At 39.6% G+C, this 60948-nt stretch overlaps 3 protein-coding genes and 1 pseudogene across 3 annotated transcripts; 1 reads left to right on the forward strand and 3 right to left on the reverse strand.

Moving 5' to 3' along the window:
* Positions 1-5939: 5939 nt before the first annotated feature.
* LOC113329537 lies at positions 5940-10273 on the forward strand. Its single transcript, XM_026576396.1, has 7 exons — positions 5940-6305; positions 6429-6938; positions 7988-8140; positions 8271-8450; positions 8630-9084; positions 9206-9870; positions 9974-10273. The coding sequence occupies exons 1-7, from the start codon at positions 5969-5971 to the stop codon at positions 10062-10064; spliced, it is 2391 nt and encodes a 796-aa protein (XP_026432181.1). The 5' UTR covers positions 5940-5968; the 3' UTR covers positions 10065-10273.
* Positions 10274-10477: 204 nt separating this feature from the next.
* LOC113329857 (UDP-glycosyltransferase 79B30-like) lies at positions 10478-11090 on the reverse strand. Its single transcript, XM_026576681.1, has 2 exons — positions 10889-11090; positions 10478-10842 (listed from the first exon to the last, which is right to left on the reverse strand). The coding sequence occupies exons 1-2, from the start codon at positions 11088-11090 to the stop codon at positions 10478-10480; spliced, it is 567 nt and encodes a 188-aa protein (XP_026432466.1).
* A 21418-nt stretch (positions 11091-32508) lies between these two features.
* LOC113330269 lies at positions 32509-32608 on the reverse strand (annotated as a pseudogene).
* Positions 32609-59028: 26420 nt separating this feature from the next.
* Positions 59029-60485, reverse strand: LOC113329858 (ATP-dependent DNA helicase PIF1-like). Its single transcript, XM_026576682.1, has 2 exons — positions 60078-60485; positions 59029-59874 (listed from the first exon to the last, which is right to left on the reverse strand). The coding sequence occupies exons 1-2, from the start codon at positions 60483-60485 to the stop codon at positions 59029-59031; spliced, it is 1254 nt and encodes a 417-aa protein (XP_026432467.1).
* Positions 60486-60948: the final 463 nt, after the last annotated feature.

The following is a 60948-nucleotide window of genomic DNA, read 5'->3' on the forward strand; positions in this document are numbered from 1 at the left end:
TTTTATCGCATAAATATGACAAGTCTTAATACTCCCGTGAGTAAAAAGTCTCATGACGTTTACGTCTTTTGACACAATTCAGCTCCCTAATGGAGAGCGCCGTCCTTATCTTCCCCTATGATTTCCCCTTCAAGGAAGCTTACCTCTACCGGGTTAAGGTTATGGCTCTTCCCATCCGGTAATTCAAAAACCAGTTGATTTCGCAGTCTCGCATACACTACCGATGAGGTTTATGGTTGCGAGACCGCACCCTAGGTGAGGTATCTTCAGACCGAGTACATCATAGTCAGGACTTGTCAAGAGTGGCAAGGTACACTCCAGACGCCCCGGGCACTCTTGACTCAACCGGGTACCTCGGCGCTCTGATCGAGTTTCTGCACTCCTTGAGAGAGACTTTCTCACCTTAGGCTCTCAATCTATGATTATTATCTTAGACTGAAAGTTTAAGGTATCTCTCCCGGATGGGCATTTTCGTTTATTCTCACCCCAAATCTCCACAACTCAAGTTCCAGGGTCGGTGTTGCTTTCCCTTGAGTCATGCTTTCTAGGTTTCTCCGACTATGACGTGCGTAAGTCTTGTTTTTATATATTCTTTTTCCTTTGCATCTATGCGAACTAGGTTGCACGCCACATTCGGATTCCTAGTGTATCTGATAATAAATATCATTTCTGTTGCCTTATATCAAGGTCTTATTTTGCTTTTAAGAAAAATTTCTTAACTTTGATTGAAATGTGTGCATTCATTTATTAGATTCGATATTACATCCTTGTTTAAAAATATGAACTCATATGCTTAAATTTTGTATCTGTTTTAACTGTGCGATTTATCTCGCAGGCTTCTATGGATAATACTTCTTTAAGTATAGCATATTCCAAGGTCGATCTAGTTTACGACCTATATCTCTTCCCTCTGGATCCATTAACTGATAAGCTCCATTTCCAACTACCCATTTTATTATATAAGGTCCATCCCACTTCTTTTCTAATTTTCCATCTCCTCCTATTTGATAGACTGGGATTTCTCGCAACACCAATTCTATTGGTTGGAACTCTCTTATCTTAACATGTTTGTTATATTCTCGAGCTAGTCTCTTTTTATAATTTTCCATATGCTGCAAAGCGACTTCTCTTGCATATTCTTAATCATCAAGTTTCGTTAAGATTATATCTGCGCTTAGATTCTTCTCCCAAGCTTCTTTTTTTGTTGTAGGAATGATGACCTCTGTTGGTAACACTTCCTCTACTCCATATGTCAAACAAAAAGGTGACATTCCTGTCGCTTCTCTTCTTGTTGTTCTATAATCCCATGCTACATTATGTACTTTTTCGCACCAACCTTTATTGTGCCCTTCTAACTTCTTCTTCAAATTGTCTGCGATCGTTTTATTTGTTGCTTCTACTTGTCCATTGCTCTGTGGATATAAAGGAGTAGATTTGCCACTTTGAATGTTAAACGCATTAAGAAACATTTCTATATTCTCTCCCTCAAACTGCTTTCCATTATCAGATACCAATTGTGCGGGAATGCCAAATCTGCATATAATATTTTCAAAGATGAATGTGAAGATGTCTTTATTGCGGATATGCTTAACTGCTTTTACTTCTGCCCACTTTGTGAAATAGTCTGTTGCGACGATTAAGTATCTCTTTTTCCCTGTTCCTGGTATAAACGGTCCAACAATGTCAATCCCCATTTTCCAAAGGGCCATGTATTTTTTGATGTATTTAACATCGCTCCTGGTGCATGTATCTTCTTGCCATGATGTTGATATTCTTCGCATCTCCTTGAGACTTGTTTTGCATCCTCTTGCATGTACGACCAATAATATCCTTGTATCTTTGATATGTATGCGAGTGATATTCCTCCACTATGATTACCAACGTCTCCATAATGTAACGATTTTAAAATTTCTATTCTCTCCTTTCGAGTAAGACATCTAAGCGAAGATCCGAGAAATGATCTTCCATAAAGAACGCCATCTCTCAACTCGTAATTCGTCGCTCGACTTTTTAACTTGTGTGCTTCTAACCTTTTTCTTGGTATCTCTCCTTCTCTAGATAAAAGTGTATCTCAGTTCTCCAATCCTTCTCTTCGCTCACATTTTCTTCTTCTACATCTCCTATAATCATCACATCTTTTTCTTCATATTTTTATATAGATGGTAAAAGCAGTGTTTGTATTTTGACGTCCCTTGCAACCGGGTCTACTAACATGGACGGTATGAAAGCCGATGCATCTACGAGTCTATTGTCCTTTCTTCCTATATGTCTCCATCTTATTTTTGGAATTCGCACTGCTAACTCCATAACCAGCTTCCTTTATTTTTGTAAGATAGTTCATTTGTACTATATGTACCTTCTATCTGACGAATTACCAACTGTGAATCACTAGTTATTCGCGCATCTTCTATCTTCATTTCAAGTGCTAGTCTTAATGCATGCACTACTGCTTCGTATTCAGTTTCATTATTTGTGGAAGCGAAGTCCAATCTGAATGAATAAGTTATTCTCGCTCCTTGTGGTGAAATAAATACAATGCCAATTCCATTCCCTTCTCCATTGGATGATCCATCGACTAATATCTCCCATCTATTTGGATTTCGATCAGTTAATAAGTCTTTAGGATTTCCATGTTCTTCATCCACTTCCAAAATATCTTATAAATATTCACCTTCTTCTATTGGAAACTATGCGATAACTTGAGATTTTGGTGAAGATAAAATTTCATAACCAATTTCATAGTTCCTAACTGTGTATTCCACCTTTCAACTCTTCCAGATCTCTTGGAATTCCTCATTGTAGGTTCAATTGGTACTCTTGTTAATACTTTAATTTTATGAGTTTGAAAATGAATGCGAAGCTTGAATGATGCATACACCAATGCGAGAATCAACTTTTCAATTTTTGAATAATTTTTCTCTGCCGAGTTATACGTTTTTCCTATGTAATATATTGGTTTTTCTAGTCCTTCATCTGAACGTAATAATACTGCACTTAATGCATGCGATGTTGATGCCAGATAGAGTAACAATTCTTCTCTCGGCTTTTCCTTTTGCATAATGGATAAATTTACCAAATGATTTTTTATGCTTTGCAATGCTTTATCACATTCTTCCGTCCACTCGAATTTGGTCCCCTTCTTTAATATATTGAAAAAGTGTTTACACTTATCCGAAGAACGTGAGATAAACCTTCCCAACGATGCTATCAACCCATTTAAATTCTGATTATCATTCACCGTTGCCGGGGGTGGCATATCTCTAACTGCTTGTACTTTTTCTAGATCAACTTCTATTCCTTTTTTGGATACTATGTAACCTAAATTTTTTCCTGACGATACACCGACGACACATTTTTCTGGATTCACTGTGATATTGAATTTTCGCATCTGTTCAAATATTTCTCGCAAGTCGTCAACATGATCCTTCGCCTCTTTACTCTTAATTAGCATGTCATCCACATAGACCTCTAATGTTTTATATATCCATTTTTCAAATACTTTCTCCACCATTCTTTGATATGTCGCACCCGCATTCGTCAATCCGAATGGCATTTTCGTATAACAGTATAAACCTCTTGGTGCGAAGAAAGCAGTATGTTCTTGATCTTCTTCAGCCAAAGGAATTTGATTGTACTCTTTATATCCATCCAACATTGAGACTCTATCATTTCCCGACGCCGATTCTACCATTTGAGGAATATCTGGTAAAGGAAAACTGTCTTAGGGCATGCTTTATTTAAATCGGTGAAGTCTATGCAAATCATTATCCTTTTATTCTTTTTTGGTACCACCACCATGTTAGCTATCCATTCTGGATATTTTGCTTACCTTATAATTCCTGCATCCAGCATCTTCTGCAACTCTGCTTCTATTTGAGGATGATAATCGGTTTCAATCTTCCGTATTCTTTGCTTGAACGGTTTTACATTCTTCTTAATGTCCAATTTATGAAATGCGACAGACGGATCTATCCCTGGCATTTCTTCCATACTCCATGCCAAGATATCGTTATACTCTAGCAAGATGTTCACCGTTTTTTCTTCTTCTTCTTTATCCATTTTAGTTCCTATTCTTAGTTTTGCTCTTCTTCAAATCCAACTTTTATTTCTTTCGTTGGCTCAACTACAGTGAAATTTTCTTTTGGTTCTCCCATTGGTGTTGGTTCTTTAATTTCCTTAATTTGTTCACCTTCCTTCGCTAGTGCTTCACCTGGTATTCCTTTTCCCTCCTTCGCTCTAATCATGTATATTCTAAACTCCTTTTCTTTTTCAGTTCTTTTTATTTTCTCCAGCGATCTTTTCGTTTCTTTGCTCTCCCTTCATAATTTCTTACATCTGTGCGATTGCAAATCTTCGCACTCGCAACATCTCCTTTAATTTCACCTATACCACTTGGAATTGAGAATTTGATGCATTGATGCAGCGTTGATGCTACAACTTTTATCGCATGCACCATGGTCTTCCCAATAACATGTTGTATGGTGATTCTATATCAATCACGCAGAGTGTTATCTTTGTTTCCATTTCTCCCAGTAATATTCGCATCACAATTTCGCCTTTTGGTTTGGTAATTGCTTTATTGAATCCATGGACATTGTAAGTTGGACGTGTCATCTCTGCATCTTCGTATCCCATTGCTTTGAATGTGCGATAAAATAAGATATCTACTCCACTTCCTGTATCTATCAATGTTCTTTCAACCATCCATTCTTCTGATTTCTTCTTTCTTGCAATGTTTTCTCCTCGTGCAGCTATAACCGTAATTACTAATGGATTTGTTCGCTTTAAATTTTACTCTGGAATCTCATCTGCTGCGAACGTAATCTCCACTTTTTCCCATTCTTTCAATGGGGATTCTTTGTCTACCGTTTCCACTTTCTTTCCTTCATGATTTCGTTTATGAATTCTTCATGTTATCCCTGCTTGAAAGTATGCATCAAAGATTGATTCTTTAGTTATAGAATTGCACTGTATATCTCTATCTCTTCCTTGTATTGTTACGATCTTTGCTTTCTCCATAGAATCTTTGTTGTTCTTCCTTATGTTCCCTAAAATTTCTAGATCTATCTTCTTTTTCAAGATTTTGTAAACTTACTAACAGGATTTATCACCCAAAACTGTTTCTAGCACCAAAAATGTAGTTGCAAGTTTCCTCACAACCACATTCCACTATAACTATAATCAGTATTTTCAAGACTAAATTCGGTTTACAAGATGGATACAAGTATTACAACAATCTTACTTGCTCCCAGATTTATACTCTCTCCTGATTTCTTATCTAACACTCACTAAAAGATCTCCCTTACATGTAATAACCGCTCCTCTTTATATAAGATCTTACATAGTGGATGACAGCTAAGAGATCCTTTATTTTCGGAATCTCTATGCGATACACTCGCTCAAGTACAATCACTCGTTCTCGCACAGACTATACTTCGCACAGATCTTCACACTTTACTCGTGACTTTGCTGACATCATCCGGTGCGTCATCTCAACCTTACTATGTGCAATCTCCCTCGTTTAAGTTATATAGTCTTCACTTCGCATGCTTACTAACATGTGCGATATTTCACTCCTACAAATATATAAAGAGATGGGACATATGGTAATCGAAATTAAGTACCCATAATTGGTATGTATGCATTGCCCATGTAGAAAACTGCACGAGAGAGCCGGAATCAGGCCTTAAGTATTTGTCTGGCTTCTTTTGATTATGGTAACAAAGCGTCTGCGTACCCAATATAACTGAAACAAGAAATACGATTTCTTTCAAAGGTTTTAGAAGTGTCGTGCATAAGTTTTAAATTAAAGGCTTTAAAGCATTTCTCATTCAAGAAGAAAAGAATAAAGCAAAAAGAAAAAGAAAAAGACTAAAGCTTAGCATCTACTAAACCCCGTCATGGGTATATATTAGACACCCAAAAGGCACCTAAATCTCACTCACGCATCTTAAAAATCTCCTCCACCATGTCTGTTAGAGAATTAGGTGACGATCGATCTCATGAAGAAATAATCGACATAAATGCGCTACTTAAAACACTTGTTGATTCTCAAACTAAACTCGCAGATTCCCAAACTAAACTAGCAGATTCACAAACTAAGTTAGCAGAAACACAGGCAGATATTCAGCATCAAATGATGGATATCTTAAGAAGCAGCAAAAATAATGAAAGTGGAAATGGGAAAGAGAAAGTTGATCAAAATCCATTGTCGTCATCAGAAGATGATATTGGCTTCGACGGTTCTGGTAATCAAGAGATAGTACAGGTACCTGACGATGAAGTTGGACAATCATCCAAAGTTGGTAAGCACATACACATACATATATTACATTTTACTAATTTCTGTTGACATCTATTAACCGATTTCTTGCTTCTAAATATCCTTTTTGTTTGATTGAACTTGCTTCATGAATATCGTGTTATAGAAGAGGATGATCTGGTGGCGACAGATATAAATGAGGAACTATGGGATGCATTGGAGGAGTGGGACTGGGGAAAGGCTATCGAGTATCTTAAGAGGAATCCTGAAGCGATGAAAGAAGGGTTAACAAATGATTCATGGACAGCACTGCACTTGGCTCTTTACCGAAAGATAGAGATGGTGCATGTGGAAGAGATTGTGAAACTTACACCACCCGAAGTGCTCGAGTACAAAACACGTGATGAAAAGGGTTTCACAGCACTTCATTTTGCTGCCATGTTTGGAAACACTAAAGCTGCTGAGATGATGGTAAACAAGAATTCTAGGTTGACTCAGATACCTAGTACTGCAAAAGGATTGATACCGCTAGAAGTTGCTCTTCGTCACGTTACATTTGGACAGAAAGAAACGGTCAAGTACCTTTACTCGGTAACAAAAAATGTGGACCCAAGTCCATTTCAGGGTCCAAAGGGTGCTGAGTTACTATGCACTACAATTGATGCCAATTTCTACGGTGGGTAAGCGCAAAATTACTGAAGTACATTTTTGGTGTTAAGCTATAATTTTTTCTTATCCATGCTAAATGATCGTACTACCCAACATGATACAGTATATGGTAACAGGCACGAGACCATATTACCACTAACTACTAATCGTAATTAAGTAATCGTGTGTATAATAACCGCAATCGCTCAGTGGTATCCCATCAACTCCAATAAAATGGAAGTCAGAGGTTCGATTCCCACCTTAGAGATTTTTATAGAGGGGTTTGGCGGGGTTGAGTCTAACAGTGCGGTGCGGCTAGTCCAACTGGCTGGATTTGGGTAGGAGCATGAGCCCAGCTTTAGCATATCAATAATATAAAATAAATAAATAATCGTGTGACATGGTTATTTTTACAATATCTCATAATTGACTATCTATGTTTTGGGTAGTCCAACTGGTTGGATTTGGGTAGGAGCCTGTGCCCGGCTTTAACCTATCAATAATATAAAATAAATAAATAATCGTGTGACATGGTTATTTTTTCATTATCTCATAATTGACTATCTATGTTCTAGAGGGGTTTGGTAGGGTTGAGTCTAGCAGTGCGGCGATGCGCGGCTAGTCCATCTGGATGGATTTGGGTAGGAGCCTGAGCCCGGCCGTAGCCTATCAATAATATAAATAAATAAATAATCGTGTGACATGGTTATTTTTACATTATCTCATAATTACACAAAATTGGTTAAAAAGACTAAAATCAACAAATCCTGGGTGAAATGGATAGTTAGATTTTGATACTGTTTAAATGGCCAAAAATATAAAAATAGGCAGGATGTAACCAATTTCATCGTGCCTATTTTCAAATATTTTTTCTTATTTTTAATTTAAACAGGGTGTATCCAGTTTCATCTTTGCTATTTTTTAAATTTAAGCTAGGATGAAATTGGTTTCATCCTTAATATTCTTTTTTTGGCCATTTCACCAAACTATTTTTTACCCGTCCATTTGAACCGTGATTTAAAAATATTTGGACAAATAACCCATTTTCCGTCATAATTAACTATCTATGTTTTGTAGATTTGGCCGTTTGTCTTGTCAAACGGTTTCCTGAACTGGTAATGGAGAAATCACTTGTCCACGATGCATACGCATTAGAGATGTTGGTTCGACGGCCTTTTACATTCCGAAGTGGAACTAAGCTGACATGGTGGCAGAAATACATCTATTCATGTTAGTTAGTCGAACAAAAAACTATTTATGTAAAGAACAATAAATTTCTTTTCTATCTGCTTGTGTTTTCACTTCCAGCAGATGTTTCTCTTGAATAGACTTTCAAAAATCTATCTAACTGCGAATGCAGTAATTCGCGTGCATGGCGCAAGCTCTACATATGACTATGACGATGGAGCAGTGCAACAATCTACTAGTGAAAGAGACCAAGAAAACCTTCCAGAAAGAATAGAAGGCACCAATGCAGAGAAGATATCGACAACCTCCCCAACTAGTTTTAAAGGAATACACATTCCGCATATCATCCGAGGTATCTCAACTTTATCTGATTCTGTAGCCAGCTTTTTGTTAGGATTTCTATTTTTCATATGCTTAAGAAGATCCCTACATTTTCCCATCACCACTAGCGGAATTTTCCGGTGGTAATGCTTAAAGCTTTCGACTTATTATTATCCTTATTCGGGTTTATTGGCTTGATTCTTACGTCAGTGCCTCATATCAAAGAGATTCACGACCAAAAGTTGATACATGAACGAGCAGTGACGTTGCTAAAAATTATGTTAGAGGAAGTCTTTGAACAAATCGGTAACGTAAATGAGGACGTAGATTTTTTTTTCATTAATTCCAACATAGTGAAGATATCTGTAAAGCATGGAATTATAGAATTTCTAGTGGAGTTCCTGGACAGATTTCAAAACCTGAGTATCCATAGGGTACGGGATCAGAACATGTTAGAAATGGCTGTTGCAGAAAGGAATGAAATGATTGTGAACTTCATATGCCAACACGAAGACAGATTCGGAGATAAGATCGATTCAATCTCTAAAACAGACAATGACGACAACACCATCTTGCACCATGCTGCAAAATTAGCGACTCCTGGTCAACTCAGTTTAGTGTCAGGCGTAGCTCTTCAGATGCAACGAGAGTTGCAGTGGTTTAAGGTAAATTGGTTTGATTTTTACAAGTAAGGATATTTTGAATTAAGTTAATTCGTAGTAATTAATCAACCATTATATTATATATTAGTAGTACTTTTATTTATTAGTAAAATATTTCATTCAGGGGGTGGAGAGTATTTTATCGGAAAATGACAGGTTCAAGAGAAATAAAAATGGAGATACAGCTCATTTTATATTTACAGAGCAACACAAAGATTTACTTAAAAAAGGAGAGGATTGGATGAAAGATACATCCGGATCATGTATGATAGTTGGTGCCCTCATTGCTACGGTAGCATTTGCTGCTGCTTTTACCGTCCCTGGAGGTAATATCAACGACGTTAATAGCTCTAAGAATGGCGTCCCAGTTTTCTTGGGGTATACCTCATTCTCAGTGTTTGCGGTGGCAGATGCTTTAGCTCTTTTCTCTTCTATTGCATCAGTACTGATGTTTTTAGCTATATATACTTCACGATATGCTGAAATAGATTTTCTCAAGTCTCTGCCACAAAAATTAATAATAGGTCTTGCAACGCTATTTGTGTCCATGGCAGCAATATTATTAGCTTTTTGTGCCTCACTGTTTATCGTGGTCGGAGAAGGATTTGAACAGGCTCTGAATCCTATAGCATTGTTTGGTTCTTGTCCTTTGGCCTTGTTTGCATGGCTACAATTACCACTATTTTATGAAATGATTCGTTCGACGTATTGGGGCAGTTTCTTTGGGAAACACAGATATACTGATCCTAAATCCACCAAAAACAATAGCAAAAAAGGAGGAGAGTCAAAGTGAGTAAAATATTATCTAGTCAAAGTAAAATATTATTCAACTTGAGTTTTCACTGAGGTGTAATTCTTATGTTAGTCATATGTGTGCTTTGATGCTATTTAGGTACACTTTCAGTGCGAGGCCTTATATTTCTGCACGAAATTGCTCAGCTTATTCAAGAAGACATTTTGTACAGGGGCAATATCGTATTTGAATCGTTTGGGTTTGCCATATCTCCATCATTGTGATTCACGACATCGAAGGATTCAAGTCTTGAATTTTATATTTGAACTGTCGTTCGTGTAGCTCCTTGTTAGTTGTCTGGGATTTATTGCTGGAAATGAACGTGTTCGTTCACTTGTCATTGATTCAGCAAAGTTGATTAAACACTGAATAAGAAAGATAGTATTAATACAAAACTAACAGACATCTTTTGCGACTTATGATTACTGCTCACTGCTCACTCTAGCAGATCCTGAAGCTTCTTGATGAAATCGTCAGTGTAAGAGTATTCAAGCTTATCTTTTAGCAAAAACTCTTTCCATTTAGCATGGTTGACTGGAGTCTCACTTCCTTCGAAACTTCCCCGTTTTCATCCATCACTAACTTGACAGCGTCGCAGATACTTTATTTAGTAAACCAACCATCTTCATCTCTTCTCTCAACCTCAACTCCAACATTTAAATCCCCTGCCATCAACCTCGCACTTACTATCTGGGCACCAGACAGTGGTACTATTACTATCCGGAAATCATTAACTAATGCCTCTGTTATCGAGCATGATCTAGCAAGGGTCAGAAAACACCCGATGGAAGGGTGACTGAGTATCAGTTGCTGCTGAACCCATCCCCCTTCTACAATTCCTCTTCCTTTCACTCTATCCATAAATCCTTCTGGAAGCACATCATCGACCAAATTATTTCCTGTTCGTAGTTTCAGTGCAGCCAGAAATGGTAAGCCAGCACGTTCCAGAGCCAAACCAGCTCCACGAACTGATGTTTGTTCAAGTTAGCTTGACTAGTTGACTTCCAAGTGCACAGTAAACAACTGATCCTTTGTTGAACCCACTTAGACACTTGTCCAACTTTTGATCTAAAGTGGAAGTGGGTGTTTCAGTAATTACAGGCCCAGAGAGTGGAACAGGTTTCCTGAATTGTTTCTCTAGATAGTCACAGAACGGTGCTTCCGCCTCATTACAAGCTTTGAAAGCCAGGGGGCCACAATCGCTTAATGATGCCATCATTCGTGTGAGCGGAACTTCACAGCTGAGGGCGGGAAGCCCAAAGGAGGGTATTCCAGGTTTATTTCTGCTCCCTGGCCTCGTTCCGGGGACAAAGTGGAAGATACACTTGTTGGCCTGATAATGCAGTAGTGAATAGACTTAATATTAAGTCGACGAGCCAGGGCTGGGATCCAATGAGTAAAATCAAAGAAGATTAAGTCAGGTTTAAGGTCAAGTAAGATGCATTCGACTGTGGGTTCAGTACGATCCATGGCTGTCACGAGGAGAGTTTCCAAGTGGCGCTCGATGTCTGCAGTGGTTTGTGCATTAGATGGGAGGCCATCAACGGGTGGAACATCTAGTGGAATGAAACTGATGAGGCTGTTATGAAGGTTGAGCAAGTTGAGTTTTGATTGTGTTTTGGCGGGTATTAAGAAAGAAACTCTATGGCCTTTTGCTGCGAGTTTGTTGGAAGAGTGAAGAAAAAAAGAAGAAACATAATAATGTGCATTATAAGGGAAGACTCTACATTGGTCCATTAGTGCAACAAGAACAAAGATTATAAAATCAGTACACTCTTTTGCATGAGGCCATCAGAAGCTCTCTTCAAGTAGGGTGCTTCTTCAGAAGGGAGGTCCATGGTATACTTTGCTTGGTCATGTAAGTTTTCACCTTTTGGCAACCATAAAGAGACGTAGCTGATGAGAGTCGAAGAAGATAGGATGGAAGAAGATTACGAAGGAGTCTTTGGATGTTTCTTGGAGTGGATATGAAAGATATGTGATGACCCGTGTTACCCAAGGACATTGAGATCTAGAAATGGATTCTAATATAAACGGGAATGGAATTCAAAATATTCTCATTGATTTGTTAGAGAATTAGGCATGGCCTTATATACAGATAGTTATAAAAGATTACAAAAGATGTCGACATGTATTGTAAAGAAAGATGTCGACATTCAGCATAAAAGAAGTAAGAAAATATTGCAAAGTAAACAAGAATATGTTACAAGTATACTTTAATCCCAATACCCCCCCTCAAGTTGGAGCATGAAGATTGGAAATTCCCAACTTGGCAAGAAGAGATTGAAAATGTTGAAGACCCAAGGCTTTAGTAAGAATATCAGTAAGCTGCACAGTAGTATGAACGTACACAAGAGCAATAGTACCTTTGAGAATCTCATCACGTACAAAATGACAATCTATTTCAATGTGTTTCGTACATTCATGAAAGACTGGATTATTTGCAATATGTAGAGCAGCTTGACTGTCACAATAAAGAGATACGGGCGCACATGCTCAACACCAAGACTCCGAAGCAAATTCTTCAACCAAATGATTTCACAAGTGGCTGAGGCCATGGCACGATATTCCGCTTCCGGAGAGGAGCGGGAAACAGTTGCTTGTTTCTTTGCTTTCCAAGAGATAGGAGAGTTCCCAAGGAATACAAAATAAGCAGTAAGAGAACGTCTACTGATTGGACAACTAGCCCAATCTGCATCACAATAAACATCAAGAACTAGAGTGGAATCAGCACGAAGTAATATACCTTGGCCGGGACTGTATTTCAAATAACGAACAACTCTCAAAGCCGCATCCCATTGAGATTGCTTTGGATGCTTCATAAATTGAGATAATATATGAACCGCATAAGAAAGCTTAGGGCGAGTAATGGTAAGATAAATTAGACGCCCAACGAGTCATCTATAACGAGCAAGATCTGTCATAGGTGTGTCCGATGCAAGAGCTAGGCGATGATTTTCTTCCATTGGAACACTAGCCGGTTTAGAACCTATAAGACTTGTTTCAGACAATATATCAAGAGCATATTTGCGTTGACAAAGAAAAATCCCTTTCGAACTTCTAGCTACTTCAATGTCAAGAAAATACTTCAATTTTCCCAAGTCCTTCATATAAAAACAATCACCAAGATATGATTTCAGTTTGCGAATATCATCGCTATTATTCCCAGAAATAACAAGATCATCCACATAAACAAGGATATTCAATATCACGCCCTTTTTATGATAAACAAATAATGAATGATCAGATTTGCTTGCTGAAAAACCATATGCACGCAACGCTTTGGCTAACTTGGCATACCAACATCTAGGGGCCTGTCGCAAACCATACAAGACTTACGTAGCTTACATACCTTTCCAGTCATGCCATTACTAAAACCGGGAGGAAGGCGCATATATACCTCTTCATCCAAGTCACCTTGAAGAAAAGCATTATGAACGTCCATTTGAACTAACTCCCAATTCTGAATAGCGGCAACAGTTAAAAAAGTACGCATTGTAACCATTTTTACAGTAGGAGCAAAAGTCTCACTGAAATCTATTCCTCTTGTTGATGATTACCGAAGACAAACAGTCGTGCCTTGTATCGTTAAACAGTGCCATCAGAACAACGCTTGATTCGAAACACCCACATGCATCTAATAGCCAATTTTCCCGGAGGTAAGTCTTCAATTGTCCAGGTTCCATTGGCATCAAGAGCCTCAATTTCTTCCTCCATCGCTTTTCTCCAGCGAGGATCATTCATTGCTTCCTTAAAGGATGTAGGCTCCTTATCAGACGAAAGAGCTGCAAGAAAATGTTGATGCGCAATAGAAAAAACATTACAATTTACATAACGTGTTATAGGATACGGAGTACCCGAGGAATGGATTGGTATGTGTGAAGTGTGGGGGGGAACCAAAGTCGTGTTAGTCTTCGGCTCCACACTTTGCCATTTTACAAAATCTTTGTGTCGGACATTTTTGAATCTGGTGCGTTTGCCACGGCCAAGATTCACATCAACCAATTCCTTGCTTTCAACACCACAAGTATCATCAACCAAAATATTTCCATCATCATCTGCCGGGACACTTTAATTTCCAACCAAACTTCCACTGGAAAGATCTCCCAAAACAGACAAATTTTCAGATGTTGCTGGTAACAAAAAACTGTCACTGGATAAAGGTTGGGTGTCACTGGGAACTGCATGTGTATGAAGTGGAATAAAAGTCGGAAGATCATCAGAAGGCGTGTCTGAAGGTGCATCATAAACTGACGTGCTAGCTGGAAGTATGGGAGCGTCTGAAGGCCCTTGCTGCGACTGTTCAGGGACTGATGACTGTGTACAGTCCTCAAAAAGATCTCCACAGTCCGCAGAATTATGTAAGTCGCCAAATTCTGTTGGATATAATGAGTGAAGACGATCCATTTTGTCGGGATCATCTAGAGGGTAAACATCTTCAACAAAACTAACATCACGAGACTAAAAATAATCCCCCGTCGCAAGGTCAAATAGATGCCAACCTTTCTTCCCAAAAGGATATCCAAGAAAGATACACCGACGACTTCGACTATCAAACTTATCACAAGGATTAATATTCTTCGCATAACATAAACATCCAAAAACTCTAAGCAGATTGAAAGTAGGAGCACGACCATAAAGCATTTCAAAAGGTGTCTTAGAATCCAGCAGACGAGAAGGAGTGCGATTAATCAGATATGCAGCGGTTAGAACACATTCACCCCAAAAATCAATAGGTGAACAAACTTGAAAACGTAAAGCACGAGCAACATTAAGAATATGACGATGTTTACGTTCTACTCTAGCATTTTGCTGTGGTGTTTTAACCATGGATGTCTGGTGAATTATCCCATTCATACGAAAATAAGTACCAAGACCCTTAATTCTGTCCCATTATCACTTCGCAAAACTTTTACTCTTTTGGTGAATTGACGATCAACCAAGGCGAAAAAATTTATTAATAAACGTGGAACCTCGTCCTTTGTTTTCATCAAATATACCCACACACATCTAGAAAAATCATCCACAATAGTCAAAAAATACCGAGAATTGCAAGCATGATTTGCACGATAAGGACCCCAAACGTCACAATGAATTAAATTAAACAAATCGACAACTTTATTTTCACTTAACTGAAAGATACTACGAGTTTGTTTTGCTCGATAACAAATATCACAAGCTTTAAAGTCCAACTTATTATTATTACTACGACAAACTTGAGGTAGTAGCTCCATTACTTGTCGAGAAGGATGTGCGAGCCGTTTATGCCATAAATCTTCCATGTCTTTCCCATGAACAACATTAACACGAGTTGGTTCCCTCATCGGCAAATGATAAAGCCCCCCAATAAGCTCACCCATACCAATCTTCATCCTCAAGACAAGGTCCTGTACAACACAGTAAGAGAATGTAAATTGTATGCTTAACTTTCGAGAAGACAGAAGTTGCGAGACATAGAGTAAGTTACAAGTGAATGAAGGGACGAATAACACATTTTTCAAGACCAAAGAATCGTTTAAAGTAACTTCCCCTATTCTGGTGGCCTTTATAGTAGCACCATTAAGCAACCCAACGTGAATAAGAGTTATGACACGAGAGAAATCAAACAAATTTTCATTACAGCAAACGTGATTCGAAGCACCAATATCAACAATCCAAGTATACACTCCCTTACCAGTTAATCGAATAGGATTGGTAGGTGCAGACATTTCACCGAAGACAACATTCACTTTGGGTGTAGCAACTGTATTAGGGGTATTCATTCTCTGTTTTTCAAGACCTGTGGCTTGCGGACTCCTAGGTTCACGTCCAGGTGGATAACCATATTTCTCCCAGCAGCGTTCCTCAAGATGTCCATGATAGCCACAACAACTGCACTTCAACGGTGATCAGCCAGATTTCAGACCTTGTGGCATACTACCACGAACAACAAAGGCCATTGGAGATGCTTCCTCAGTCCTTGGTTGGGTATAAAGGTGAACCTCTTCCTCTTGTGCAATTCTTGAGTACACAGAGTGAAGAGATGGCAATGGATCGATGGATAAAATATTGGAACGTGCGTTAGCATAATAAGATTCAAGACCCATTATAAATTCACGCACCTGATCCGTTTCACGTCTTTTACGAAGGATTTGATTCAAACCACATTTGCAAGAAGAACAAGAAGGCAAAGCATCAAAGTCATTGATATCATCCCATAACTTCTTTAACCTTCCATAATAGGCCATAATAGGCCATAATAGACTCACCAGATTTTTGTTTACAAGCAGCAACATCAGACTTTAATCGAAAATTTTTAATACCGTTTCCAACAGAAAAATGTAAACGAATATCTTCCCACAACTCGTACGACGTATCACGATAAGAAATAGTAAAAACGAATATTCGGATCAATAGTATTAAAAATCCAAGCTACAATCATACAGTTAACCGTCCACTAATCCTCAAGATCATCAGAATCAGTTGTAGGTTTGAGTATTTTACCATTGATGAAACCGAGTTTGCGTTTTGCTCCCAACGAAACCCGAATCGCTTTAGCCCATTCTTCGTAGTTGGATCCCTTAAGAACAACGTGCGTGATGACTGTCCCTGGACCATCATTCGAACAAGGGGCGCTTACGGTTCTGTCGGTGCTTCAAACAATTTTGTCTTCTCTAGAGCATACAAAGGATTGGAAGGACGTGAAGAAGGTGATGGTGGGATCTCTGCATTCAAAGAAGGTGTTCCCATTATTACTCAAAAAAAAAAAAATTTGGAAAAAAATATTTTTTCTCTAAAATACCATAATATAAACGTGAATGGAATTCAAAATACTCTCATTGATTTGTTAGAGAATTATGCATGGCCTTATATACAGATAGTTACAAAAGATTACAAAAGATGTAGACATGCATTGTAAAGAAAGATGTAGACATGCATTGTAAAGAAAGATATCGACATTCAGCATAAAAGAAGTAAGAAAATATTGCAAAGTAAACAAAAATATGTTACAAGTATACTTTAATCCCAATAGATTCAAATGACCAAAAGCTAAAAATGCAACAATAACAATACGGAGTTGCAATTAGTTGACAAGAAATGAGATTTATTGTAGGTCGGATAAACTCTTAACACAGAGAGACCAATAATATCAGAGACTTTAGACTAGATTAATGCTCAGGAGGAGTAGCGTCTTACTTTCTCTAGCACTGTCTTGCTTCGGCGGTGTGGCGTATGAGAGTATCTATTGCTAAAAGTAGTACTTATAGCCTGTAGGTCCAGGTTTTTCCATTGTTCCAAAACTCAGCAAGGCTCTTTAAAAACGTAGCTACCTATTGTAAGAAGAGTGTTATAAACTGTTTTTTCTTTTGTCTTTCGGGTCAAGAATTTCGAGCTATCTTACCTATCAATCTATCATGCATCGTATAAAAAACAATCCATCTCCGTCTGTAACAGTTGAAGAATGAATTTTAATGAATGATATCTTTCTTAATATGGAATCCGATGGAAAACCCTACTTGGCTGTTTAACATGGCATATACTCGATGGTTGATGCCTTTGCTGGTATAAACACCCCAGATAATATACTTGAATAGTCTTGAAAATAATTGTTGCAAAGGTCATTTCTTTAGATATTCCTCTTCTTTGGGAAAATAAGAAGACATAATGTTATATTTTTGGAAGATAAGAGAGTCAAACCGAAAGGGTTGGAACTAAATTATGATGCCAGCATGAAAGTGGAAATTACATGTCACTATAATATTTTTTTTTTTTTTGGGAGGCATGGAAATCAAGATCCGGTAGATTTTATGATGTTGAACTAAAAACTTAAGTTTTGATCAACCATAACAAAAAATGGAATACAAATTATTTCGATGGAAAAACATCAAGTTTCATGCAATTAGGTTCTATCAAACATAACCTCAGGGTTTTATCAGAGGATCTTCTAATAAAACTATAGAAGTGAAAGAAACTTATTTCTTTGCACTTTACCTTCGAGTTGGTTTAAGTATATTGTTCCATTATATGATCATTCTCTATCAATGGGGCCTCAAATTCACATGTTAGCAGTAAAGTCTTTGTAGTCATTTGTTCCATAACCAAATTATACAAACATGTATACATATATATGAGTTTGATTGTGTGAGACCATAATTCAAATACTGTACAGTCCTTGCCTATTGGAGTAAAGTATTCCAACGAACAAAATCCACACCGTGAAACATTAGTGCTGGTGCACGGCAGGCTTACACGCGATCAACAGTACTGAATTGGACAATTTAAGCGCCTAAATAAATATAAATGGGAAATGATGATCAAAATATAAGTTAAGGTTACGGGTAATTATGTATATATTTCCCATGTCGAAAAAACTGCACAAGAGGGAATCAGGCCTTAATTAATTATAGGCCTTAACAAAGCGTGTCAGTCCCACTAACCAAAACAAAAAACACGATTTTCTTCAGGGGTTCTAGACCTGTTGTATGTAAGGTTTATGTTGGCATTTCTTCATCGAGAAGAAACGAATAAAGAAAAGGAAAAAGATTCATGCTTAACATTTACTGAACCCGTCATGGCTGGGGTATATATTAGACACCCTTATCATACCTAAATTTCACTGCCCACTCTTAAAAAATCTCCTCCAGTACCATGTTATCTGCTAGAGAATTAGGTGGTGATGATCGATCTCATGAAGAAGAAATAATCGACATGAAGATGTTACTTAAAATACTCGTTGATTCCCAATCTAAGCTAGCAGAAACACAGACAAATATTCAACATGAAATGATGGATATTTTAAGATGCAGCAGAAATTATGTAAGTGGTAATGGAAAAGTTGAAGTTGACAAGAAGCCATTATTGTCATCAGAAGAAGGTATTAGCATCACCGGTTCTAGTAAACAAGAGATCGAACAGGTATCTAATGAGGATATTGGACAGTCATCCAAAGTTGGTAAGCACATTATAAACATACATATACTACTGCATAATTTACTAATTTCTTTTGACATCTATTAACCAGTTTCTTGCTTCTGAATGTCGATGTTATAAAAGGGGATTATCCTGTGGCAACTTATTATCCGGATAGAAATGAGGAACTACGGGATGCATTAGAGATAAAGGATTGGGGAAAGGCTAACGAGTATCTTAAGAAGCATCCCGAAGCGGTTAAAAAGCGTGAACAACTGACTCATATACAGTACTGCACTTAGCTATTTACCGAAAGATAAAGATGATATGTGTGGAGGAGATCATGAAAGTTACACCACTAGAAGGGCTAGAATACAGAACACGTGATGAGGAAGGTTTCACAGCACTTCATATTGCTGCCAAGAATGGAAACACTAAAGCTGTTCAGATGATATTAAACATGAATTCTAAGTTGGCTGTGATACGCAGCAAATTAGGATTGATACCGCTAGAAGTTGCTCTTCGTCATGTTACGACTGGGCAGAAAGAGATAGTCAAGTACCTTTACTCTGTAACAGTAGACGTCGACCCAAGTCAGTTCCACGGTCCAAAGGGTGCTGAGCTACTATGCACCGCAATTGATGCCAATTTCTACGGTGGGTAATTAATTATTATACTATTATATTTTGAAACCATTTCTAGTTCTCTTTTAAACAAAACGTTTTTATTCGCAGATTTGGCTTTGTGTCTTATGAAACGGTTTCCTGAGTTGGTAAAGGAGAAATCACCGGTACGAAATATGTGTGCATTAGAGTCGTTGGTCCGACGGCCTTACGCATTTCGAAGTGGAACAAAGCTAACATGGTGGCAGAACTACATCTATTCATGTTCGTAATTAGTGGACCACAATACTAATTAGCTAGCATATTTATGAAAAAACCAATACTCCAAAAATTTCCTTTATTATGCTTTCCAGTTGATGTTTTTCTCAAGTAGAATGTTCAGAATTTTATCTCAATGCAAATGCAGTAATTCGAGTGGATCACGTGAATTTTACATATGATGACCATCAAGCGGTGCAACCACATACTTGTAAAAGAGACGAAGACAACCCTCCAGAAAGAGCAGAAGGCACCAAAGCCCTGGAGCATTTGAGAGCCTCCTCAACAACTTTGAATTGGATACTCCCGTACTTCCCTCGAGGAGGTATATTTCTAGTAGTCTTTATATAGAAGGATATACAGAGAATAATCATTTATTATTAGGATCGTTGTTATTTTAAATTTGGTTTGATTTGATTCTTATCTCAGCGCCACACATCAAAAGGATATACAACCAAAAGTTGGTGCATGAACAGGGAATTGTTAGTTAATTGAACACTAATTATTTCCTAAGTTAGCCGTGACTGTTTTGGAAAGGGGTTTTCTAAAACGGCTAGAATTCTTGGTGGCCAAGTTTGTAACCTATATAAATAAGTAATTAGGCCTTGTAAAATTGTGTGAAGAAAATTGTTTTAGACGGAAATAGTTCTTTCTTGTATAGATTTTAGGGTAAAAAAGCTAGGGTTTCGTTGTGAGAGCATATTGGTGAGGAACAAGAGACAAGGTTATCGTCTCGGGTAATTGTTGCGGTGTAACCAAGGGTTTGCTGGGATTAACACGACGTTGTAATAGTTTTTCTTCATAGTGGATTTGAGTTGGTGCGGCTCAAAGTGGACGTAGATAATATATACACATTGTATGTATTGGTCGAACCACTATAAATCCTGTGTCTTGTGAGTTGATTTATCTTTCTCGTATTATTATAGTTTCTTGTGCTTGGTTTACTTATTATTAACCATAATATATCAAGATCCGTTATTTCGCGGTCGTCAGTGATTCCACAGAAAATCCTGACAACTGGTATCAGAGTTCGGGTTAGAGCTTTAGGGTTCAAAGTACGATTGGAGTGGGAGTTATGGGTGATAATAACGAAAGGGCGGTAGCTAGGGTTAAATTTTTTAATGGGAAGAACTTTTCCTTTTGGAAGTCTCAGATGGAAGACTACATATATGAGAAAGACCTTGCTGATCCATTGGGTGGAGTTGCGAAAAAAGGAGCACACAAGACGATGAATGGACAACTCTTGGTCGCAAGTGTGTAGCCGTGATCCGTAGATGTCTAACGGAGGAAGTCTACAATAACGTACAAGAGGAAACTAGTACGAAGGATCTTATGGATAAACTTGAAAATTTATATCAAAAGTCATCAGCCTCGGGGAAGATTATGTTGTGTGAACAATTATTTAATCTGAAGATGCAAGAAGGCGAAGCGATTTCAGCACATCTTGGGAAGTTTAAATCAATTATTTCTCAACTTTCAAAAGTTAGTATTACTTTTGATGATGAAGTTCAAGCTTTAAGGTTATTGTCGTCATTACCAAAGAGTTGGGAAACCGCAAGAACAACTATTAGTAATTCTGCAGGGACCGAGAAGTTGAAACTTGATGATGTGCAACAAAGGTTAATTTCTGAAGAGGAAAGAAGAATGAAACAAGGTTATGGTTCTAGTACTTCAAGCTAGGACTTCAGTTTGCAGGAAGAAGATAGAGGCAGGAGTTCAAATTGGAACAACAACAACAAATCTAGATGGAAGTCTAGAGAATAGTCTAGGGGGAGATCTTAATCCCGGACTAGAGGTGTTGTTTAATGTTGGGCGTGTAAGAAAGGAGGACACTTCAAGCGCGATTTTCCGGGAAAAAAAAGGTGCTAAAGATGGTAGAAACAAAGGTAATCAAGAAGAAGTCAACGTAGTTACAGCTGTGGAACCAGTCAAGGTATTTGTTGATAATAAGAAGATGATTACAGAAGGTTTTCTACTACTCTCTGAGGACAAGAAAGATGATTCTTGGATTATAGACTCGGGAGCTTCTTTCCATGCAACGGATGATAAGAGTATTATGATCTCTCATAAAGAAGGATACTATGGCCAAGTATTCTTGGGTGACGGTGAAGCATGCAACATCATCGGTTTGGGTGATGTGATCTTGAAAGTCAACGGTTCGACATGGAAATTGAAGGATGCATGACACTTTCTGAATTTGAAGAAAAACTTGGTGTATGGGGGCCAAGTTTGTGATGATGACTGCGAAGTTGTGTTAACAAAACATAATTGGAAAGTGAAGAAAGGAGCTATGGTATTAGCTAGTGGAGTTAGAGTCGGTAATCTATACCGGACTTCAGATGGAACTACTTTAGCAGTGGCTAGTAGTGGTGAAGACACTAACTTATGGCATAAAAGATTAGGGCACATGAGTGAGAAGAACATGAAGATTCTATGTTCGGGAGGATATCTACCTAAGGTGAAGTATGTTGATATGAGTTTTTGTGAAGACTGTGTTCTTGGAAAGCAAAAACGGGTTAGTTTCATCATAGGCGGCAGAGCCTTGAAAAGTAAGAAACTTGATTTGGTTTATACTGATGTATGGGGACCAATTGATGTTTCATCTCACAACGGGTTCTAATATTATGTCACCTTTATTGCTGATCACTCAAGGAAGGTGTGGCTTTACTTCATGAAGAATAAGTTAGAGGTGTATGAAGTGTTTAAGAAGTGGAAATCTTTGGTTGAAATAGAATTCTTCTGAAGTTGAAGTGTCTAAGGTCAGACAACGGTGGTGAGTATTACAAAACATAATTCTCACAGTTATGTGCTACAAATGGAATTCGTTTGGAGAGGACAGTTCCAAGGACGCCACAGGAGAATGGGTAGCAAAACGTATGAATTGGACGTTGAATGCACGTGATAGGTGCATGAGGTTGCAGTCTGGTTTGCCTGAGACCTTCTGGGCACATGCAAAAGAAACGACTGCTTAGCTAATCAATAGGACACCTAGTAGTCCATTAGATATGAACATACCAGAGGAGGTTTGGACCGGAAAAAAGGTAAATCTTTTATATTTGAAAGTTTTTGGTTGTGTTGGTTATGTTCATCTTAGTCCCGGTGAGAGGTCTAAGATAGGTGCTCAAGCAAAGAAGTGTATATTTCTTGTTTACGGAAATGACGCTTTTGGGTATAAACTTTGGGACTACGAGGATGTTGATGGTGGTTTTTATCATAGGGTTAAAATCCTAAAACTGTAGTCAGAGAATGACGTCACACTTGAGTAATAATTTCGCCACTAGCATATTTATTAAACCATTCAACATGTCTGCGTAAAATTACCGGGGTACCTTTTTTTTATGTGAAGGCCATACGTGGGTAGAGCCCTCGGTACTGACTGGCATCATCTCTACACATGCCAGCCGCGCATGCTAGCCAAATGTGCCAATCACGCGTGCCACATTTTTTAAACTAGGGTTTCGACACGCTAAACCCTAATAGTCATATCTCTGCGCCAAAGGAATGCAAACCATGCCAGCCACATCTCCGCGCCAAAGGCATGCCAACCATGCCAGCCGCACCATCGTGCCAATGGCATGCCATGCCAGCCACATCTCCGTGACAAAGGCATGCCAACCATGACATCCACACCACTGTGCCAATGACATGAAATGCCAGCCACATCTCCGCGCCAAAGGCATGCCAACCATTCCAGCCGCACCACCGTGCCAATGGCATGCCATGCCAGCCACATCTCCGCACCAAAGGCATGCCAACCATGCCAGCCTCACCATTGCGCCAAGGGCATGCCATGCCAGCCACATCCCCGCGCCAAAGGCATACCAACCATGCCAGCCGCACCATAGTGCCAATGGCATGCCATGCCAGTCACACCTCCGCACCAAAGCCATCCCGACCATGCCTCCATGCCGCTGGCTACCAAACGAAGGGTTGCAACAATCAACGGCCACCCTTCCTTCTGAGATGCAAATCTCAGCCGTCCAAGTTCGCCACCAAACACGTGGAAACTTTTGGCCCAATGCCAAGCCCTAATTTTGGCCGCGCTTAATTTTGGTCGCGCCTAAAACTATGCCGAAATCCTAGCTTGGCCGCGCCCAAACAATGCCAAAGCCATGTCGTCCATGTCTCCATGCCGCTGGATGCCAAACGAAAGGTTGCTACAATCAACGACCACCCTTCCTTCTGAGATGCAAATCTCAGCCGTACAAGTTCGCCACCAAGCGCGTGGCAACTTTTTTCCCAATACCAAGCCCTAATTTTGGCCGCGCCTACACTATGCCAAAACCCTAAATTTTCGTCGCGCCTAAAACTATGCCAAAATCCTAGCTTGGCCTCGCCGAAACCATGCCGAAGCTATGCCGGCCATGTCTCCATATCGTTGCCTGCCAAACGAAGGGTTGCAACAATCAACGACCACCTTTCCTTCTGAGAGGTAAATCTCAGCCGTCCAAGTTCGCCACCAAATGCACGGCAACTTTCGGCCCAATGCCAAGCCCTAATTTTGGCCGTGCCTAAATGATAGACGCATTTATGTGTCTATTTTGTTCTCAATGTTTGTATTGTTAGACTCGATTAAATACTTATTGTGTTATTTTATGTTTTTGTAGATTGTTTTGGAAAAAATAAGCTCTTACGGCGAAATTGGCTCGAAAAGTGGTGATTTACACCCAAGGATAGAGACTAAAAACACCCCAGAAATGCGCCGGAGGAAACCAGAAAAAATGCTGGAAACACCCCAGAAAAATTACTTAAGGCACCCAAAGGACATGTGTTATTCGGACTCCAGCAACGGATAAGGGGTGTCCTTCTTTTAAAATTCAAATTTCATTTTTGGCGGGAAAATTTCCTTCTTCACTGGCAGATTTTTGGTAGGAAGTTGTGATATGGCCTAGCAAACACGTTGTGGGCTTTTGGTTCGATCAGAATTAGCTAGAATCGGCTAGGCAATCCACGAGTTGCAAACAGGGAAAACACGTACAAGGAGAAGATATCCACGGGTTCTGGAAGAATTTGTACGTGTTCCGATGATGTGTAATGACTTGAACGACTTGTTGGAGCGTGAAGGAGTTAAATATGGTAATTTGGAGGCTTGAAAACTCGTGAGAAGATGAAACATGAAAGAAAATATTCCCAGAAATATTTTCTTTACTGCCGAGTTAAAGAGAATTATATGGAGTGAATGAGCGAGATTCGATGGGTCTGTTGGATATAAATAGGTTGCTGGGGACTCATAGAAGATGTGTCGAGAGTCTGGGGGGCTGAGGAGAGCCAGAGAAGAAGAAATTCGAGTTTTCCCAAACTCGGTTTCTGCTGTTTATGCTGCTGAAGAACACGAAGAACGGACCTGCACCAGCAGTCGTTTTTCTACAGTAATAATGACTCACACCTGTGGGTCGTACATCAGGCAGACTTATTTGCTACAGCGTTTGCGACACAGCTGCAACAGTCTTATTTTGTCACTGAGGGTCGTAGTTCTCTGGTTGTAACAAATATAATTGTTACAAACCCGGTTTTATTGTATTTATCATATTCTCATCATTTGTAAACCATTTTTGAGCATCAATGAAATATTTTGAGAGGTTTTCCAACATGATGAGCGGCTAATTCCCTCGTAACCAAGGCAATGGAGGAAGCTATTCACGCAACATAAATGGGTAACTATTTCATGTAATTATATAATTCACCTAATCGCTGCTTTTGCAGAGTTTTAAATTATTTGAATGATTGTTTTAATTATTTGTTATTCAGTTTGATAGGTTATGCTTGGTTTAATCTCTTGATAATCTATGCTTAAGGTTTAGAAATAATGTTTGAGAATCTGTATGATTGATAGTGAATTAAAGATAAAAGAGGACTTAAGAATTGAATTGAGTTTTGAAATATTTATCATTCAATTTTTCATAATAGTGGAATCTAGTGTCTTGGTTACCTCTCTCACCCATTGTTAATAATTTTGTATATAATTTTATTAAATTTTTAAATTTAATCTTCACAAGTCCGAGAGTTTGAACCTCATTATTACAACCACAATCAAAAACAATAATCACCAAACTATGCCAAAATCCTAATTTTGGCCGCGCCTAAAGCTATGCCAAAATCCTAGCTTGGTCGCGCCTAAAGCATGCCAACGCCATACCGACCATGCAACCATGCCGCTGGATGCTAAACGGAAGGTCGCAACAATCAACGACCATCCTTCCTCCTGATATGCAGATCTCAGCCTAACAAATTTGCCACCAAACGACTTGTGGCAATCTCTTGGGTACGACGGCAACTCTTGGCTACGGTGCCAAAACCCTAATTTGGCCACGGTGCCAAAGCACTAATTTGGCCACGCCAAAGCCATGCCTTCATGTCGCTGGATTCCAAACGGAAGGTTGCAACAATCAATGTCTATCGTTCCCCCCCGAGTTGCAGATCCCAGCCGTATAAAATTTCCACCAAACGACTTGTGACAACCTTTGGCTGCACTGCCAACTCTTTGGCCACGACACACACTTAGCCATGCCAATTCTTTGGACACGGCACCAAAACCTAATTAGTCACGCCAAGAGCATGCACAAGCCATGCCAGCACCGTGGCCACGCCACTGGCTACCAACGGAAGGTAACCACAATCAACGGCTAACCTTCCTCTCAAGATGCAAAATCTCGGCCGTCGAAGGTCACCACCAAACTGGAAAGCCTCTCAATCTTAACTTTACAAACAATAGCAACATGCTAAATGTTTTCCACGAAAACACTCGAGACATCAAAACATATCACAAAATGGGGGATGCTCATCAGGGTATTGGTATGACGGTTTACAGTGTGCGGCGTACACTACGCCCGTTACAAGAAAGTGTCATAAGAGTGAGGCGGTTAGTAAATACAAGGAGTAATAGTGAAATGTTTCCTTCATTATGGAAACATCAATTCCAGGCATTACCCATTACCGCCTTCTTCCATTTACTCAACCGTTTCCACTTCTTACGAGACCAGGGTACGTTTCTTGCGACTTGTATAAATAGGTCTCACCTATTTCCACCAAACACAAGTTTTTGTCAGGAGAATACAACACTCAGAAATCACTTGTTAGCTTTCCCATCTGTTATCTTTCCACTTTCTGATACAAGTTGTCAAACAACTAATCTTCCCGAATCAACTATTCTGGTCTCAAAACTATCTTCGCTTCCCTCCCTAGACCAACCCTTCTCCTTCACTTTGTGATCGAAGCAAGTCTGGAACGGCCATTTCTTGGTTTAAGCCATATTTGTACATATTGATCTCTCGAATCAAAGTACTCCCTTGCAGTACATTGTTTAGGGTTTAGACTCGTTTCTCACCCACACACTCGAAATTACCAAAATCAGCAGAAACTATTTTCACCCTCATACAATTGGCGACCATAGTGGGAGATAAATCTCTCAATTGCAATATCGATTTCCAATTTCCAGTTTCACCTTTCAATTCCAACTTCAACATGGTAGAACTTAGATCCGGGTCAGCAACAAGCCCTGAGAACACGAGCACGGAACCCGTCCCTTGTACTGACACTCCTTCATGTGACATCAATATGTCACCTACTAATCCAGGCAGCACGGAAAGCGCTCCTCCGGGTGTTACACCACCAGTCACCAGAGCCAGAGCTGTTGTCGCCCCTAATGTTTCTACGCATCCTGCTAATCCCAACAGCACGGAAAGGCGCTCCTTCAGGTGTTACACCACCAGTCACCAGGGCCAGAGCTGCTGCTACCTCCCTTAATGTTTCGTCGAGTATGGCGCCTCAAGTTACTCCTCCATCAGGACGAGAAACCGGAGGAGCCAGAGGAAGCCGACCCCATGTCACCATCGCTGATTTGATGGAAAGACAGGAGGTTCTTGCTAAAACCCAGACGGACATGGTTTTGACTCAGAAAGAAGTACTTGTCTTTCTCAAGACCCTAAAGGAGCGGCTACCACGGGAGTCGCGACATCCAGAGTCGATGAGGAAAACCTTCAATACCCATGGCATCGGAACCTCAGCAGGGCACACCTTTGCAGACGAAGAAACTCGCGCCAGAACTCTATTGGAGAGAAATCAACCGTCCAATTTTGTCATGCGAGAAGATTTGGAGCAACTTCTTCGGAATCGAATCAAAAGTGATGATATAGACATGCATCAACATCAACCCCTTTACCCGCCTGAAATACAAAGAATTCCTCTTCCAAGAGGATACTCTTCTCCTCAATTCAATTTATACGACGACATCGGGAATGCACGTGAACATATCTATCAATTCCTTGAGTCCCTAGGCGAACATGAATACAATCACGTTCTTCGTCTGAGGCAGTTTTCGAAGTCGCTTACCGGAAGAGCATACACGTGGTACAACATTATCACACCAAACAGAATCCCCAACTGGTGTGGCATGGTTACGACTTTCTACAAGAAGTACTTCTTCGTGTTTGAGCAAGTTACCTTCTCATATGTAGGAAGGATGTTCCAACGATATAACGAACATCCAAATGATTTTGTCAAGAGATTCCGGGTTCAAGCGCTAGACTGTCACGACCAAAACGTGACAGAACAGTAATTGGTGAATTCCTGCATCAACGGTATGGCTCCCATCTATCGTGCCTTACCAGAGAACCTGCGGTTCTAGACATTCTCTGAACTCCATGAGGCAGCCAAACGATCGGCCACGGAAACACCAGCATTGTTAGAAAGAACCAGGCCAACCAGAGGCGAAGATGCACGTGAGACTCGAGGAATTATGCGTCTCGTCAACAAGCAATACAACGCCCGTCCCTCTTCTGTGAGCGCAATAGACGAATGAGGAAAAAGGAAGGCCCTAGAGGCAGACCAACGGCCTAAGCGCGCGGCACCAGCACAACGGCCGGCTCCTCCATGGAGGGCCGCCGCCAAATCTCCCATGCGTCATCACGAAGCTGAAGAAGATGTGCTGGATTTCCGTTCCCGATCGAGGAGGTGATTGAACTCTTAGAGGCATGGATCCAGGATGACGTCATCAGACTACCACCTCCCAGGCGCCCACCGACTGAAGCCGAGATGGTAAACCCCAAATATTGCCGCTACCACAGGTTTGTTCACCATCCGACCAGTGACTGCAACAGACTGAAGCATATCTTCAAGGAGAAAGTCGAAGAAGGGGAACTTCAGTTAGGAAACGAATGAGTACATAGAGATCCACTTCCAGTCAGGAATTGCGGGATCTCTGGGGACTCCGTACACGAGACTGTACAATCCATGATGTAACATGTATGCAAAATTCTTTACCTTTCCAAGGCACAGCGTCAAGATATCTTTATAGCCCTCAATCCCGTTGTCTCGGGCAAACGAATTTTTCCTGCTACGGAAGCCACGCCAGGAGCCCAAGCTCTTTCGGAAACGATGCCGAAAAACACAACTGGGGACTGTTGATCACGACCTATCTAAGAGGCGCTAAGCTCAATAACACACTTATCGACATGGCCTCTGACTTCAATGTCGTTACCATCAAGAGTCTGAGAGCTGCAGGAATTTTGAACCAAGAGGCTACCCACTCCCCAACCATGGTCAAGAATTCGGAAGGAGAAGCAATGAACGCATACAACTACATTAACCTTGAAATCAAGGTGGAAGACGTTATAAAGCATAGCAAATAACACATTGTCAAAGAACTAGGTTATGGCATGATCCTGGGGCGCTCGTGGATATTTGATGACGAAGCAAAATTGGGAGCATCCCCTCTGCCAGTGTCGACACCCGAAAGAGTTTCCAACAAGCCGTCCAATCTGCTGCCTAATAGACACTTATTATGGTGTTTTATTATCTGTAGGTATTGTTGGCCAATAAACATTTTTGGAAAAAATTGGCTCGAAAAGTTGTCGGAAAGCACCCAGAGGACATTTGCTATTCGGACTCTCACTTTGGATAAGGGGTAACATAATTACTAAGGGGAATCCCATTACCAGGAAGTTGTTAATCGCACCCCTACTCTGGATAAGGGACAACCATCTTCAACATTCAAAAATCAGGTTTTTGGCCGGAAAAAAGTGTAGTTAAAGATCAGTTTTGGAAGTCGTGATTTGAAGGAGTTTGAGGTCGATTAAACCTCTGATTTTCATAGGATAGACTCCTTATGGGTCTAAGAATCTTATATGGGTGTTCAAATCGATTAGAATGGGCTCAATCGACGGATTTTTCTCACAACAAGAAAATATGGAAAGTCACGTGTGTGACCTGTTTTAGGGAATTTTAGAGAGATTAACGCGTTGTAAACCTTCCCAAAGATTTGTATCTATCTAAGGAAGAGTTTAGAATAAAAAGGAAAGCTCAGAAACGCGAAAAAATCCTAAAACAAGAAATTGTCGCAACTTGGCCGTGAAGAGAAGGAAAGAGATTTTGGAAGATTTGGGAGAGATTTAATCGGTATTTTTGATATAAATAGATGTCTTTGGTCATATAGAAGAGGTGTCGAGAGTTTTGGAACCTAAGGAGATACAGAGAAGAAGAAATCAGATCTTTACCAAACTCTGTTTCTGCTGCTGCTGCTGCTGAAGAAGAAGAACGCGAAGAACACTGACGCTCGGTAGATAGTCGCAGAAAAGTGTCGTTGTTTAACAACTGAAGAACATTAAGCTGTTCGGGGCAGTCTTATTCTAGGGTCTTAAAATTAGCGAAAAAGCAACAGTTTTTCTGTAACAGTTCCATTGTAACAGCTGTTTTGCAACACCAATACACTGTTGCAAACAATCTGTGTTATTACTTTTCACTCTTTTAATCATCTTTTGAGCAATAAACACATATTTTGAGATCATGATTAATATGAGGAGCTAAAACCCATTGCTGAGGCGATAGAGGAAGCTATTTTTCCAACAAAAGTGGTATATTCTATTTTATCTTTTTATTTGCAATAATTATATGATTATTTGCCTTGAACTATTATTGATTATGATTTTTATTTGAGTGATTGTGATCTATTTTAATGGAGTATGCTTAGTTTTAAGACTTTTGATGCTTCATACTTGGTATTTACAATTATTACTTTGGAAAATCTACTTGTTGCAATATTTTCGAATCAAATTAAACAAGAAAATTGCACAAATATAAGTATTGATTTAATCACTTTGAATTTGGAAAATTGTGGAATCTTAGCCTCAGTGTTTCTTTTAGTATTGATATCATCTTTGATTGAGTTTGCTATAATTTTTAGTGAATTTTCTATTTTAATATTATAATTTAAGTCTAATTAATATCCTTCACAAGTTTGAGAATCGAACCACTTTTATACTATCTACAAATCACAACAATTTTTGGCGCCGCCGACGCAGACTTGTTTTTAGGGTTTTAGATTTTTATTTTTATTATTTTTGTCCTTTTTATGTTTTTGGGTATTCATCTTGTGTCTACAGGTTCTGGATCATAAAGAAAATTGATACAAGGAGTTTGGTGATTTCATAAAGACTTGGAGCTAAAGATTAAAGCAAAAAGAACAGAAAAGAAGATAATTTTATTTTAGGGTTTCTTTATTTTATTGAAAAAAATTGTATTAGGGTTTATTATTTTTGTAATTTTTCTTTATCTTTTTGGACTTTTGGACTTTTGGAATTTAGGACATTATTTTTTTTATTACCCTACGGAAGGGTACTTTAAATATAAACTGTTTGCAGAGAAGGAGGACAATTACGATATTGTCTCTGCACCTTGGGTTCGTACACTAGACATCGGAGTCAGTGGCCCGAGTCGACTTTAACCGATTCATCCCCCGTCTGGAACGGGAGGTAAGATTCTAAACACTCGCGAATCCCCTGTCAGCGAGTTACTAGACTCCCACATATGCATATATGTTGAGGACTGAATACGGACATTCTTTTTTCTAGTAAAGGGCAAGGCCTGGCCATACAAGATAAGGGTTCGGATTTCATCACCATTCTCTTCTTGCCCGCTTTAGGAACACGTAACCTACGCGAACCTAAGCCTAAAATTTTGACTAGAACGAGACCAATAGGGTAACGAGCTTAACAGAAAAGTCATTCGAAAAATATTGGTTACTCTTTTAAGCATACTTCGAAGTTCTTGACGGTTTCTGTAAGTTGAATGCGTGACTGCGCCGCCTTGTAATACCGGTGAGGCCTTGGGTATCAAAGATCCACCGAGCTTCCCTCGCCTCTATTCAACTTATGTTAACTCGGATTGATTCCAGAGGAGTTTGCTTAAATTCTAACGAATTCCCGTTCGAAGGATTAGAAGCTGGTCTAGAAACAATCTAAGTGAAGCCATCATGCTTTTTGTTTGCTAGAAAAGGTTTGATTTGGTTGAGTCGGCCTTGATCTGTGTTTGCTTACCCTTCCAATTTAGAAAATTCTATTGTATGCCTGAACGTAAAAGAGAGGCACTAGATAGATTTGTTAAAGAGAAACCTGGTAGTTCGAAGCGTCTCGATAACCTTAATCTAGAAAGTCCGGCTTTTGAAGAGTCTGTTTTTGAACGTTCTTTGACTGAGGATAGAATCCATGTTGCTCCGATAGCGCCAGAAATGTCAACTTTGAAAGCTTTGTTGGATCCAACTAGGACTACCCGTCCTTTGTGTATTAAGTTAGCTGAAACGAAGGCACCCTATGAACTGAAACCTGGGACCTTACAGATGCTCCCAATCTTTTTAGGGAAAGAAAATGAAAACCCTTATTACCATGTTAGGGATTTTGAGGAAATTTGTAGTACTCTAAGAATTAGAGGCTTAGATGATGATGCTTTGAAACTTAGGTTATTTCCATTTTCCCTGAAAGATAAGGCCAAGTCGTGGCTGTATAGTTTGGACTCCGAGTCAATTGAGACATATGAACAACTTACATATGCATTTTTTTAATAAGGTTTTCCCTAGGCACAAAACATCGTCTATTAGGACGCAAATATGCACATTTTCACAACAAGAGGGAGAATCTCTATATAGGTATTTGGAAAGGTTCAAGGATTTATTATCCCAGTGTCCTCATCATGGTTTATAAAAGGTTAGGCTAGTTCAGATACTTTATGAGGGTTTAGATTATTCCACAACGACCATGGTTGAGTCTCTATGCACTGGTGGATTTTAAAACCAAACTGTTGATGCGGCGATGGAATTTTTTAATGAAATCGCCGAAAAACCCAACAATGGGAAAATAGTAGGGCACCCCAGAAAACAATTCTTTTAAGTAGAGCAAACGTTAATAGGGTAGAAGGAGGCTATGAAACAGATGCCAAAATTGTTGTCATAGAAAAAAGGTTAGAAGCCTTAGAAGTGGGCCAGACTAGTGGTAGAGTGGAGCCTTTTTGGGAAGGCCAGAATATTGAAGAGCAGGCCAACGCTCTTTATAATAACACTAGATTTGATAACCGCCAAAAGATTGACCCATATTCAGAAACCTATAATCCTGGTTGGAGAAACCATCCGAACCTTTCGTGGTCTAAGGGCCAAAGTCAAGGTCAGTTTAATAATTCTAATGCTCCCCCAGGTTTTGGCTATACTAAGAATCCCTCAGGACTAGCTCAGTTTCAGAATCAGTCAGATAAGAAAATCCTAAGTTTAGAGGAATCTCTCGCCTTGTTAACTCAGCAAACTGCAAAATTCCAGTTATCCGTAGAACAGAGTATACAAGCTAGTAACAGGATAGGACAAGAAAATAGTCAAGCTATTTCCGAGTTAAAAACCCAGGTTGGTCTGATAAGTGATTCTTTGAGAGAAAAAGGTAAGTTTCCTAGTCAAACACAACCCAACCCTAGACGAGTTCATGAATTAGGTGCAAAACCATAGAATCAATTGAATGCTGTTAGAACCTTTAGAAGTGGTAGAGTTGTAGACAATAAGGTAACCATGCCCGATAGTGAAAATACTGTAGTTTACCCCTCAGGATCTCACCTCTCAGGACCAGTAGCTGAAGAGACTGATAAAGTTTTTGATGATGTGAATTCGGTTCCTGAAAGGTCTGATTTTAGGCCTAGAGCCCCATTTCCTCAGCTATTAGTACCAACAAAGAAGGAATCAAACTTTAATGACATAGTGGAGGTTTTTAAGCAAGTTACCATAAACCTTCCCTTATTAGATGCAATTAGGCAAATTCCTGCTTATGCCAAGTTCCTTAAGGATATGTGTACGCGAAAGCGAAAACTTAGCATCCATAAGAAAGCCTTTTTAGCTAGTCACGTAAGTTCAATCATTCAGAACACCACAACTCCAAAGTACAAAGACCCAGGTTCTCCTACCATTTCTTGCACAATAGGTAACTTCTGGGTAGAAAAAGCTTTACTTGACTTAGGAGCCAATGTGAACTTACTGCCATTCCATGTATACTTACAGCTAGGACTTGGTGAAATGAAACCTACTCAGATGACACTGCAGTTAGCTGATAGGTCTGTTAAAATCCCTCGAGGTGTTATCGAGGATGTTCTTATTGAGGTCGACAAGTTTATTTATCCAGTGGATTTCGTGGTCCTAGATACCCAACCTGTCCCTGACCCAGAGAACCAGATACCTGTGATTTTAGGTCGCCCATTTTTAGCTACGTCTAATGCGATCATTAACTGTCGAAATGGTGTGATGAGTTTATCTTTTGGTAATATGACTATGGAGATGAACATTTTTAATGTCAGTAAGCAACCTCATGAGCTAGATGACACATGTGTTGAGGAGGTGAACATGATAGAAGCCTTAGTTCAGGAGTCATTACCAAACATCTTGTCTGAAGACCCATTAGAAAGTTGTCTATCCCATTTTGGTTTAGATTTTGACGACGATAGCACTATTGAACAGGTGAATGCTCTATTAGATTCTACCCCTGTGTTAGACACTGATAGATGGAAAGCTAGGTTCGAACCGTTACCAGTTTCTGAGACTACCCTAATTCCTTCTTTAGAAGAGCCCCCAAAGTTGGACCTTAAACCACTACCCGATACTCTAAAGTATGTGTTTTTAGGCCCATCTGAGACTTTACCTGTGATTGTAGCTTCCAATTTGGATAGTGATCAGGAAAGTAGGCTAGTAAATGTACTTCAAGACAATAAGGAAGCTTTAGGGTGGACTATAGCAGACATTAAGGGTATAAGTCCTACTGTGTGTAGATTCATTTAGAGGAAGACTCCAAACCTTCTAGGGAGATGCAACGTCGACTGAACCCTAACATGAAAGAGGTAGTTCGAAAAGAGGTGCTTAAGTTGTTAGATGCGGGTATTATTTACCCAATTTCAGACAGTAAGTGGGTCAGCCCTGTTCAGGTTGTCCCCAAGAAATCAGGTATCACTGTAGTCCAGAATGATAATAATGAATTAATCCCAACCCGAGTGACCACGGGATGGCGTGTGTGTATTGACTATAGGAAATTGAACAAGGTCACAAGGAAGGATCACTTTCCCCTTCCTTTTATCGACCAAATGCTAGAGCGATTAGCTGGACATAGTCACTATTGCTTCTTATATGGATACTCCGGTTATAATCAGATCGTTATTGCCCCAGAAGACCAAAAGAAAACCACTTTTACCTGTCCCTTTGGTACCTTTGCGTATTGACGCATGCCTTTCGGGCTATATAATGCCCCTGCAGCGTTGTATGATGAGCATATTTTCTGATATGGTAGAACGGTTCTTAGAGGTCTTTATGGATGATTTTTCAGTGTTTGGTTCATCTTTTGATTATTGCTTGCATCATTTGACATTAGTGTTGACTAGGTGTAAGGAAAAAAATTTAGTGCTTAATTGGGAAAAATGCCATTTCATGGTTAAATCAGGAATTATATTAGGGCACATCGTCTCTTCAAAGGGTATTTTTGTAATAATTTTAATGCGGTAAATAAGAGTTCGTTTCTCGGACTTGAAAAGAAAACAATTTTTAGATGTAAATTAAAAATAAAAGATAAAACAAATTCAAAATTCAAAATTATGTAAATATTATGGAAAGACCAGGGGTTAGGATTTCACCATTCACCAAAATTCATGTGATTCAATAATAATTATTATCATGCAATTCTAGACATTATAATTCAAATCAAAAACAATTGTGATTCTAATCATTGCCTAAATCAGATTTTCAAAACATCCATTGTTAATCGCAAGCATGAAATATCAAAAGCAATAAACCAAGCATATTTCATCAAAAGAAAACACAATTAATTAATAAAAATCATTTATTCAATTTTCATTCGGTGCAATTAATCATAAAAGGATTGCATAAATAAATTTAAATGAATTTTACCACATAACTTTTGGAAGAATGGCTTCCTCCATCACCCCTGGGATTGGGTTTAGCTCCTCATCCCAAAAACACACTCACAAGATAAATTCATGGCTAAAATAGGTGTTTTTATTGATGAATATAAGATGAAACAGGAATTTGCAACGCTGTAATGGTGTTACAGCGCCACTGTTACAAAGGGGAAAGGGCTGAAAATCAACGATACAACTCAAGTGATGTAAAACAACGACACTGGGTTCCACTTTTAAGACTGTTGAAGAACGACTGTCTTAGCTAGTTTGTTCTTCGTCTTCTTGTTCCTCCTCGAGCAGCAGCAACAACACTGTAACTCTCTGTAACTCGATTCTCCCTTCTCTGCAGACCTCTAAACTCTCTCCTAAATATTTCTCACCATTCTATGACTTAAACTCAACTATTTATAGGCTTTGAATCACCTTGAAACTCGATCAAACTCGTTGAAAATCTTCATTATTCTCTACGGGCAGTTTGAAGAATAATCCTCTTCTTGTTGAGTTCCACCCTGTTTTTAGCTATTCTCTCGTCTCAAATATCTTCTAGGACTTGGACTCAACTTATTTGAAGTATATCCCACGCAAGAAAATCCCATAAATCTCTCTGACCAATCCCAAAACCTAAATAGAGAAGTCGTATCCTGTTGGGACTTTGATCAATTATTCCGACTTATCCAGCCCAATTGGATGGGTCTAGACGATTGCATTAGGCCTGTTATGTCTTCTAGAGTTCGTAGGTACCAAATATGCCCATTGAATCTCCTCCTAAGTCGCTCAAATCTCTGCTCAAAAACTGTTGTCGCTGCTGCCTTTTTTTCCAGCCAATTTCTGTTTTGAATTTTGAAGATGACCTCCCCCTATCCAGTTCCGGTGTCCCTTTAGTACATGCCCTGAAATGGGGTTCCCCTTATCCAAATTAGGGGTGCCTTTAGCAATTCTTCTGGGATGTTTTCCGCACTTTTTCAGGGTTCCTCCGGGGTATTTCCGGTACACTTTCAACGGCAATCCAAGGGCCACATTTTTAGCCAATTTTTGCCGCAAAGCCTTATTTATCCAAAAACACCTACGAAGAGACTAAAAACCAAAATAAGTACAACAATGGGAACTAACAATATACACAATTGAGATAAATTAGACACATAAATGCGTCTATCAGGTATAGAGGTAGACAAAGCCAAAGTTGACCTTATTAAGACTTTAGATGTCCCAAAAACCGTAAAAGATATTAGGTCATTCCTAGGGCATGCAGTTTTTTACTGTCGATTCATTAAGGATTTTAGGTTGATTTCTAGACCTCTTTGCAATTTTCTTGCAAAAGATGTTAAGTTTGTCTTTGATGATGCTTGTTTAGAGGCTTTTGAGAAGCTTTAAACTTTACTCACTACTGCCACGATAGTCCAGGCACCTAACTGGAACCTACCCTTTGAGATTATGTGTGATTCTTCAGATTATGCTATAGGCGTCGTTTTAGGACAACGAGAAAACAAATTACTTCATGTGATTTATTATGCTAGCAAAACTCTGAATGATGCCCAAATGAACTACACAACTACCGAGAAGGAACTTTCAGCCATCGTGATTGCCTTGGATAAGTTTAGGTCCTACCTATTAGGTTCTAAGATCATGCCCGATAGTGAACATACTGTAGTTCACCCCTCAGGACCAGTAGCTGAAGAGACTGATAAAGTTTCTGATGATGTGAATTCGGTTCCTGAAAGGTCTGATTTTATGCCTAGAGCCCCATTTCCTCAGCTATTAGTACCAACAAAGAAGGAATCGAACTTTAATGACATAGTGGAGGTTTTTAAGCAAGTTACCATAAACATTCCCTTATTAGATGCAATTAGGAAAATTCCTTCTTATGCCAAGTTCCTTAAGGATATGTGTACGCGAAAGAGAAAACTTAGCATCCATAAGAAAGCCTTTTTAGCTAGTCACGTAAGTTCAATCTTTCAGAACACCACAACTCCAAAGTACAAAGACCCAGGTTCTCCTACCATTGCTTGCACAATAGGTAACTTCCGGGTAGAAAAAGCTTTACTTGAATTAGGAGCCAATGTGAACTTACTGCCATTCCATGTATACTTACAGCTAGGACTTGGTAAAATGAAACCTACTCAGATGACACTGCAGTTAGCTGATAGGTCTGTTAAAATCCCTCGAGGTGTTATCGAGGATGTTCTTATTGAGGTCGACAAGTTTATTTATCCATTGGATTTCGTGGTGCTAGATACCCAACCTGTCCCTGACCCAGAGAACCAAATACCTGTGATTTTTGGTCGCCCATTTTTAGCTACGTCTAATGCGATCATTAACTGTCGAAATGGTGTGATGAGTTTATCTTTTGGAAATATGACTATGGAGATGAACATTTTTAATGTCAGTAAGCAACCTCATGAGCTAGATGACACATGTGTTGAGGAGGTGAACATGATATAAGCCTTAGTCCAGGAGTCATTACCAAACATCTTGTCTGAAGACCCATTAGAAAGTTGTCTATCCCATTTTGGTTTAGATTTTGACGACGATAGCACTATTGAACAGGTGAATGCTCTATTAGATTCTACCCCTGTGTTAGACACTGATAGATGGAAAGCTAGGTTCGAACCGTTACCAGTTTCTGAGACCACCCTAATTCCTTCTTTAGAGGAGCCCCCAAAGTTGGACCTTAAACCACTACCCGATACTCTAAAGTCTGTGTTTTTAGGCCCGTCTGAGACTTTACCTATAATTGTAGCTTCCAATTTGGATAGTGATCAGGAAAGTAGGCTAGTAAATGTACTTCAAGACAATAAGGAAGCTTTAGGGTGGACTATAGCAGACATTAAGGGTATAAGTCCTACTGTGTGTATGCATCAGATTCATATAGAGGAAGACTCCAAACCTTCTAGGGAGATGCAACGTCGACTGAACCCTAACATGAAAGAGGTAGTTCGAAAAGAGGTGCTTAAGTCGTTAGATGCGGGTATTATTTACCCAATTTCAGACAGTAAGTGGGTCAGCCGTGTTCAGGTTGTCCCCAAGAAATCAACTATCAATGTAGTCCAGAATGATAATAATGAATTAATCCCAACCCGAGTGACCACGGGATGGCGTGTGTTATTGACTATAGGAAATTGAACAAGGTCACAAGGAAGGATCACTTTCCCCTTCCTTTTATCGACCAAATGCTAGAGCGATTAGCTGGACATAGTCACTATTGCTTCTTAGATGGATACTCCGGTTATAATCAGATCGTTATTGCCCTAGAAGACCAAAAGAAAACCACTTTTACCTGTCCCTTTGGTACCTTTGCGTATTGACGCATGCCTTTCGGGCTATGTAATGCCCCTGCAATTTTTCAGCGTTGTATGATGAGCATATTTTCTGATATGGTAGAACGGTTCTTAGAGGTCTTTATGGATGATTTTTCAGTGTTTGGTTCATCTTTTGATTAGTGCTTGCATCATTTGACATTAGTGTTGACTAGGTGTAAGGAAAAAAATTTAGTGCTTAATTGGGAAAAATGCCATTTCATGGTTAAATCAGGAATTGTATTAGGGCACATCGTCTCTTCAAAGGGTATAGAGGTAGACAAAGCCAAAGTTGACCTTATTAAGACTTTACATGTCCCAAAAACCGTAAAATATATTAGGTCATTCCTAGGGCATGCAGGTTTTTACTGTCGATTCATTAAGGATTTTAGCTTGATTTCTAGACCTCTTTGCAATTTGCTTGCAAAGGGTGTTAAGTTTGTCTTTGATGATGCTTTTTTAGAGGCTTTTGAGAAGCTTAAAACTTTACTCACTACTGCCCCGATAGTCCAGGCACCTAACTGGAACCTACCCTTTGAGATTATGTGTGATTCTTCATATTATGCTATAGGCGTCGTTTTAGGACAACGAGGAAACAAATTACTTCATGTGATTTATTATGCTAGAAAAACTCTGAATGATGCCCAAATGAACTACACAACTACCGAGAAGGAACTTTTAGCCATCGTGTTTGCCTCGGATAAGTTTAGGTCCTACCTATTAGGTTCTAAGATCATAATCTATACAGATCATGCTTCTTTGAAATACCTTTTATCTAAGAAGGATACCAAACCTAGATTGATTAGATGGATCCTATTGTTACAGGAATTTTCCCCAGACACTAGAGACAAAAAGGGTGTAGAAAATGTAGTAGCAGATCACTTGTCTAGGCTAGTTGTTAGTTCCCCTAGTGATTCCTTTCCTATAAGGGATAACTTTCCTGATGAACAATTGTTCTTTTTTTCCCAATCACCTTGGCACGCAAATATAGTGAATTATCTTGTTACTGGTCGAACCCCTCAACATTGAGGTAAGCAAGATCGTTCTAGGTTTTTAGTCGAGGTTAAGCATTTCTTTTGGGACGATCCTTATCTGTTTAAGTATTGTCCGGACCAGATTATTAGGAAATGTGTATCTGAGAGTGACCAGTCTAGTATTATCTCCTTTTGCCATGAACATGCATGTGGGGGTCATTTTAGTGATAAGAAGACTGCTGTTAAGATTTTGTAGTATGGATTTTACTGGCCTTCGTTGTTTAAAGATTCCCATAGTCATTGTGTTTCTTGTGAGCGTTGCCAGAAGTTAGGAACCATTTCCCGTAGAAATATGATGCCTTTGAACCCTATTTTAGTGATTGAGGTCTTTGATGTGTGGGGCATTGATTTTATGGGTCCATTTCCTATTTCGTTTGGTTATCTTTACATACTTGTCGCTGTAGACTATGTGTCTAAGTGGGTTGAGGCGGTTCCGTGTAAAACGAATGACCACAGGGTCGTAGTCCAGTTTTTGAAAGAGAATATACTTACACGTTTTGGTACGCCGCGAGCTATAATTAGTGATGGAGGTTCACACTTTTGTAATAGACCATCTTCTCTTTTAATGAAATAATACGGTATTACCCATAAAGTAGCAACCCCATATCACCTTCAGACTAGTGGTCAGGTAGAGGTTTCCAATAGGGAAATTAAACGTATTATAGAGAAAACAGTTAATACAAATAGGAAAGGCTGGTCGTCGAGGCTTATTGATGCCTTATGGGCTTACCGTACTGCGTTTAAGACAACCATTGGAATGTCACCTTATCGTTTAGTGTTTGGCAAGGCATGTCACCTGCCTGTTGAGTTAGAGCATCGAGCCTATTGGGCTATTAAGAACTTAAACTTTTCATTTGACAAGGCAGGAGCTCAATGATAGGAATATTTTACGAAAGTCATTTTCTCCAGGTTAAAAAGTTCTTCTGTATGACACTCGTTTGCATCTATTCCCCGGGAAGTTGCGCTCTCGGTGGACCGGTCCTTTTGTGGTCCGTACTGTTTTTCCTCATGGCTGTGTTGAGATTGAGACACCAAATGGTAGTAGTTCTTTGAAGGTTAACGGTCAGCGATTGAAGCCCTTTTTAGAGCCTTTACCTACAGGTGATGTTGAGGAGGTCCCTCTGGAAGACCCTGTTTACCTTGATTGACCATCGAGGCGATTTTGTATGTTGTATAATATTTTTGTAGGTTTTTGGTTACACTTCACCCAGGTACTATCTTTCCGACTTCTCTCTTTACTATTTCCTCTTGTTACTTATATTTTTGGTATTGTTCTTTGATTAGAAACATTGAGGACAATGTTAGATTTAAGTTTGGGGGTGGGGTAGAACTTTTTGTTACCTTTTCGTTGCAATAAATAAACTCCAGAGCCTTGAAATTTATCCCTATTAAGGATGGCACTAACCAATCTAAGTGGATGGAAGCATTTTGGTTGTAGGAGTTGAGGAACCAATCTGACTAGATGGCAACATCTAAAGATTCTATTCAATAAAGTCGACCACTGGAAACCTTGTATATACCAGTTGTGTTGACCTAGAGTTAGGATTATCAATCACTGGTTCCCTTGTATATGGAAGTGTGTTGATATTAGTCATACTAGTATCCCAGTCCATTAGGATAGGTTCATTTTTGCGGAGGCCTTCAGACAGATATGAGAAACACCATTCACCAAGTAAACATCAAAACCATATATGTTTTTCTATATCCGTCTTCTTGATCTATCCATGTGATTAGTTTTGACTCCGGATATTGATGTCCATAGTGCGACTATCTGAGTAGAGCTCTGTCACTTCATATGAATTTTAGTATGCTTGAGTGCAAACTCGTGTACAACAATTGGAATTTCGCATCAGGGTACTTCCTCCTGTAGTCAATAAGTATGCCAACCAAGGAGATTCTTTAGTTCCTTCCAAGGTTCTGAGTAGATAGCTAGGGTCTGGAGTAAAAAGGTTTTGTGGGTATACCTCCGGTAAGCCCTCCGGAGACAACACTCCGCCACTAGGGACACCTAGGGGTTTAAAGGCTTATTGCATACGCTAAATGGAATTGACGATGCCTGCGGCAGTGAGTTAGGATTTTATTTCTATTTTATTTTTGCTCGAGGACTAGCAAATAATAGGTTTGGGGGTATTTGATAGACAAATTTTTGTGTCCGATTTGTCTCGATTCTATATGTTGTTAGAGCTCATTTTTGTACTTAGTATGGTGTTTTATTTATTTGTAGGTATTTTTGGCCAATAAACATTTTTGGAAAAAATTGGCTCGAAAAGTTGTCGGAAAGCACCCGGAGGGCATATGCTCTTCGGACTCTCACTTTGGATAAGGGGTAACCTAATTACTAAGGGGCATCCCATTTACAGGCAGTTTCTAATCGCACCCCTACTCTGGATAAGGGGCAACCATCTTCAACATTCAAAAATCAGGTTTTTGGCGGGAAAAAAGTGTAGTTAAAGAGCAGTTTTGGAAATCGTGATTTGAAGGAGTTTGAGGTCGATTAAACCTCTGATTTTCATAGGATAGACTCCTTATGGGTCTAGGAATCTTATATGGGTGTTTAAATCGATTAGAATGGGCTCAATCGACGGATTTTTCTCACAACAAGAAAATATGAAAAGTCACGTGTGTGTCCTGTTTTAGGAAATTTTAGAGAGATTAAAGCGTTGTTAACCTTCCAAAAGATTTGTATCTATCTAAAGAAGAGTTTAGAATAAAAAGGAAAGCTCAGAAATGCGTATAATTCCTAAAACAAGAGAAGGAAAGAGATTTTGGAAGATTTGGGAGAGATTTAATCGGTATTTTTGATATAAATAGATGTCTTGGGTCATATAGAAGAGGTGTCGAGAGTTTGGGAACCTAAGGAGAGCCAGAGAAGAAGAAATCAGAGCTTTACCAAACTCTGTTTCTGATGCTGCTGCTGCTGAAGAAGAAGAACGCGAAGAACATCGACGCTCGGTAGACAGTCGCAGAAAAGTGTCGTTGTTTAACTGCTGAAGAACATTAAGCTGTTCAGGGCAGTCTTATTCTAAGGTCTTAAAATCAGCGACAAAGCAACAGTTTTTCTGTAACAGTTCCACTGTAACAGCTGTTTTGCAACACCAATACACTGTTGCAAACAGTCTGTGTTATTACTTTTCACTCTTTTAATCATCTTTTGAGCAACATATACATATTTTGAGATCATGATTAATATGAGGAGCTAAACCCCATTATTGAGGCGATAGAGGAAGCTATTTTTCCAACAAAAAGTGGTATATTCTATTTTATATTTTTATTTGCAATAATTATATGATTATTTGCCTTGAACTATTATTGAATATGATTTTTAGTTGAGTGATTGTTATCTATTTTGATGGAGTATGCTTAGTTTTAAGACTTTTGATGCTTCATACTTGGTATTTACAATTATTACTTTTGAAAATCTACTTGTTGAAATATTTTAGAATCAAATTAAACAAGAAAATTGCACAAATATAAGTATTGATTTAAGCACATTGAATTTGGAAAATAGTGGAATCTTAGCCTCAATGTTTCTTTTAGTATTGATATCATCTTTGATTGAGTTTGCTACAATTTTTAGTGAGTTTTCTATTTTAATATTAGAATTTATGTCTAATTAATATCCTTCACAAGTCTGAGAATCGAACCACTTTTACCACTATCTACAAATCACATCACTGCCGTATCAACAACTTACCAATAGAACTCAATCACCCTGAGAAAGCCCGCTGGCGCTCGCTCAAAGATTCCAAACACAAGTAAGGCTAGTAAAACAACCTTCTCTACAAATAGTCACTTCTTCTCTTAGCCCGTCATGGGGACTTGGTCCGATTATCAGTACGGACATTGTTAAGAGATGTGAGTGGGACGTTGGGCCTTTCAAGCGCTTCACGACGCCCAAAGTTTTAAATTAGAGACACGGTAGTCAAGGAAACCTCATTTCAAGTCGGAAATATAACGGTGAAGATAGTTGTTCGGACTAATTCACTCGAAGAAAAGGAAGAAGAGCCATATCTGGTGGCATATGTTCTTTTGGGCAGTTACTGCAAATTCATCAACAATGACAAGTTGGAAGGCATAACAGTTCACTCGTGAAGGCTCAAGCCCTTCAATACCTAAAGCACGGTGCTACGTCCTCCTCCAGCGTTCTTCCTTTAGTATTTTCTTCAGCGATTTCCCTTTCCACTCAATATTTGTATTCCCTCCAGGATGAATGCACTGCTTGCATTCTTAATTAGGTTTCCGATTTCTATTTGAAGCATACTTTTCCTTTCAAACGAGTTTTCTAGATCTCAAAAAAAAAATACAAATAAATAAATCTCGAAACATCGTGAAACCATTACCCATCAAATCAAGACCAGAAAAGCCGAAACCCTGCAAAAAATACTTTACTCGAAACTTTAAAGGGAACAACTTATTTTGATGAAGGTTTTGGATCCTTTCGAATAAGAGGTTTTATTCAAAGAAGCTAAATAAGCGGTATGTTATTTGGCGAAACCCAAACTTCGCCATGAATACAAAGAAGATAAAAGTGAGTCTGTGAAACATCAAAGCGACTACACGCCAAAGAGAAACGGCAAAAAGGGAAATTGGTCATTGAAATAAGACGCCCGGATCGCCAACGCCTCTATCAGAGCCCTTTCAAGCACTTTCCCCAACAATATTTCGGACAACAAACGTTCCAATCAGAAGCCGCCTCCGTAACAAAAAATCCAACATCCCACCCAGAAACCGCCTCAGCAACAACAGTTTTCGCCTCCTGTCCAACATCCAATTCGACAACCGTCTCAGCATATTCCACCACAGCTTCTCCAACGTCCCTGACAGTAGTTTCGGCGTCCACTCCAAAAGCTGCTTTAGTTTCGTTAACCACAGCAGTGTCTTCCTCGGAAGCTTTTTCAGTGGGCTTTCGAGGATGTCCCGGTTCATCCGCACCAGAATCACGGGTTATGACACCATCTCGGGTAGGGAAATTAAGATGGACCTCCCCTAGAATTTCCCCAGACTCAGTCTTCTGCCGTTTCAACCGAGAGGCGAGTCGTTCAGCCCTAGCACTGGGATGTGAATAAGTTTTGTTGCCCTGAGGTATCTCAACGCGCTGGGATGTTTCACCATCTCCCCGCTTTTCCTCCATGTCCACCAGAGTCATGAAAGCCCGAGCATGCATCTACACTCCACATAAATAGGTGGAAGGCATGTCCTGAATAATTTCGCCAGCTTCACGAAACATAGAATTAATTCTGTCCAATGCCTCCTCATGAGAAAAAAACCGGTTTTCGTCTATCCCAAAGCTTCTCTCCGAAGAGTCAGAGGTACGCTTGTCACTGTAAGATCCCATTACGTACTACAAAATCAAAAGATGGGATAAGTTTTCGCCCTATCTGCACCAGAAATCTACTTGAACAAGAAAACAGAGTGAGGAACCAGGAGAAAGCACGAGAAGATACATGTAAAGAGGATAGACGTGATTTCAAGACGATCTATACGAACGAAGGATTCAAGATCGCCTCTTATATTCAGCAGAGCGATGAAATCCGAAAAAGGAAAACTTTCTACTAGTCGTGAATTAAGGTGTGATATCGGCTGGAAAAGATATTTGTCTATGCGATTCAATTGGGGTTTGATAAAAAAAAGAAGTAAAAGTACGTGTTTGGAACAAGCTGGCCTGCGCTATTGCTTCTGCTCTACTGCCAGCCTCATAACTTGGAAGCAAAACCGGCAGTATAACATGTGGAAGAGAGATAAAACCTTTTATGGACGTGATACTTTGGAATATGAATAAGGAAAGGATTTCATATCTGAGCCACGCATGGAAAGAGGCAATCGGGCCTGCAAGCGACGCCAACAATCCGTGCCACGCAAATCCAACAGCCCGCGCCACACCAAGCCAGCATCGTGCCAAGCCAGCGCTCATCCCAAGCCGATCCAACGCTAACGGATCCATTCCAAGCCGACTGATGCCAGCGTCTCCGTTTTAAGCCACATCATGCTAGCGGCTTGCCAAGCCAAGTTAGAAACGCCAACAACTCCGCGTTCCCCATACTAGCCAAGCTGACGCCAATTGTTTGCATCCCGGAAAGCAACCACCACTACCACTCCGCGGCGTAGCTAGCAGCACCACTAGAAGAATCTACGCAAAGCCACCAACATAAGAATCACGAATTCTCCTTACCTCTATAAAAGGTTATACGGATCTTCCTGACCATCTTTTCATGACTTGCCATTTCGATTTTGTCCTTGTTTGTCACCATCTTATGCATACCTCGCAAAAATTCCCATGTTCCGAGCTAAGCAGGGGACTCAATGTTGATGGCGGTTTTTATCTTAGAGTTAAAATTGTAAAACCTTAGCCACACAGTGACATCACACTTGAGTAATAATGTCTCCACTAGCACATTTATTAAACCATTCAACATGTCTTCATAAAATTATCATGGTACCTTTTTTTTTATGTAAATGTCATGCTCCACGGCAGAGCCCTCGGTACTCATTGGCATCATCTCTACACATGCCAGCCGCGCATGCTAGACAAACATGCCAAAGGCATGCCAACCATGCCAGCCGCACCACCGTGCCAATGGCATGCCATGCCAGCCACATCTCCGCGCCAAAAGCATGCCACCCATGCCAGCAGCACCACTGTGCTAATGGCATGCCATGCCAGCCACATCTCCGCGCCAAAGGCATACCAACCATGCCATCCACATCTATGCGCCAAAGGCATACCAACCATGCCAGCCGTAGCATAGTGCCAATGGCATTCCATACGAGCCACATCTCCGCGCCAAAGGCATGCCAACCATGCCAGCCGCACCACCGAGCCAATGTCATGCCATGCCAACCACATCTCCGCGCCAAAGGCATGCCAACCATGCCAGTCGCACCACTGTTCCAATGGCATGCCATGCCAGCCACATATCTGCGCCAAAGGCATGCCAGCCGCACCACTGTGCCGATGGCATGCCATGCTAGCCACATCTCCGCGCCAAAGGCATACCAACCATGCCAGCCGCACCATTCTGCAAATGGCATGCCATGCCAGCCACATCTCCGTGCCAAAGGCATACCAACCATTCCAGCCGTACCATAGTTCAAATGGCATGCCATGCCGGCCACATCTCCGCGCCAAAGGAATACCAACGATGCCAGCCGCACCATAGTTCCAATGGCATGCCATGCCAGCCACATCTATGCGCCAAAGGCATGCCAGCCGCACCACCGTGTCAATGGCATGCCATGCCATCCACATATCCGCGCCAAAGGCATGCCAACCATGCCAGCCGCACCACTGTGCCACTGGCATTTCATGCCAGCCACATCCCCGCACCAAAGGAATACCAACCATGCCAGCCGCACCATAGTGCCAATGGCATGCCATGCCAGTCACACCTTCGTACCAAAGCCACGCCGGTGGCCATGCCTCCATGCCGCTGGCTACCAAACGAAGGGTTGCAACAATCAGCAGCCACCCTTCCTTCTGAGATGCAAATCTCATCCATCCAAGTTCGCCACCAAACGCGTGGAAACTTTTGTCCTAATGCCAAGCTCTAATTTTGGCCGCGCCTAAACTATGCCTCCCTAATTTTGTCCGCGCCTAAAACTATGCCAAAATCCTAGCTTGGTCGCGCCCAAACCATGCCAAAGCCATGCCGCTGGCTGCCAAACGAAGGGTTGCAACAATCAACGGCCACCCTTCCTTCTGAGATGCAAATCTCAGCCGTACAAGTTCGCCACCAAGCGCGTGGCAACTTTTGGCCCAATGCCAAGCCCTAATTTTGGACGCGCCTAAACTATGCCAAAACCCTAAATTTTCGTCGCGCCTAAAACTATGCCAAAATCTAGCTTGGCCGCGCCTAAACCATGCCAAAGCTATGTCGGCCATGTCTCCATGTCGCTGGCTACCAAACGAAGGGCTGCAACAATCAACGGCCACCTTTCCTTCTGAGAGGAAATTCTCGGCCATTCAAGTTCGCCACCAAATGCGTGGCAACTTTCGGCCCAATGCCAAGCCCTAATTTTGGCCGCGCCTAAACTATGCCAAAACCCTAATTTTGGCTGCTCCTAAAACTATGCCAAAATCCTAGCTTGGTCGCGCCTAAAACATGCCAAAGCCATACCAGCCATGCAACCATGTCGCTGGCTGCCAAACGGAAGGTCGCAACAATCAACGGCTATCCTTCCCCCTAAGATGTAGATCTCAGCCGTACAAACTTGCCACCAAACGACTTGTGGAAATCTCTTGGCTACGACGCCAACTCTTGGCTACGGTGCCAAAACCCTAATTTGGCCACGGCGCCAAAGCCCTAATTTGGCCACACCAAAGCCATGCCTCCATGACGCTGGCTGCCAAATGGAAGGTTGCAATAATCAACGACTATCCTTCCTCTGAGATGCAGATCTCAGCCGTACAAACTTTCCACCAAACGACTTGTGGCAACCTTTGGCTGCACTGCCAACTCTTTGGCCACGACACACACTTATCCATGCCAATTCTTTGGTCACGGCACCAAACCCTAATTATCCACGCCAAGAGAATGCACAAGCCATGCCAGCACCGTGGCCACGCCACTGGCTACCAACGGAAGGTAACCATAATCAACGGCTAACCTTCCTCTCAAGATGCAAAATCTCGGCCGTCGAAGGTCAACACCGAACCGGCAAGCCTCTAAATCTTAACTTGCCAAACAATAGGAACATGTTACACGTCCACGAAAACACTCGAGACATCAAAACATGTCACAACTGGGGGATGCTTATGAGGGTATTGGTCTGGCGGTTTACAGCGTGCGGCGTACACTACGCCCGTTACAAGAAAGTGTCATAAGAGTGAGGCGGTTAGTAAATACAAGGAGTAATAGTGAAATGTTTCCTTCATTATGGAAACATCAATTCCAGGCGTTACCCGTTACCGCCTTCTTCCATTTACTCAACCGTTTCCACTTCTTACGAGACCAGGGTACGTTTCTTGCGACTTGTATAAATAGGTCTCACCTATTTCCACCAAACACAAGTTTTTGTCAGGAGAATACAACACTCAGAAATCACTTGTTAGCTTTACCATCTGTTAGATTTCCACTTTCTGATACAAGTCGTCAAACAACTACTCTTCCCGAATCAAATATTCTGGTCTCAAAACTATCTTCGCTTCCCTCCCTAGACCAACCCTTCTCCTTCACTTTGTGATCGAAGCAAGTCTGGAACGGCCATTTCTTGGTTTAGGCCAGATTTGTACATATTGATCTCTCGAATCAAAGTACTCTTTTGCAGTACATTGTTTAGGGTTTAGACTCGTTTCTCACCCACACACTCGAAATTACCAAAATCAGCAGAAATTTGTTTTCACCCTCAAACAGAGGGTCACAAGGTTATTAGAAGTAGAGATGTTACTTTTAATGAGAATGAGCTGTACAAGGACAAGAATACAACACAAGTTGGAGATGTCGGCTCAAGCAACGTCGACAAGGAGTTTTATATCGATATTGATGATGTTTCTGGAAAAAATGTGGTACAAGAAGGGCACGGTATTGCTGATGGCGGAGAAGTACACGGTGAAGAGACTTCTGTTGCAATGGGAGTTACTCCCACGGTTCCACAAGAAGTACGAAGATCGTCAAGAACTCCAAAACCAAACCCAATGTATGCTTTGAATTATCTATTACTTATGGATGGAGGTGAACATGAAGATATTAAAGAAGCACTAGCGGTTGATGATTCATGCAAGGGTAAACTTGCTACGGAAGATGAGATGAATTCACTTGAGGAGAATAACACATGGGTTTTAGCAAAATTACCAAGAGGTAAGAAGGCGTTGCATAACAAGTGGGTTTATCAGATGAAGTCTGAAGCAAATGGAGAAATTCGCTACAAGGAGAGGTTGGTTGTAAAAGGTTTCCAGCAGAAACCGAGTATCGACTACAACGAGATTTTTTCTCCAGTTGTGAAGATAACTACTATTCGAGTAGTGTTAAGTCTAGTGGCTTCGGAAGATCTCTACCTTGAACAGTTGGATGTAAAGATATCTTTTCTTCATGGTGCCCTTGATGAAGAAATTTACATGAAGCAACCGGAAGGATTCATGGTAAAAGGCAAGGAAGAGATGGTATGCAAGCTAAAGAAGAGTTTGTATGGTTCAAAACAAGCCCCGAGACAGTGGTACAAGAAGTTTGATAACTTCATGCATAGAAGTGGTTACTCACGGTGTAATGCATATCATTGTTGTTACTTCAAAAGGTATGGTTGTGACTACATCATATTATTCCTATATGTGGATGATATGTTGGTTGCCGGAACATCTCTACAAGAAGTTGAGAATTTGAAGAAATCCATCTTTACAATTTCTTCGCAGAAGCTTTCCTTGTGTCGATGGATGTAGATCACAATAATCGAACCATGTAAAAAATTCTTGTGTCCATCTTTGCAATTTTAGCACTTTTACCTTCTTTTTATGAAATATGTTTATATCCATAGAAATTGTGAAAGGGTGTTAGTTGTGGGATTTCCTGCAAATACATTTTGACGCTAGAAACAGGGAGAGTAAAGGATCTTATCCTACCTGCTTGTTGATTTGAAAGAGATTCAAAGAAATTAACTACTGTTAGAGTCTGACCTCACTTCTAGTTATTTCAAGGACGAAAAAGGAATTTCCCCAGTTATGTCCATCAACAATAAATCCCGACTGGTTTTGGAAAAGAGAGATGTCGATGCGAAGTTACGTCAATAGCTAGTTCTGAAGAAAATTGGTGAAAGGAAAAACAGACGCACCTTAGTAGTTCAGGAAGAGAGTCGAATATGAGGGAATCGAAGAACAAGATGAAATCGAACAAAGCCACATCAACAATCAAATTCAAAGAAGACGTTGGATAGAAATTAGTTAGAACATCCACAATTACCATCAGAAGGACAATTCCTCCTCTTAACTCTTTAATCTTGCTCTTAATAATTAGATCTGGGGATCTGCAACAATTTGGGAAAAATTTCATTTAAAAGAAATTCATATTTCTTTTGAATTCTTTAATCAAAACAAGTTTTGCATACAGATTTGAAACAAACAAATTGAGTTTTCTAAAACCATTTGACCGGTTCTTAAAACATTAGCTGCTGCAATTTTGACTTGATTTGAAGATTAAAATTCCAAACAGGAGGAACAACAAGAAGCAGATCTAATTGCTACTGTGATTTTTATTATACAGTGGCGAAATAGCAGGGAAGGAAATATCATGCTATGCGATTATGCGAATGAGAACATCATCCCTGCGTATGCTGTTGAGGGCGGAGATAAACATAAGTCACACTTCTAGTGCTTCAATCTCTAAAGGCGAACAGGTTGAAATGAAAGCGTCTGCGAAGAAATCAATATCTCCAGTAAAAGTACTTCAAAACACACGCGAAGATAAGGCTCCTCTCTGCGAAGAAATCCGCAGCCCAACAACACTTAACCAATGAAGAAGATGATAAAGAAGAAACAAGAGGAACAACAAAAAGAAGAAGACAGGGCGATATTTTCGCATAAGAAAGCAGCTCAAAAAGATTATCTCAAGTAACTTGCGCGATAGGGAAACAAGAGTGAAATATAATGAGTAATCATGAACAGATAGTTCAAACAGAACAAATACTCTTCCCGTCTCTTTAATTTTACACTTAAAACCTCATAATTTGTTCTTCAAAGAAACTTTGATTTTCTCTTCAAAACCTGACTCAATGCAAGATTTGCTTATAGATTTGCACCTTATAAAATTTGTTTTAAAAACCCATTGAATTGATTTCGAAAATACTGAGTCTAGAGACTTTTAATTGGTTTGGGAATTTCCATGTCAGCTGGATGAAACGTGATGAGCAGAGATTATAGTTAGTCTAACTTCTACCCTGATTCTTAGTGTTGCAGTGAAGATTAAGAGCTATTTCGTGAAACAGATGAACAAGGAAACTTTAAGGGTAATTGATGGAAGCTGGTCATCCTATCCATGGTTATAACTCAAAGGAGAAGAAAAAGAGCAGTTAACTAACTTGCTTAGGCGAGCAGGAGACGTGCGTAGCTAAAACTATGAAAAAAGAAGATATAGGTAACAACAGATGGAGCTCGAGAAGTTCGGATCAATCAACTCAATAGCATAGCAGAGGATACATGCGAAGAAAACAACTACGGAACTCTAACTTCTCTGCGAAGGGAAGTAATACACATATTTTGGAGGTTTACAGGGTAAAGGCACAGTGGGAACTAGGAATAAAGCTGCATGCGAAGGGAGAAAAATAAAGCTAGGCGAAAACAAATGGAAGAAGTATAGGAACAAAAAGATATCCAAGACCGGAGAATAACGGGCGAACAAGATAGCACATGAGGAATGAAAGATTATCGCTCCAGCTATTTTCATCAACAACCCATATGAAGAACCAACGGAAAACCCAACTAAACTAGGGAAAACATGGAACGTGATTCATGAAAGGCCAAGGGCGAAAGAAGACCAACAGAAAAAGAAAGAACTCAACCAGTTATTGATTTACAATATCAGATGAAGATAAATTCCCAGCATTACTTGTCAGAAGGATAATAACGCACAGACCAAGCCAAGACAGCCTCATCAACTACTAAGACCAAGATGAAGATAGGTGAAAGCATGGACGAGGAGATGAAGCAATCAACTTTACATACAGCAGATGATACGAAGGAGACACAATCATGTGTCTAAAGAAGAACAGATGATACAAAGAGCAGAAAAGAAAGGGGTCCGTGAAGAAACCAGTAACAGGAGAAGAAAGAAAGAACGAAGATAAACTTTATACAAGGAGCGATAGCAAGAGATTAATATGAAAAGTTTGCTGCACCAACACAAACAGGACATGGCATAGATGGTCGAGGGAGAGGTGAAGAAGGTGGATGTCGCGTGTTCGATTCTCACCCTATATATGTTTTTGACATTTGTTTTTCCAGAATAGCAAAGGGCGAACTTAAGGTTGGAGGTCAGAGCGCTGCGTTCATTTCGCACAAGAAATTCATCTCGAGGTCATGTATTCAAATTCGCACTCACACAAATTTTTTCACAATATTTTTGAACTAAGGAGAAGATGGTGATAAAGCTAAACTATTGTTCCATATGCACAAGAAGAAAGTTAGCATAGCTGGTCAGAGGCGATGAGAACTAGTTTGACATTGTGTGTTCCAATTCCCCCTCACACGAACTTTTTAGCACATTTTTTGAATACTAAGAGCGATTCACAATGTCGCACACAAGAAGATGCATAGATGGTCAAGAAAGGAGTGTGCAAGCCACAAGTCCTAAGTTCAACTCCTAACTCCTCCTAATATTTTTCCAAATTTTTGCTCATAGATCATCCAGTTAAACCAACAAGGATTATCATTCGCATGAAGCATACTAAGAAGAAAAGGGCTCAAGGATACAAATATATTAATCAAAGGCGATATCTACGCACCAAGAGGAACTCACATCAAGAGAAATAGAGCTTGCAAATTTTTGCTCAAAGATCATCCAGTTAAACCAACAAGGATTATCATCGCATGAAGCATACTAAGAAGAAAAGGGGCCAAAGCTACAAATATATTAATCAAAGGCGATATCTACGCACCAAGAGGAACTCACATCAACAGAAATAGAGCGCTACAACAACAAGAAAGAAAATCAAAGAAGAAAAGGAATAAACAAGACCTTATAATAAGACCTTAATAGAAGGCAACAGAAGTAAATACATATATAAAGAGAAAGGTAGGAGAGAGAAAAAGGATACACATTTTGTAGGGGGGACACATTTTGTAGAGAGATCTTATTTTCTTTATCATCTTCTTCCCCAAAAACTAGATCTAGAGAGCTCCAAATACTCATTAATGGAGATTCTAAATGTAACATTCATGTAATTACAACAATCACTAGTGAAGAGCCATGGATGTAGATCACAATGATCGAACCATGTAAAAAATCCTTGTGTCCATCTTTACAATTTTAACACTTTTACCTTCTTTTTATTAAACATGTTTAGATCCATAGAAATTGTGAAGGGCTGTTAGTTGTGGGATTTCCTGCAACTACAATGCCGAAATGGATTTTCTCGTATCTCTTCCACAAAATTTAATAATAGGTCTTGCAACTCTATTTGTATCTATGGCGGCCATATTAGTAGCTTTTTGTGCATCACTATTTATCGTGGTAGGAGAAGGATTTGAACAGGCTCTGATTCCTATAGCAATGTTCGGTTGTTGTCCATTAGCCATGTTTGCATGGCTGCAATTACCATTGTTTTACGGAATGATTCTTTCTACGTATTGGAATAGTTTGTTTGAGAAACATAAATATATTGATCCTACGCTTGCCGAAAATAATAGCAGAAAAGATGGAGAATCCTTTGAGTGAGAAATTAAATTTCTAGTGTAGTAATTTATAGATTTTTGTTAAAAGAAGAGCAAAACTGGATCCGAGGAGAGCGAAAATCGTAATTGACTCGTTAATCGGATTAAATCCTCAATATATTTTTAACTCGGTCCAAACCAAGGTAGTTAATTTCGGATTCCGGTTTATCTCGGTCCCGAGCGAGACACTGGTACAACGTTGTCTCGGGGAGATTCCGTTTTCAAATTTCGGTGTAATTTCGGTTCCAACTTTTATAATAAGAAGTGTTTGTTGCCAGGTTCAATTAATTCCAATCCTAGTTTGAGTCAGACTAGAAGATTGAGGGAGTATTGACCCACTTAAAAGAAACATAATATTAGTAAATCTGGTTGTTCACCTTCCTCATCATCAACACCAAATGATAATTTTAGGTCAAGAAATTCAAACACAACAACAAGCAATAATACTAGTGAGTGAATTAATCTGTTTAATTTTTGTACTTGAAATTAATCCACTCAATTTAAAAAAAAATTATATATATATATTCCGGCCGAAATTCCGACCGAAAAACGCGTTTCCGGCCGAAATTTTCGCAAAGATTTCGTCCGGCCGAAATTAACAAAATCTCGTCTTCTTGGACCGAAATCCGGAATTTCGCCGAAATTTCGGCCGAGATGGCCGAAATCGACTACATTGGTCCAAACTATCTTATTTGCCACACACGTTTTTCATACATGTTCAGAAAACTAAAGCTCTTCGTCGTCTTCTCCATACGTAACAGTCATGAATCCTAGACAATTTACTTAACTTTTTTTGAAATCTCCTCGTACGATGTAACCAAACAGGATATTAACTGAAAGGGAAAATGTGATCGGTCATCAATGTTGTTATACGTGATATTAATTAAATTAACCCATAAATCTTTTATTACTGATTTTTGCACACGTCTTTTTTTGTAAAAGAAGCTTCATATTCAAATGGTAAATAGGTGATGGAATCGTGGGTTTGAATTGTTTGATATCTGGTTATCATCGCTCGCATAATGGGCGGGAACACGCATAACAAAGCTTGCACCTAAATTATTAATCCTAAACAACGATATTTAAAATTGATATGTCAACAGCCAACGTCAAAATCAAAACCAGACATCGTAGATGTTGTCTGCTGCAAGTGAACATTTTGATTTTCAGTGAACATGTACACCTACAAACTTAACAACACCTAGAAGAAGAAAAATCATCAATCAAGGGAAGAAATCAGACGTCCTGCTGTTTAGATCAGAACTCGTACCAAAATAAGCCTACCATGTTGATGTTATAAAAACCGTAGAAAAGTAGTTTTTTCACTCTGGCATAAAAATCCCATTATCGACCCAGAGTTAGGATTTATCCTTATGTTTTTCCATGAAAAAAAAGAAGACAATGAACATGTGCCAAGTGCTTGTGTGATTAGTATGGACATTTTAGACCAAATTAGAAAAATATATTGAGTCGACTCTGGTTAGTAAGTCGACTACTATTTTTGCACTCCTCGAATCACATTTTGTTGTCCCTTTAACAAAAATCTAATTTATAATATATATGTTTTCAAATTTATTTCATTTAATTTAATTTTTAATATATTCTGTTAATTCATTGAGGTGCCATTCTTATGTTAAGTCATCTGCGTGCTTTGGTGCTATTTAGGTACATTTTGAATGCACGGCGCTTTTTCAACGAGAAACTAATCAGTTTATTCAAGAAGACATTCTGAGTTGGGACATTGGGTGTTAAAATATTCTTGGGTCTGCCGAATCTCTGTCACTGTAATTCGCAGTATAGAACGATTCAGGTGTTCTTTAAATTTTAAATATAGAATTGGATGTATAGTTAATTAGTATTTGGGTCCTAAATTCTGGTATGGTAGAAGATTTGGGTCCTAAATTTGTCGGTTTTAGTATTTGAGTGGTACAACTATGTAAACTGGTCAATCCGTTAACATCCGTTAAGGTTTTATTTACACGTTTGCCACATTGTCAACTCCGTTTCGTATTTTATTTCCGCCACATCCACAACAACTTTACTTCTCTTCAAATGGTAAGAGAACAATTATTCCTTCAATCCTTCATGCTAACTTATAATATCATGTTATAGAAAGATTAGGGCAATGAAATTGGGGGAAATCTGCATGGCAGGAAACAATGGATTGATTCTAAGATAATTGAAGGGGGTTTTCGTAATAGCTTGCTGTTTCTGTTGTTATGATTGTACTGCAACGGTGCAACTGTTGATACGATGGATTTGCAGTTGGTGACCTTAAGTATTTGTGTTTAAAGGTACGGTTAATCTTATGAATAATGTAAGATGAATTGTACCAAGACCAGTTGGGTACATGAGAACCACACCATACTATTCAGAGAAGAATGACGAGAGTCTACTTGATGATGCGCAAGAGAGAAAATTCAATATACAACTGACCTACCAATGAATTTTAGTGATTTCGGGTATAAGGCTTATGAATGATCAGAAATATCTTGCTTGCAGGGTTTTGTAAGAGCAGCAAATGTGATTCCTTGATGGACAACACCATTACCAGGTCCTGCCCATCAAATGTTCGACATAAGTCCCCCACACGTCTGCCTTAGTTTTGTACAGCCTGTACAGCCCTGATTCATGGTTAAGTGGGTGTTTTCGACATGTTAGAAGAGAATTCATAGGTTAAGAGAGACACTGTAAATTTGGTAAGAGTTTGGTGGGAATCTGAATTGTTCTGTTGCCGAGAAAATAAGGAAGAGTCTTGCTTGCTTCCATGTTTTTAGTAATGAACGGAAGAGATTTTACAGGACTCAAGTTGAAACTCTTCCCGTTGATTAAGACTGTAACCATGCAGATGCTTTCAATCTAGACCGTTAAATTCAAATTTGTAAACACCAAAACTAGTCATAAAAATCCAAGGTGACCAAACTTGTGGTACGAAAACCCCACTCAAATGTTGGGATCCATTAAAACTCCATCGTAAACAAAATTGGTACAAAAACCCCAAATTTTTAAAAATTGATACAAATACCCCAAATTTAAATGTTGGTTTAATCATAAAATTTGATGAAACCAAAATAAAATTTGGGGTTTTTGTGTTAATTTTGTTTTGATGGAGTTTTTGTGTTACTTTTGTTTTGATGGATTTTATGTGAAAGGATGGTGACACCTCTGGTGTTATAACTCGCGGACCATTTGTAAACGGAAATTTGTAATGGCAAATGTGTAAATTATTTCACTAATGGAAGTTGACAGATATTAACAGCTTGACTCTTTGACCGCTTTGACTAACTGGACTACGACCCAAATGCTATAACGGATAAACTTAAGACCCAAACACTAAATAGTATCAAAATTTAGTGTTTGGAAACTTTGGGCCCAAACTTAGAATCCCCTTTGATGTCCATCACCAATTTAGAACTACCGAGATTGAAATTTTAATCACCGAAAATACAAATCGATAAATATAATCGATCTCATTTCTAGATCTGTTTGTTCTTGGTCTGGCGGCGATGGAGATATTAATACTGGATGTTGCAGTTGTTATGGTGGTGTTGGTGGTGCGATTAGGAAGGAAGTGCTGGTGGCGATCGAGATGGTGGTGTTGGGTTTAGGGCAGAGGAAGACATTGTAGCGGTCATGTTTCTTCTGATAGCTTTGTAGGAAAAATAAAGAAAAAGAAATGAAAGAAGTAAAAGGTTAAAATAGGAATTCAACTAAATATTGTTTGTTTGAACTTATTTTGTACCCTCAGTGGTGTTTGTGCAAATCTCACCAATACTGAGGGTATTTATAACATTCCACTATTATTTAGTAAAGCAGTTCAAAAAATAGAATTGGAACTGATGTACTTGCCTATCAATTTTTTGAAAGTGATGCTAATATGCCATGAAGGTGGACATGGGGGTGCGAAGAAGAAAGACTGGTGTCTCTCGATTTTTGCATGGCCGGCAGAGCTCAGTAATAGATTTATATAGCTTTTTGTATACGACTCACCACATTCTCAAAAAAAGGTCGTCCTTCTGAAATTTGGATTGTCGACGTGTAGTGAACGATAAATTTTTTTCTTTCTCCAGTCTAGTTTAATGAGTTCCTCCAAATATCGAGGCAATTGCCCTTATTTGTCCACTGAAAAATTTCCAAAAACCTAAGTAAAATAACGCTAAAATTCAAAAACAAAGGAAACCATATAGTTTAATCCAGCATCTCATCTAGAATTACTAGTTAGTCCTGACTTATTCAACGAAATACAAATTAGTCATTTTTTTTTTGAAACTAGTATAGCACGCATGGGAGATGCGCCTGCCGGTACATTCGTTTCGTAATTTTGTTATCTCCGTGCCGTAATAAACAGTCAAAGTCAACACTCAGTCAACGATCAACGCCAAGTGTTGAAAACTCATTTCATGTTAATGTTCATAAATAATCACAACTAAACTTGAATTTTTCATTTAATAATAATTTTTCAATCATAAATGTCCTTTTACATCAATAATTTGTATTCGTAACTCGGATTTTTCTAAGATAGAAAGACTTCTTTATACATAACGTTTTTCATGTACGTCCCCTTCTTCTTTGCAATTGTGCCTTTAGCGACTAATACTTTCGTGTTGCTACTTGATACTCCTCTCGAGAGAGCAACGTACAGTTGACCATGACTGAACACATGCTCAGGAAAAAAGATGCCCGTGTTTTCGATCGTCTGCCCTTGCGCTTTGTTGACTGTAAAGAAAAAACACAAACAGATCGCAAACTGTTTACGCTTAAACTTGTATGGGATATTCAGATTCTCAGGTGGCTCCAGTGACATCTTGTGAATGAAGACTCGTGTACCAATGTAATTACCACTAATAATAACAACATCAATACAGTTTGGGAAGAACTCTTTGATTATTAACCTGGTACCATTACATAGACCATTTTTTGCATCAACATTCCGCAACAACATAATGGGCGCACCGATCTTCAATTTCAAAATGTGTGATGGCAAACCTCCAGGAGCGTTGTTGTTTAGATATTCTTGTTGGTAAAGGCAGTGAGTATCGTCATCCAGTGAATCAAGTGAGTAGAATAGAACCTCTTTTCCAGGAAAGATGTTAAGTACTCGGTCATTAAGCTTCTCAACGTACTCGTTCAATGGTGTGATCAATGCCCTATTGACCATGTAGTCTACGTCTCTGGCATTTTCCACCGAGTTTGGAAATGGAACATCTATAAGCTGAGACAAAGAAGCATCACTATCCCATGGTATGACCATCTCTTCCGGAACCTTTATCATCTCATTAGAAACGCAAGGTTCATCCCCGTCACCAACACGAATCAAAAACTCAGAATAAGATGCATCCTCGACTGCACGCATGTTCTTCTTCAGATGCAAAACATGTACATTTTTCAACAAATGTGGCATTTTAAGAATGTAATATAACTCAATATCATTTCGAAATACTAAGTATCACAGATCAATATAAAAAAAAATTCGGTCTTAAAAGAAACAAAAAATGCAATGTACCTGCTAAGGCATGCACCGACTGTCTGTCCCCTTGTATTCCTTGGAATCACTGGTAGTACCTGGCGGAAATCATCTCCCATGATTAGAATCTTTCCACCAAATGGTTCCGCAATCCCTGTGATATCTGTCATCGTCCGATCAAATTCTTCCAAAGAGTAGCGATGCGCCATCGTAGCTTCATCCCACATAAGGACGGTAGCACGCCTCAAAAGTTTAGCTTCCTCGGTTTGCTTCTTCGTACGACACGTTGAAGTTGATGTCGGTGTCATCGGAAGCTGAAACCTCGAGTGTGATGTCCTCCCACCAGGTATCATGGTAGCAGCTATTCCAGACGTGGTTGTTGCTAACGCAATACCACCATTTTCCCGGACAGTCGCCAGAATAGAACGATAAAGATAGGTGTTCCTAGTACCTCCCGGACCATCTATGAAGAAGACTTTACTTTCCTTTCTCTCAATTGCTCCCATGATTGTATCGTAGGCCCTAGACTGGTCTTCGTTTAACTTTTGGACAGAAGACAGGTCTTCGTCGAGTACAGGAATTGACACCTCCTCTTGATCAGGCTCAAATTCTCAACTTCCTCAACCAATGTGCCAACAATTGGTGGTAGATCATACATAGATATATCTTTATCGTTCTTCTTAAGTATCAAATTCAACTCACGAAGAAGAGGATCTGATAAGAATGTCGAGCTTGTATTGCTTGAACTCGAGTAATCCTCGACCATGATGTTGAAAAATTCATCCCATAATTCTCTCACGCCCGTCGGATTACAAAAGTGCAAGATGGAAGCGAATTGTCTTCTCAGAGCATACGGCATCTTGACTGTTGCTGCTTCAGCCAAAGACGCTCTCGCACTCTGATCATTTTCTAAGAGTTCAAGTTTTTCGGCACCTCTCTTGAATATTCGGCATCTCTCTCCATCAATAA

Source organism: Papaver somniferum, unplaced genomic scaffold, assembly GCF_003573695.1.
Source record: "Papaver somniferum cultivar HN1 unplaced genomic scaffold, ASM357369v1 unplaced-scaffold_117, whole genome shotgun sequence".
Taxonomy (NCBI): Eukaryota; Viridiplantae; Streptophyta; class Magnoliopsida; order Ranunculales; family Papaveraceae; genus Papaver; species Papaver somniferum.

Excerpts from the sequence above, each read along its gene's own strand:
- LOC113329857 (XM_026576681.1), bottom strand. The coding sequence starts at position 11,090 with ATGGCATCATTAAGCGATTGTGGCCCCCTGGCTTTCAAAGCTTGTAAT. Across the intron at positions 10,843-10,888 it reads CAAAGGATCAGTTGTTTACT|TTCGTGGAGCTGGTTTGGCT; the intron begins GTGCACTTGGAA and ends AACAAACATCAG.
- LOC113329858 (XM_026576682.1), bottom strand. The coding sequence starts at position 60,485 with ATGGGAGCAATTGAGAGAAAGGAAAGTAAAGTCTTCTTCATAGATGGT. Across the intron at positions 59,875-60,077 it reads TGGGAGATGATTTCCGCCAG|AAGAACATGCGTGCAGTCGA; the intron begins GTACTACCAGTG and ends TTGCATCTGAAG.
- LOC113329537 (XM_026576396.1), top strand. The coding sequence starts at position 5,969 with ATGTCTGTTAGAGAATTAGGTGACGATCGATCTCATGAAGAAATAATC. Across the intron at positions 6,939-7,987 it reads AATTGATGCCAATTTCTACG|ATTTGGCCGTTTGTCTTGTC; the intron begins GTGGGTAAGCGC and ends TATGTTTTGTAG. Across the intron at positions 8,451-8,629 it reads CATTCCGCATATCATCCGAG|TGCCTCATATCAAAGAGATT; the intron begins GTATCTCAACTT and ends TTCTTACGTCAG.